This window comes from Delphinapterus leucas, unplaced genomic scaffold (genome assembly GCF_059928025.1).
Source record: "Delphinapterus leucas isolate spDelLeu-1000000601 "Yukka" unplaced genomic scaffold, BTC_Dleu_Yukka2 spDelLeu_asBTCV2_sq60, whole genome shotgun sequence".
Taxonomy (NCBI): Eukaryota; Metazoa; Chordata; class Mammalia; order Artiodactyla; family Monodontidae; genus Delphinapterus; species Delphinapterus leucas.
The window spans coordinates 780990-853078 of record NW_028322269.1 but is presented as its reverse complement, the minus strand read 5'-3'; the positions used below and the strand labels follow the sequence as shown (position 1 = coordinate 853078).

Genomic DNA, 72089 nt, shown 5'->3' with positions numbered 1-72089 from the left:
GAGTCTAAAATAAAAATGGTTATGAAGAACATGGGGCAGGACAGGAATAAAGACACAGACATAGAGAATGGACTTGAGGACACTGGGAGGGGGAAGGGTAAACTGGGACGAAGTGAGAGATTGGCTTTGACATATATACACTACCAAATGTAAAATAGATAGCTAGTGGGAAGCAGCCACATAGCACAGGGAGATCACCTTGGTGCTTTGTGACCACCTAGAAGGGTGGACTATGGAGGGTGAGAGGGAGATGCAAGAGGAAGGGGATATGGGGATATATGTATACATATAGCTGATTCACTTTGTTATACAGCAGAAACTAAATAAACGACAGTGTAAAGTAATTATACTCCAAGGAAGGTTTTTAAAAAAAAGGAGAATTTATTATGACTCAATAAGGATCAATAATTTGTATTTCTCAAAAACATATATATAACTGAAACACTTTGTTATATACATGAAAGTAAAATCATATTGTAAATCACCATACTTCAATAAAAAGATTTATATTTCTTCCTATCTTTTAATGATAGAGCCTTTCAATTTACCCAGTGATACATATACAGAAAGATATCAGAGAGATGAGGCTCTCTCTTGCCTTTTACCCAGTTAATTTACTTGAGACTGTAATCAACTGGTCTAATTACTGCAGTCTCTAAAGTCAACTTTCCTTTATATTCCTGCCTCATTTCTTAAAGGATTTGAGGAAAATAAATTTTTAATAAGTATATTGAATGCTGATCTTTTTTAGATTATAAATATTAAAATTACCTCAAAGCAATATATAACAAGTCCTAGGAGGAAAGCCCTGCAAAACTTATGTGATTCTAATATGCTAAAATTACAAACACTGCATGAGAGCAGAAGGCTTCCACTAGGAAGTAAACAAATGTATGATATGGACATTTGTAGACATGAAAAACATGTTTATTTTGGCAAAAACTAGTTTTTCCTTTCTTTTATTACTAGAAAAGAGCAGTTCACTAAACCCAAATTGCTTAGGACCAAACCTACTTTACATTTCTTTGCTTAGGTACAAGTTTAGAAAATGAAGGATTTTCATTGAGAACGTACATGCTCTTTTGTTTTTGCTTTTTTTGATATATTTACAAGCAGGAAACTGTTAAGACAATCTTTGATTTACTTTGTTTTTAATTTTTATTGGAGTATAGTTGATTTACAATGTTGCATTAGTTTCAGGTGTACAGCAAAGTGAATCAGTTATACGTATGTATGTATCCACTCTTTTTTAGATTATTTTCCCATATAAGCTATTACAGAGTATTGAGTAGAGTTCCCTGTGCTGTACAGTAGGTCCTTATTATTAAAATAGTTATCTATTCTATATATAGTAGTGTGTATATGTTAATCCCAATCCCCCAATTTATCCCTCCCTCCCATTTACCTCCTGGTAACCATAAGTTTGATTCCTACACCTGTAACTCTATTTCTGTTTTGTAGATAATTTCATTTGTACCTATTTTTTTAGATTCCACATATAAGCAATATCATATACTATTTGTCTTTGTCTGACTTACTTCACTCAGTATGACAATCGCTAAGTCCATCCATGTGGCTGCAGGTGGCATTATTTTGTCCTTGTTTATGACTGAGTGATATTTCATCGTATATATGTACAATATCTTCTTTATCCATTCCTCTGTTGGACATTTAGGATGCTTCCACGTCCTGGCTATTGTAAATAGTGCTACAATGAACATTGGGGTTCATGTATCTTTCCGAATTATGGTTGTCTCTGAATATACTGGCACCAAAACAGAAATGTAGATCAATGGAACAGGATAGAAAGCCCAGAGATAAACCCACGCACCTATGGTCACCTAATCTATGACAAAGGATGTAAGAATATACAATGGAGGAAAGATAGTCTCTTCAATAAGTGGTGCTGGGAAAACTGGATGTAAATGGATGAAATTAGAACACTCCCTAACACCATACACAAAAATAAGCTCAAAATGGATTAAAGACTTAATGTAAGGCTGGATACTATAAATCTCTTAGAAGAAAATATAGGCAGAACACTCTGACATAAATTGCAGCAAGATCTTTTTTGATCCACCTCCTAGAGTAATGAAAACAAAAATAAACAAATGGGACCTAATTAAACTTAAAAGCTTTTGCACAGCAAAAGAAACCATAAACAAAACAAAAAGACAGCCCTCATAATGGGAGAAAATACTGTATTTGCAAACAAAGCAACAGACAAAGGATTAGTCTCCAAAATATACAAACAGTTCATGCAGCTTAATATCAAAACAAACAAACAACCCAACCATTTGTTTATTTTTAGGTGTTTGGGAGTGTTCTAAAGACAGTCTTTGGAAGCTACCATCATACAAATTGTTTACCTATGAAAGTGACCTTTGAAGCTGAATTTTTTCTGACATAGTAAAAGCTAGATGGCTACACATAAATTAATCATATGCTCTTTGGTCCTTTTCTTTTTTTTTCTTTTATTTTGTTTCCCTTACAAGCTATTTAGAACATGTCTTAAAATTCTTAATACATCAGTGCCCTGTTGATTTTGTTATAAAAGATCCAAGTTAATGAACTCCTTAATGAGCTAAACCGTGTGCTATTTTTTCAAATATTATGGAAAATAAATGTTTACAGTTCAAAGCATAGCTAAATTAGCATTGCTTTTAATCAGATTTCATTGGCCACAATTTGAAACACCCGCAGATAGGAAATAAAATGTGTCATATTGTACTTTGGCATTTAGGTCTCTTTCTTTCCCATGAATCGTTGCTTAAGCCTAAACCAGATCAGGCAACAAGATGTTCAAGGGTAGCATTCATTTGACTCATCTTTTTCTTAGCACTGTAATTGTCTGTGTTAGAAGAAAGGGTGAGAGAGTCTCCTACTCATGATTTGGGGACAAGAAGGAGGAAGAGTTGTCCACAAGAAAGGACTGAATAGTAATGAAGTCTAAAGTACTCTAACATCTGGAACCAATCCAAAGGTGCATCCATGGACAGATCATTCTTCAGAAATGTTGCTGTGTGTACAGATCAATTATCTAATTTAAATTTTTAGTTTCTATCCATGATTATTCAATTTAGAGGCTATCATTACACATTTGGTAAAGAGGAAGAGGATAGAAACAGTTAAGAGGTATTTTTCTCCTGGGTATTATAATTTTTTTGTTGCTTTTTGTTTGTTTGCTTGTTTGTTTGTTTAGCAGTGCCTCAATACCCTGATCATTGAGTGCCATAGGCAATTGGGTAGACCATATCCTCATATACTTTAGATCCATTTCTCAAAAGAGTGGTGAAGCACAATCTCAGAAAGATCAGAGTGACTTGATCTGCTCCGCTCATTCAGGATCCTTAATTTTTGTTTGTGAATGGCACACTGGTCTCCACGGATGCAGTCACAGAGTTATTTGTTTCCCTTCTTCACCCCTCCACCAAATGTTGAACATTTTTACCTGAAGTGCTCTTCAGTCCCAAAACCTAGTAATCATTTTTATTTAAATAGGAAATGTAAAAATTGCTTATCAGACTCATTGAAATTTTCTGCTTCCCCCATCCATTTCACCCAGGAGGGTGTGCTATCATTTCTTACATTCTGTCTCCTTAATACTTCATGTTTACTTTCTTTTCATGTCTTGCTTTTGTGGTTATTTTAATCAGATTTTACACACACACACACACACACACACAATACATATGTATATGTTCAAGATAGATAATGATGTCTCCTAGGAAAAGAGAGGAGATAAAAGGAATGCAAATGAAGAGCACATTTTTTTTTGATGTTACACAGCTTCTCTACTTCTATTAACCCTCTCATACCCTTTTTAACAGAAAAGTTTAGAGTTTCTTCCATTTACTTTTTCCTCAGAAACAACCTGGACCAGTGAAATATTGGATTTGATCTATAGCAATGAGGATGCAGAGAGATATAAAGGAGATGCAATATAAAAACGAGTGCCATTCATGGATTAATAATTCCCGGAATTACAAATGGTATTTTCTCTTAATATTCCTTTTCATCATAGGGCTAAATCTCCCTGTCTTTTTGTGGTGTCTGGAGGAATCATGATGAAAAATGATATAGACAGAGCTCGGACAGTTGAATCATAAGTGTCTATAATAAAAGAGTAAGAATTTAGTTATGCCAATACCCATATCATACTCATCTTCCACCCAAAGATAATACCTACATAAGAGGAGATTTTGATGAGTATATGTTTTTGTGAATAGGACAGATGGAAGTTTTCAACATTTAAATAATGTGTGATCTTCATATGTAGAAAATTCAGTGTTCGATCTAATATAGAATCATGTTTACTGTTATGTAGCAGATGTTCACAGACTCAAAGAAAAGGATGATGAGAACATGTGGTCTTGAGTTATTAAAATATTTAAAATTAGCCATGGGTCTCATGGCTTAATTTGATTTTAGGATTTGAATATAAGAAAGCTGGAAAGAGATTTTGAAGTCCTCTAGTTCAATTTTCCCATATTATAAACAAGAAAAAGAGGAAGATAAATAAAGGAAAAATTTGGACATCTTACACTTGACCTACTGCTGTTTCTGCCTCAACAAGGCTTTGTATCTGAGGATTTTATAGACACTTATGAAGATAATAAAGCCCACTACTTATAAATAAAATAGCCTAGCTCACCAGAATTTATCAGTTTTTATCTCATTGTGGATTTCAGAAGTATATGAAGACATATAGCCATATAGTCATTTCAAGCCATATAGTAGAGTTAATGTTTAAAAAGCCTTAGATTATATTGTAATTGACCTTTATGATTCCATATTTTAAATGCAGCTTAACTTTTATGCTTGAGGAATTGAACGGCATGCAATCTCCTCTATTAGTGAAAACACACCTAACTGTTGAACTTCTCTGTTTTTCATTTTGGAAAAATAACAGCAAAGAAGCAATTTTTTTTGTTTTTACATCTTTATTGGAATATAATTGCTTTACAATGGTGTGTTAGTTTCTGCTTTATAAAAAAGTAGTCAGCTATATATATACATATGCCCTCATATCTCTTCCCTCTTGCATCTCCCTCCCACTCTTCCTATCCCACCACTCTAAGTGGACACAAAGCACCAAGCTGATCTCCCTGTGCTATGTGGTTGCTTTCTACTAGCTATCTGTTTTACATTTGGTAGTGTATATATGCCCATGCCACTCTCTCCCTTCATCCCAGGCTACCCTACCCACTCCCTGTGTCCTCAAGTCCATTCTCTACGTCTGGGTTTTTATTCCTGTCCCGCCCCTAGGTTCTTCAGAACAGTTTTTTATTTTTTATTATTTTTTTGATTCCATATATATGTGTTAGCATACAGTATTTGTTTTGTTCTTTCTGACTTACTTCACTCTGTATGACAGTCTCTAGGTCCATCCACCTCACTACAAATAACTCAATTTTGTTTCTTTTAATGGTTGAGTAATATTCCATTGTATATATGGGCCACATCTTCCTTATCCATTAAGCTGTTGATGGACACTTAAGTTGCTTCCATGTCCTGGTTATTGTAAATAGAGCTGAAATGAACATTGTGGTACATGACACTTTTTGAATTATGGTTTTCTAAGGGTATATGCCAAGTAGTGGGATTGCTGGGTCCTATGGTAGTTCTATTTTTAGTCTTTCAAGGAACCTCCATACTGTTCTCCATAGTGGCTGTATCAATTCACATTCCCACCAACAGTGCAAGAGGGTTCCCTTTTCTCCACACCCTTTCCAACATTTATTGTTTGTAGATTTTTTGATGATAGCCATTCTGACCAGTGTGAGCTGATACCTCATTGTAGTTTTGATTTGCATTTCTTTAATGATTAGTGATGTTGAGCATCCTTTCATATGTTTGTTGGTAATCTGTATATCTTCTTTGGAGAAATGCCTATTCAGGTTTTCTGCCCATTATTGGATTGGATTTTTTGTTTTTCTGATATTGAGCTTCATAAGCTGCTTGTAATTTTGGATAATAATCCTTTGTCAGTTGCTTCATTTGCAAATATTTCCTCCAATTCTAAGGGTTGTCTTTTCATCTTGTTTACGATTTCCTTTGCTGTGCAAAAGCTTTTAAGTTTCATTAGGTCCCATTTTTTAATTTTGTTTTTATTTCCATTTCTCTAAGAGGAGGGTCAAAAAGAATCTTGCTGCGATTTATGTCATAGAGTGTTCTGCCTATGTTTTCCTCTAAGAGTCTTATAGTCTCTGGCCTTACATTTAGGTCTTTAATTCATTTTGAGTTTATCTTTGTGTATGGTGTTAGGGAGTGTTCTAATTTCCTTCTTTTACATGAAGCTGTGCAGTTTATCCAGCGCCACTTATTGAAGAGGTTGTCTTTTATCCATTGTATATTCTTGCATCCTTTATCAAAAATAAGGTGACCATATGTGTGTGGGCTTATCACTGGGTTTTTGATCCTGTTCCATTTGTCTATATTTCTGTTTTTATGCCACTACCATACTGTCTTGATTACTGGAGCTTCGTAGTATAGTCTGAAGTCTGGGAGCCTGATTCCTCTAGCTCTGTTTTTCTTTCTCAGGATTGCTTTTGCTATTCGGGGTCTTTTGTGTTTCCAAAGAAATTGTGAAAATTTTTGTTCTAGTTCTGTGAAAATTGCCATTGATGGTTTGATAGGGATTTCATTGAATCTGTAGATTGCTTTGGGTAGTATAGTTATTTTCACAAGGTTGATTCTTCCAATTCAAGAGCATAGTATATCTCTCCATGTGTTTGTATCATCTTTAATTTCTTTCATCAGTGTCTTATAGTTATCTTCATACAGGTCCTTTGTCTCCTTAGGTTGGTTTATTCCTAGATATATTTTTCTTTTTGTTGCAATGATACATAGGAGTGTTTCCTTAATTTCTCTTTCAGATTTTTCATCATTAGTGTATAGGAATGGAAGAGATTTCTGTGCATTAATTTTTCATCCTGTTACTTTACCAAATTCATTGATTAGCTCTAGTAGATTTATGGCACCATCTTTAGGATTCTCTATGTATAGTATCATGTCATCTGCAAACAGTGACAGTTTTACTTCTTCTTGTCCGATTTGGATTCCTTTTATTTTTTTCTTCTCTGATTGCTGTGGCTAAAACTTCCAAATCTCTGTTGAATAATAGTGTGAGAATAGGCAGCCTTTTCTTGTTCCTGATCTTAGTGGAAATGGTTTCAGTTTTTCACCATTGAAGATGATGTTGGCTGTGGGTTTGTCATATATGGCCTTTATTATGTTGAGGTAAGTTCCCTCTATGTCTACTTTCTGTAGCGTTTTTATCATAAATTGGTGTTGAATTTGGTCATATGCTTTTTCTGCATCTATTGAGATGATCGTATGGTTTTTCTCCTTCAGTTTGTTAATATGGTTTATCACATTGATTGATTTGCATATGTTGAAGAATCCTTGCATTCCTGCATAAACCCCACTTGATCATAGTGTATGATCCTTTTAATGTGCTGTTGGATTCTGTTTGCTAGTATCTTGTTGAGGATTTTTGCATCTATGTTCATCAGTGATATTGGCCTGTAGTTTTCTTTCTTTGTGACATCCTTGTCTGGTTTTGGTATCAAGGTGATGGTGGCCTCATAGAAGGAATTTGGGAGTGTTCCTCCCTCTGCTATATTTTGGAAGAGTTCGAGAAGGATAGGTGTTAGCTCTTCTCTAAATGTTTGATAGAATTCACCTGTGAAGCCATCTGCTCCTGGGCTTTTGTTTGTTGGAAAATTTTTAATCACAGTTTCAATTTCACTGCTTGTGATTGGTCTGTTTATATCTTCTATTTCTTCCTGGTTCAGTCTTGGAAAATATGTTTTTCTAAGGATTTGTCCATTTTTTCCAGGTTGTCCATTTTATTGTCATTTAGCTTCTTGTAGTAATCTCTCATGATCCTTTGTATTTCTGCAGTGTCATTTGGTACTTTTCCTTTTCATTTCTAACTCTGCTGATTTTAATCTTCTCCCTATTTTTCTTGATGAGTCTGGCTAATGGTTCTCAATTTAGTTTATATTCTCAAAGAACCAGCTTTCAGTTTATTGATCTTTGCTATCATTTCATTCATTTCTTTTGATCTTTATGATTTCTTTCCTTCTGCTAACTCCTGTTTTTTTTTTGTTTTTCTTTCTCTACTTGCTTTAGGTGTAAGGTTAGGTTGTTTATTTGAGATGTTTCTTGTTTCTTGAGGTAGGATTGTATTGCTATAAACTTCCCCCTTAGAGCTGCTTTTGCTGCATCCCATAGGTTTTGGGTTGTTGTGTTTTCATTGTCATTTTTTTCTAGGTATTTTTTGATATCTTCTTTGATTTCTTCAGTGATCTCTTGGTTATTTAGTAGTGTATTGCTTAGCTTCCATATGTTTGTCTTTTTTAAAGTGTTTTTCCTGTAACTGATATCTAGTCTCATAGCATTGTGGTTGGAAAAGATACTTGATATGATTTCGATTTTCTTAAATTTACCAAGGCTTGATTTGTGACCCAAGATATGATCTTTCCTGGATAATGTTCCATGAGCACTTGAGAAGAATGTGTATTCTGTGTTTTTTGGATTGAATGTCCTGTAAATATCAATTAATTCCACCTTGTTGCATGTATCATTTAAAGCTTGTGTTTCCTTTTTTTTTTTTTTTTTCATTTTCTATGATTTGTCCGTTGGTGAAAGTGGGGTGTTAAAGTCCCGTACTATTATTGTGTTACTGTCGATTTTCCCATTTATGGCTGTTAGCATTTGCCTTTTGTATTGAAGTGCTCCTATTTTGGGTGCATAAATATTTACAATTGTTATGTCTTCTTCTTAGATTGATCCCTTGATCATTATGTATTGTCCTTCTTTGTCTTTTGTAATAGCTTTAGTTTGAAGTCTATTTTGCCTGATATGAGAATTGCTACTCCAGCTTCTTTTGATTTCCCTTTGCATGGAATCTTTCTCCATCCACACACTTTCAGTCTGTATGTGTCCCTAGGCCTGAAGTGGGTGTCTGGTAGACAAACATATATCTGGGTCGTGTTTTTGTATCCATTCAGCCAGTGTATGTCTTTTGGTGGGAGCATTTAATCCATTTACATTTAAGGTAGTTTTTGATATGTATGTTCCTACTACCATTTTCTTAATTGTTTTGGGTTTGTTATTGTAGGTCTTTTCCTTCTCTTGTGTTCCGCCCCTTGAGAAGTTCCTTTAGCATTTGTTGTAAAGCTGGCTTGGTGGTGCTGAATTCTCTTATCTTTTGCTTGTCTGTAAGGGTTTCCATTTCTCCATTGAATCTGCATGAAATCCTTGCTGGTTAGAGTTATCTTGGTTTTAGGTTTTCCTGTTTCATCACTTTAATTATGTCCTGCCACTCCCTTCTGGCTTGCAGAGTTTCTGCTGAAAGATCAGCTGTTAACCTCATGGGGATTCCCTTTTAAGTTATTTGTTGCTTTTCTCTTGCTGCTTTTAATATTTTTACTTTGTATTTAGTTTTTGATAGTTTGATTAATATGTGTCTTGATATATTTCCCCTTGGATATATCCTGTATGGGAGTCTCTGTGTTTCCTGGACTTGATTGACTATTTCCTTTCCCATATTAGGGAAGTTTTTAACTATAACCTCTTCAAATATTTTCTCAGTCCCTTTCTTTTTCTCTTTTTCTTCTGGGACTTCTATTATTCGAATGTTGGTGCATTGAATGTTGTCCCAGAGGTCTCTGAGACTGTCCTCATTTCTTTTCCTTCTTTTTTCTTTATTCTGCTTTGCAGTAGTTACTTCCAGTATTTTATCTTCCAGATCATTTTTCCGTCCTTCTGCCTCAGTTATTCTGCTACTGATTCCTTCTAGAGAATTTTTAATTTCATTTATTGTGTTGTTCATCATTGTTTGCTTGCTTTTTAATTCTTCTAGTTCCTTGTTAAATGTTTCTTTTATATTTTCCATTCTATTTCCAAGATTTTGGATCATCTTTACTATCATTACTCTGAATTCTTTTTCAGGTAGACTGCCTATTTCCTCTTCATTTTTTTGTTCTGGTGGGGTTTTACCTTACTCTTTCATCTGCTGTGTATTTCTCTGTCTTCTCATTTTGCTGAACTTACTGTGTTTGGCATCTCCTTTTCACAGGCTGCAGTTTTGTATTTCCCATTGTTTTTGGTATGTGCCCCCAGTGGGTAAGTTCTGTTCAGTGGGTTGTGTAGACTTCCTGGTGGAGGGGACTTGTGCCTGTGTTTGGGTGCATGAGGCTGGATCTTGTCTTTCTGGTTGGCAGGACCACATCCAGTGGTGTGTTTTGGGGTTTCTGTGACATTATTATGATTTTAGGCAGCATCTATGCTAATGGGTGGGGTTGTGTTCCTGTCTTACTAGTTATTTGGCTTAGGATGTCCAACACTTTAGTTTGCTTGTTGTTGAGTCGAGCTGCGTCTTAGTGTTGAGATGGAGATCTCTGAGACAGCTTTCACTGTTTGATATTACATGGAGCTGAGAAGTCTCTGGTGGACCAATGTCCTGATCTTGGCTCTCCCACCTCAGAGGCTCAGGTCTGACACCCAGCTGGAGCACCAAGACCCTGGCAGCTACACAGCTCAGAAAACAAGGGAGAAAAAAGAAAGAAAGAAAGAAAGAAAAAATAAAATAATGTTATAAAATAAAATATTTTTATTAAAAATTAAAAAAATTTAAATGTAATTTAAAAAAAAGAAAGAAGTGAGCAGCCATACCTAAAAACATATTCACCAATAATAACAATCACTAAAAAGTATACAAAAAAAAAATGACAGACAGAACTGTAGGATAAATGGTAAAATCAAATCTATACAGACAAAATCACATAAAGAATCACACACATACCCACTCACAAAAAGAGAAAAGGGAAAAAATATATATATATAAATAAAAGGAAGAGAGCAACCAAATCAATAAACAAATCTACCAATGATAATAAGCTCTAAATACTAAACTAAGATAAACATAAAACCAGAAGCAAATAGATGCAGAAAGCAAACCCCAAGTCTGCAGTTGTTCCCAAATTCCACCACCTCAATTTTGGGATGATTCTTGTCTATTCAGTTATTCCACAGATGCAGGGTACAAGTTGATGGTGGAGATTTAACACGCTGCTCCTGAGGCTGCTGGGAGATATTTTCCTTTCTCTTCTTTGCTCGCACAGCTCCTGTGGTCCAGCTTTGGATTTGGCTCTGCCTCTGTGTGTAGGTCTCCTGAGGGCAGCTGTTCCCTGCCCAGACAGTATGGTGTTAAAGTAAGAGCTGATAAGGGGCTCTGGCTCACTCAGACCGGGGGCAGGGAGGGGTACGGAATGTGGGGCTAGCCTGCAGTGGAAGAGGCCAGTGTAACGTTGCTACAGCCTGAGGCACTCCGTGTGTTCTCCCTGGGAAGTTGTCCCTGTTTCACAGGACCCTGGCTGTGGCGAGCTACACAGGCTCCCAGGAGGGGAGGTGTGGCTAGTGACCTGTGCTTGCACAGAGGCTTCTTGGTGTCTGCAGCAGCAGCCTTAGCATTTCATGCTGGTCTCTGTGGTCTGCGCTGATAACTGCGGCTCACGCCCATCTCTGGATCTCGTTTAGGTGGTGCTCTGAATCCCGTCTCCTCGCACACCCTGAAACAATGGTCTCTTGTCTCTTAAGCAGGTCCAGACTTTTTCCAGGACTCCCTCCCGGCTAGCTGTGGTGCACTAGCCACCTTTAGGCTGTGTTCACGCAGCCAGCTCCAGTCCTCTTCCTGGTATCTGACCTCCGAAGTCCGAGCCTCAGCTCCCAGCCCCCACCCGCCCCAGCGGGTGAGCAGACAAGCCTCTCGGGCTGGTGAGTGCTGGTCGGCACTGATCCTCTGTGCAGGAATCTCTCTGCTTTGCCCTGTGAACCCCTGTTGCTGCACTGTCCTCCATGACTCCAAAGCTTCCCCACCCACCCACCCCCCGTCTCTGCCAGTGAAGGGGCTTCCTAGTGTGTGGAAATGTTTCCTCCTTCACAGCTCCCGCACAGAGGTGTAGGTCCCGTCCCATTCTTTGGTCTCTGTTGTTTTTGGGGTTTTTTTTTTTGCCATACTCAGGTACGTGGGGAGTTTCTTGCCTTTGGGGAAGTTTGAGGTCTTCTGCCAGCATTCAGTAGGTGTTCTGTGGGAGTTGTTCCACAGGTAGATGTATTTCTGATGTATTTGTGGGAAGGAAGGTGATCTCCACATTTTACTCCACTGTCATCTTGAAGTTCCCTCCACCAAGGTAGCAAATTTTAAAAAAGCAAACTTTGTGATATGATTTCTGTTACTAGCAGAAATTAAGATGAGGGATTGCAATCCCTGTATAAATTATTTTAAAATAGTAATTTTGTCCATATATCCCAAGGATCAAAATAACACCAGTGGACACAAGTGCTACAGATAAGGGATTACACTTAAACCTGAGAATTGCTCATGTTTTCTGTTCTCCAAAATGTCTTCTTGTCTAAATCCTGTCACTCACAGTCTGTTTTTAAACAATGGATATTTAAATAACCCAGGACTGCTTCTTCATTAATTCAGTATAATTTTAATTTACAAATATGAACTTATATATAATTTATAACATATGTATAATTTATAACATATACAATTTATATATATTTATGGATTCATTTTAGACTTCCTTTTTTAAAATAAATTTATTTATTTATTTATTTATTTTAGGCTGTGTTGGGTCTTCCTTGCTGCATGCAGTCTTTCTGTAGTTGCGGTAAGCAGGGGCTACTCTTCGTTGCAGTGCACAGATTTCTCATTGCAGTGACTTCTGTTGCTGGGCAGCACGGGCTCTAGGCATGCGAGCTTCAGTAGTTGTGGCACGTGGGATCAATAGTTGTGGCTCACAGGTTCTAGAGCACAGGCTCAGCGGTTGTGGTGCACGGGCTTAGTTGCTCCGCGACATGTGGGATCTTCCTGTGCTAGGGATCGAACCTGTGTGCCCTGCATTGGCAGGCAGATTCTTAACCACTGTGCCACCAGGGAAGTCCATAGGCTTCCTTTCTTATAACCATTTTAATTCGTGTAACATTTAGGGTGAAAAGTGCGTAAATACTAAGGATATGGCTTGATGAGTTTTCACAAAGTGAGCATACCCATGAAATTAGCACCGAGAAAAAGAAATTGAACTTTCTCAGAGCCCCCTAAAGCTCTATTCCCGTGCACTTCCAGACAGGAGCCCCCATCTCCAAAGAAAATCACTATTTGTGAACGTTTTCACCATAAAGTAGTTTGCCTGTTTTTCCTGTACTCGTAAAGTATGTACTCTTGAATATTTAGCTTACTTCATTTACATAATATTTGTGAGATCAATTCATATCATACTTGTTATTTTGCTTTTGTCTAGGTTTCCTTAATGTAGCATGCTCCATCATAAAATGTGGTATCCTGAGCAAAAGTAGCTCACTAGATATGCAAATTCGCAGGCCCAAGTCTAACCCACTGAATCAGAAACTATGGGTATGGAGTCAGCAATCTGAGTTTTAATATGACCTCCAAGTGAATATGATTCATATTAACAATTGAGAAGCACTGATGTAAGGCATTCCATTATATGTATGTGAATATTCAACAAATTACTTATCCATGGTACAATTGCTGGACAGTTGGGTTGTTACTATTTGTCAGTGATTAAAATAGGGCTGCAGTGCACATTCTTATGAAAGTCTTTCATTGCACATATATGTACACATTTCTCTTGGTTAGGTAACTGAGGATAGAATTGCTGCATCTTAGAGTGTGCATTTGTCCAACTTTAGAAATTTTCAAACTTCTTTTCAAATCATATGCACCAATTTACACTTTGATCAGCAGTATACTATTTGAAGTTCTCTATGTCCTCATCAAGCCAAAATATAGCTAAAATATTTAATTTTAGCCATACTAATAAATGTCTGTGGCATCTCCTTGTGGTTTTACTCTGTATTTCTCTAATGACTAATTGGTTTAAGCAAATTTACATAGCTTCAATATCACCTTTTCTGACGTATGTGTACAAATCCTTTGCCTTTTTCTATTGGGGTGTCTTTCTTTTTATTATTAAGGTAGAAATTCTCCATATAGTCTGGATACAAGTCCTTTGATGGGATAAATTAATTTCTTTATATCTTACTCCATTTTATTTTTTCCTTTTTCACTTTCTCGGCAATATCTTTTAAAAAAGTTTTTAATTCTGAGGTTCGTTGATATATGATTTTTTCTTTATGATCAGAGCTTTGTGTAATTGTTTAAAAAATGTCATCCCCAAAGTCATGAAGATATTCTCCCTTCTGTTTACCTCTATAGGCTTTATTGTTTCAGTTACCACATTTAGATCAAAATACCTGTTTAATACCTATAACATAAGTAGTAATGTTCTTTTTAAAAACTTTTGATATAATAATTTTCTCTCTTCCTTTCTCTCTCTCTCACCTGGACACACACACAAACACACTAACATTATTTTGTGAATGTTTGTTGCTAGTATATGTACATAAATCTTTTATCCATTAGAGCTAGTCATGTTTTTTCTAATAGATTTCATTCATTGTTCTGTATAGATGTGCATGCTGTCAGTAAATAAAAAATGTAAAATATTCTTACTTCCCTTTCTCAATCTGGATGCATTTTACCTTTTTTTTTTTTCTTGTTTTACTTAACTGGATAGAACCTCTAATATAATACTGAAAAGGAGTGGTGAGAGATGTCTTTGTCTTGCTTTTGACCTTAGGAAAAATACATGGATATTTCACTACTAAGTATGATGATGTTACCTATAGGTTTTTTGTATATGCCCTTTAATCAAGCTTAGGAAATTCTGTTCTAGTCCTACTTTGCTGAGTTTTATCAGGAATGCACGTTGGATTTTGTCATTTTTTATTGACAAAATCAATGGGGAAAGGAAATGGACACTTTTATAATCCCATATCACTGGTAGTTCTGATATTCTGGGACAAGAAAGGAGGATGAAGGAAGTGGCTGGATGATATTTTTTAATGTTTTTGTTTGTTTGTTTGTTTGTTTGTAGTACGCAGGGCTCTCACTGTTGTGGCGTCTCCCGTTGCAGAGCACAGGCTCCGGACGTGCAGTCCCAGCAGCCATGGCTCACGGGCCCAGCCGCTCCATGGCATGTGGGATCTTCCCGGACCGGGGCACGAACCCGTGTCCCCTGCATCGGCAGGCGGACTCTCAATCACTGCGCCACCAGGGAACGCCCCCTAGCGCTCTTTTAAAAATGGTCCCACATTTTTCAATTATATAAGAAGTAGAGATCAAATGATTTATCTATTAATCTCTTATCAGGAGGGCAGTTTAATGTGAGCTGATTAAAGAGACTGTGTTCCCAAAAAGAAAATAAAATCTATACTCCGATGGTTCCAAAAGGAAAAGGAATATATTCATGCTGTAGAATTGCGACTATCTTTTAAGCCAGAGGTGGTAAACTTTTTCCTTCTTGCCTAGGCAAGGTTATTGTTTCTCTGTTCTCAATTACCTACACCTTTTCCATTCATTAGACACATGCTTGTCAGGTTGCCAAGGCATTCTCCATTGTGGAATCAAATATCCTAACTTATTTCAAAAGTACTGGTTTTGCATCAAATTTTAAAATGACATATTTTATGTATGAAATTTCAAAATTAATTTAGACTAGCTCCTTATTTACCTTAATAATATAATTATGTCCATTGTATTTTTCCTTGTCTTTGAGTTAACTGTTTTCATCTACTCAAATTATATACTCAAATAGGAAATTTATTCTTCCAATAGACAAAAAGCAATATTTTGAGATAAGAAAGCTATTCTTGTGTTTTTGGCAATAAATAAATTTCACAACCTATTAGGGAGCAAATTTAAATGCTTTATTGTACATGATTTAATAAAATCTAGGATTTACTTAATTATTAAATGAAAATCTACATTAAATATGTAAAAATGTTATCATATTTTTGGGCTCAAAGACCTGTCTTTGATATTGGGCCATAACTTGTGCTTTTGGTCTTAAGAAATCATTGGTAATAAACGAGCACAAAACCCTATATTTGTTACCCCGATAGGTGAGGAGGATTATCTTCTAAATTGCAGAAGTTTGTTACCAAGAAAATGGATTCTTTATAGAATACATACCTTTTTAATGAATGAGGAAAAAAACTACTTAGTGCCTCAAATCTTCAAGTCAGAATAAATAATAACTATTTTGTTTTTGTTTTTTCTTGACTATGGTATATACACATAGTATATATTTAATAATAAAGGAATCCATAGTAGATGCTATAAACAGTTTTCAAACTTCTTTGAATCCATATTTATTTTCTATTTACCTTAGAAAGTGAAGTATCCCTCACTTTTCTTCACATTATACATATTCTTAATAATTACAAGCACTTTACAGACAGAGAAAATCCATCACAAAGAATTTAAATGATTTCCCTGAAATCTTACATTTAGAAAGCAACGAGATTTGTTTTATAATACAAATAACTGACACCTGCTTTTCCAATGCAAGTCATTGAAATGAAGCAGTGGTCATCCCAGATTTTCAACCAATATCTTCCATGCCCTGTTCCTTCCTTTATTCAATAATGAGTTTTTTTCCCTTCAAGTTTTATTGAGATACAATTGACATACACCACTGTATAAGGTGTACAGCATAATTATTTGACTTACATACACCATGAAATCATTATCACAATAAATTTAGTGAATATCCATCATCTCATATAGACACAAACTTTTAAAAACAGAAAAAAAAATTTCCTTGTGATGAGAACTCTTAGGATTTACCCTCTTATCAATTTTCATATGTGACATGCAGCAGTGTTAATTATATTTATCATGTTGTACATTATATCCCAAGTGCTTATTTTTCTTATAACTGGATGTTTGTACCATTTGAGTGCCTTCATCCAATTCCCCCTCTACCCACACCCCATCTCTGGTAACCAAAGAACTGATCTCTTTTTCTATGACTTTGTTTGTTTTTTAAGTATAGTTGACTGAAAATGGTATGTTAATTCCTGGTACACAACATAGTGATTTGATATTTCTGTACATTTTAAAATGATCACCATTATAGGTCAAGTTATGATATATCACCATACAAAGGTATTATATACTTATTGACTATATTTCCTACACTGTACATTTCATACTTGTAACTCGTTTATCTTGAAACTGGAAGTTTGTACCTCTTAAACTTCCTCACCAATTTCTTATATCCCCTCATCTCCCTTCCCTCTGGCAACCACCTCTTTCTTCTCTGTACCTATAACTCTGTTTCTGTTTTGTTATGTTTGTTCATTTGTTTAGATTCCACATATGAGAAATAATACAGCATTTGTCTTTCTCTGTCTCACTTACCTCACTCAACACCCTCTAGGTCCATCCATATTGCCTCAAATGGCAAGATTTCATTCTTGTTCATGGCTAAATAATATTCCATTGTATATATATATATATATATATATATATATATATATATGATTTGTTTTATAATACAAATAACTGACAACGGCTTTGACACTTCTGTCTATAATATCTGTATTAAAGACAGAGAAAATCCATCAGAAAGAATTTAAATGATTTCCCCCAAATCTTACATTTAAAAGCAATGAGGAGTATGATGAGAGGGACCTTCAAGATGGTGGAGGAGTAAGATGTGGAGGTCACCTTCCTCCCCACGAATACATCAAAAATACATCTACATGTGGAACAGCTCCTACAAAACACCTAGTGAATGCTGGCAGAAGACCTCAGACTTTCCAAAAAGCAAGAAACTCCCCACGTACCTGGGTACGGTAAAAGATAAAAAGGAAAAACAGAGACAAAAGAATAGGGACAGGACCTGCACCTCTGGGAGGAAGCTGTGAAGGAGGAAAGGTTTCCACACACTAGGAAGCCCCTTCACTGGTGGGCTCTTTGGAGCCACGGAGGAGAGCGCAGCAACAGGGGTGCGGAGGGCAAAGTGGAGAGATTCCCTCACAGAGTGTTGCTGCTGACCAGCATTCACCAGCCTGAGAGGCTTGTCTTCTCACCCACCAGGGTGGGTGGGGGCTGAGAGCTAAGGCTCAGGCTTCAGAGGTCAGATCCCAGGTATAGGACTGAGATTGACTGCATGAGTACAGTCTGAATGGAGCTAGTGTGCCACAGCTAGCCGGGAGGGAGTCCAGGAAAAAGTTTGGAACTGCCTCAGAGGCAAGAGACCATTGTTTCAGGGTGTACAAGGAGAGGGGATTCAGAACACTTCATAAACAAGCTCCAGAGATGGGTGTGAGCCGTGGCTATCAGCAGGGACACCAGAGACAGGCATGAAACGCTAAGGCTGCTGTTGCAACGACCAAGAATCCTGTGTGCAAGTACAGGTCACTATCCACACCACCCCACCTGGGAGCCTGTGCAGCCAGCCACTGCCAGGGTTCCGTGATCCAGGAACAAACTCCCCGGGAGAACATATGGCATGCCTCAGGCTGGTGCAACTTCACACTGGCCTCTGCCACCGCAGGCTTACCTTGCATTCTGTACCCTTCCCTACCCCCAGCCTGAGTGAGCCAGAGCCCCACATCAGCCACTCCTTTAACCCTCTCCTGTCTGGGGGAAGAACAGACGCCCTCAGGCGACCTAAATGCAGAGGCAGGGCCACATCCAAAGCTGAACACCAGGAGCTGTGCAAACAAAGAAGAGAAAGGGAGATCTCTTGCAGCAGAATCAGAAGCAGCAAATTAAATCTCCACGATCAACTTGATGTACCCTGCATCTGTGGAATACCTGAATAGAGAATGAATCATCCCAAAATTGAGGCAGTGGACTTTGGGAACAACTGTAGACTTGGGGTTTACTGTATGCGACTGACTAGTTTCTGACTTATATGTTTATAATAGTTTAGTTTTTAGCACTTGTTATAATTGGTGGATTTGTTTATTGGTTTGGTTGCTCTTCATTTTTTATTACTTTTTATTTTAATAACATATTTTTAATTTTTTATTTTAATAACATTATATATTTTATTTTATTACCTTTTTCTTTCTGTTTTGTTCTCCCTTTTCTTCTGAGCACTGTGGCTGACAGGGGCTTGGTGCTCTGGCTGTGTGTCAGGCCTGAGCCTCTGAGGTGGGAGAGCGGAGTTCATGACACTGGTCTACCAGAGACCTCCTGGCCCCTCATAATATCAATTGGTGAGAGCTCTCCCAGAGATCTCCATCTCAACGCTAAGACCCAGCTCCTTACAAGAACCAGCAAGCTCCAGTGTTGGACACCCCATGCCAAACAACTAGCAAGAGAGGAACACAACGCCACCCATTAGCAGAGAATCTGCCTAAAATCATAACTTACACAAACGACTGAATCAACCTTAGTCACTGGGGGCAGACAACAAAAACAACAGGAACTACAAACCTGCAGCCTGTGAAAAGGAGACCTCAAACACAGTAAGTCAAGCACAATAAGAAGACAGAGAAACACACAGCAGATGAAGGAGCAAGGTAAAAACCCACCAGACCAAACAAATGAAGAGGAAATAGGCAGTCTAAATGAAATATAATTCAGAGTAATGATAGTAAATATGATGCAAAATCTTGAAAATAGAATGGAGAAAATACAAGAAAAGATTAACAAGGAATTAGAAGAACTAAAGTGCAAACAAACAATGATAAACAGCACAATAAATGAAATTTAAAATTCTCTAGAAGGAATCAATAGCAGAATAACTGAGACAGAAGAACAGATAAGTAACCTGGAAGATAAAGTAGTGGAAATAACTACCACAGAGCAGAATAAAGAAAAAAGAATGAAAAGAATTGAGGACAGTCTCAGAGACCTCTGGGACAACATTAAACACACCAACATTTGGATAATAGAAGTCCCAGAAGAAGAAGAGAAAAAAAGAGGGATGGAGAAAATATTTGAAGAGATTATAGTGGAAAATGTCCCTAATATGGGAAAGGAAGTAGTCAGTCAAGTCCAGGAAGCACAGAGTCCCATATAGGATAAATCCAAGGAGAAACACACCAACACACATATTAATAAAACTATCAAAAATTAAATACAAAGAAAAAATATTAAAAGCAGCAAGGGAAAAGCAACAAATAACTTAAAAGGGAATCCCCGTAAGGTTAACAGCAGATCTTTCACCAGAAACTCTGTAAGCCAGAAAGGAGTGGCAGAAAATATTTAAAGTGATGAAAGAGAAAAACCTACAACCAATATTACTCCACACAGCAAGGAGTTTATTCATATTCGACAGATAAATTAAAATCTTTACAGACAAGCAAAAGCTAAGAGAATTCAGCATTACCAAACCACCTTTACAACAAATGCTAAAAGAACTTCTCTAGGCAGGACACACAAGAGAAGGAAAAGACCTACAATAACAAACCCAAAACAATTAATAAAATGGTAATAGGAACATACGTATCAAAAACTACCTGAAATGTAAATGGATTAAATGCTCCAACCAAAAGACATAGACAGGCTGAATGGGCACAAAAACAAGACCTGTATATATGCTGTCTACAAGAGGCCCATTTCAGACCTAGGGACACATACAGACTGAAAGTGAAGGGATGGAAAAAGATATTACATCCAAATGGAAATCAAAAGGAAGCTGGAGTAGCAATACTAATATAAGATAAAAGAGATTTTAAAATAAAGACTGTTACAAGAGATAAGAAAGGACACTACATAATGATCAAGGGATCAAACCAAGAAGAAGATATAACAATTATAAATGCATATGCACCCAATGTAGGAGCACCTCAATACATAAGGCAAATGCTAACAACCTTGAAAGGGGAAATCTACAGTAACACAATAATAGTAAGGGACTTTAACACCCCACTTTCACCAATGGACAGATCAACCATAATGAAAATAAATAAGGAAACACAAGCTTCAAATGATACATTAAAAAAGATGGACTTAATTGATATTTATAGGACATTCCATCCAAAAACAACAGAATAAAATTTCTCTTCAAGTGCTCATGGAGCATCCTCCAGGAGAGATCATATCATGGGTCACAAATCAAGCCTTGGTAAATTTAAGAAAATTGAAATCATATCAAGTATTTTTTCTGACCACAACACTATAAAACTAGATGCCAATTACAGGAAAAAAAACTGTAAAAATACAAACACATGGAAGCTAAACAATACATTACTAAATAATCAAGAGGGGGGACCTTGAAGATGGCGGAAGAGTAAGACGCGGAGATCGCCTTCCTCCCCACGGATACACCAGAAATACATCTACACGTGGAACAACTCCTACAGAACACCTACTGAAGGCTGGCAGAAGACCTCAGACCTCCCAAAAGGCAAGAAACTCCCCACGTACCTGGGTAGGGCAAAAGAAAAAAAGAAAAAACAGAGACAAAAGAATAAGGACGGCACCTGCGCCAGTGGGAGGGAGCTGTGAAGGAGGAAAAGTTTCCACACACTAGGAAGCCCCTCCGCGGGCGGAGACTGCGGGAGGCGGAGGGGGGGGCTTCGGGACCGAGGAGTAGTGCACAGCGACGGGTGCGGAGAGCAAAGCGGGGAGATTCCCGCACAGAGGATCGGTGCCGACCGGCACTCACCAGCCCGAGAGGCTTGTCTGCTCACCCGCCCGGGCGGGCGGGGCTGCGAGCTGAAGCTCGGGTTTCGGTTTTGGACGGAGCGCAGGGAGAGGACTGGGGTTGGCGGCTTGAACATAGCCTGAAGGGGTTAGTGCACCACGACTAGCCGGGAGGGAGTTCGGGGAAAAGCCTGCACCTGCCGAAGAGGCAAGAGACTTTTTCTTCCCTCTTTGTTTCCTGGTGCGCGAGGAGAGGGGTTTAAGAGCGCTGCTTAAAGGAACTCCAGAGACGGGCGCGAGCCGCGGCTAAAAGCGCGAACCCCAGAGACGGGCGCGAGCCGCGGCTAAAAGCGCGAACCCCAGAGACGGGCGCGAGCCGCGGCTAAAAGCGCGGACCCCAGAGACGGGCGGGAGACGCTAGGGCTGCTGCTGCCACCACCAAGGGGCCTGTGTGCGGGCGCAGGTCACTCTCCACACCCCTCTTCCGCGGAGCCTGTGCAGCCCGCCACTGCCAGGTTCCCGGGAACCAGGGACAACTTCCCCGGGAGAACGCACGGCGGGCCTCAGGCTGGTGCAACGTCACGCCGGCCTCTGCCGCAACGTCACGCCGCCTCTGACGCCGCAGGCCCGCCCCGCACGCAGTGCCCCTCCTTCCCCCCCCTCACCCCCGGCCTGAGTGAGCCTGAGCCCCCGAATTAGCGGCCCCTTTAACCCTTTCCTGTCTGAGCAAAAAACAGACGCCCTCCAGCGACCTACACGCAGAGGCAGGGCCAAATCCAAAGCTGAGCTCCTGTGAGCTGTGAGAACAAAGAAGAGAAAGGGAAATCTCCCCCAGCAGCCTCAGAAGCAGCGGATTAAAGCTCCACAATCAACTTGATATACCCTGCATCTGTGGAATACCTGAATAGACAAGGAATGATCCCAAATTGAAGAGGTGGAATTTAGGAGCGAGATCTATGATTTTTTTCCCTTTTCCTCTTTTTGTGAATGTGTACGTGTATGCTTATGTGTGAGATCTTGTCTGTATACTCTTGCTTCCACCATTTGTCCTAGGGCTCTATCCGTCCATGGTTTTTAAAAAAAAAATTTTTTTTTCTCAATAATTTTAATTGTAATAACTTTATTATACTTTACCGTCGTTCCTTCTTTCTTTCTTTCTTTCTTTCCGTCCTTCCCTCCTTTAGACAACGAATCACCCCAAATTGAGGAGGTGGTCTCTGAGAGCAAGATTTATGATTTTTCCCCCTTTACCTCTTTTTGTGAAGGTGTATGTGTATGCTTCTGTATAAGATTTTCTCTGTATAGCTTTGCTTCCAACATTTGTCCTAAGGTTCTATCCGTCCCTCTTTTTTTTTTTTTTTCCTAAATATTTTTTAATTCAATAAATATATTATACTTTATTTTATTTTTACTGTATCTTCTTTCTTTCTGTCTTTTTTCCTTCTTTCCCTCCTTCCTTCCTTCCTTCCTTCCTTCCTCCCTCCCTCCCTCCTTTCTTTCCTTCTTTGCTTCTTTCTTCCTTCCTTCCTTTCCTCTTTTCCTTCTTTCTTTCCTCATACATCTACTAATTCTCTCTACTTTTTCTCCCTTTTATTCTGAGCCGTGTGGATGAAAGGCTCTTGGTGCTCCAGCCAGGAGTCAGGGCTCTGCCTCTGAGGTAGGAGAGCCAACTTCAGGACACTGGTCAACAAGAGACCTCCCAGCTCCACATAATATTAAACGGTGGAAATCTCCCAGTGACCTCCATCTTAACACCAGCACCCAGCTTCACTCAACGACCAGCAAGCCACAGTGCTAGACAACCTATGCCAAACAACTAGCAAAACAGGAACACAACCCCACCCATTAGCAGAGAGGCGGCCTAAAATCATAATAAGGCCACAGACACCCCAAAACACACCACCAGACGTGAACCTGCCCACTAGAGAGACAAGATCCAGCCTCATCCACCACAATACAGGCACTAGTCCCCTCCACCAGGAAGCCTACACAACCCACTGAAACAACCTTAGCCACTGGAGACAGACATCAAAAACAACGGGAACTACGAACGTGCAGCCTGCAAAAAGGAGACCCCAAACACAGTAAGATAAGCAAAATGAGAAGACAGAAAAACACACAGCAGATGAAGGAGCAAGATAAAAATGCACCAGACCTAACAAATGAAGAGGAAATAGGCAGTCTACCTGAAAAAGAATTCAGAATAATGATAGTAAGGATGATCCGAAATCTTGGAAGTAGAATGGACAAAATGCAAGAAGCAGTTAACAAGGACCTAGAAGAAATAAAGGTGAAACAAGCAATGATGAACAACGCAATAAATGAAATTAAAAGTACTCTAGATGGGATCAATAACAGAATAACTGAGGCAGAAGAACGGATAAGTGACCTGGAAGATAAAATAGTGGAAATAACTACTGCAGAGCAGAATAAAGAAAAAAGAATGAAAAGAACTGAGGACAGTCTCAGAGACCTCTGGGACAACATTAAACGCACCAACATTCGAATTATAGGGGTTCCAGAAGAAGAAGAGAAAAAGAAAGGGACTGAGAAAATATTTGAAGAGATTATAGTTGAAAACTTCCCTAATATGGGAAAGGAAATAGTTAATCAAGTCCAGGAAGCACAGAGAGTCCCATACAGGATAAATACAAGGAGAAATACGCCAAGACACATATTAATCAAACTGTCAAAAATTAAATACAAAGAAAGCATATTAAAAGCAGCAAGGGAAAAACAGCAAATAACACACAAGGGAATCCCCATAAGGTTAACAGCTGATCTCTCAGCAGAAACCCTACAAGCCAGAAGGGAGTGGCAGGACATACTTAAAGTGATGAAGGAGAAAAACCTGCAACCAAGGCTACTTTACCCAGCAAGGATCTCATTCAGATTTGATGGAGAAATTAAAACCTTTACAGACAAGCAAAAGCTGAGAGAGTTTAGCACCACCAAACCAGCTTTACAGCAAATGCTAAAGGAACTTCTCTAGACAAGGAACACAAGAGAAGGAAAAGACCTATAATAACGAACCCAAAACAATATAGAAAATGGGAATAGGAACATACATATCGATAATTACCTTAAATGTAAATGGACTAAATGCTCCCACCAAAAGACACAGATTGGCTGAATGGATACAAAAACAAGACCCTTATATATGCTGTCTACAAGAGACCCACTTCAGACCTAGAGACACATACAGACTGAAAATAAGGGGATGGAAAAAGATATTCCATGCAAATGGAAACCAAAAGAAAGCTGGAGTAGCAATTCTCATATCAGACAAAATAGACTTTAAAATAAGGACTATTACAAGAGACAAAGAAGGACACTACATAATGATCAAGGGATCGATTCAAGAAGAAGATATAACAATTGTAAATATTTATGCACCCAACATAGGAGCACCTCAATACATAAGGCAAATACTAACAGCCATAAAAGGGGAGATTGACAGTAACGCATTCATAGTAGGGGACTTTAACACCCCACTTTCACCCATGGACAGATCATCCAAAATGAAAATAAATAAGGAAACACAAGCTTTAAATGATACATTAAACAAGATGGACTTAATTGATATTTATAGGACACTCCATCCAAAAACAACAGAATACACATTTTTCTCAAGTGCTCATGGAACATTCTCCAGGATAGATCATATCTTGGGTCACAAATCAAGCCTTGGTAAATTTAAGAAAATTGAAATTGTATCAAGTATCTTTTCTGACCACAACGCCATGAGACTAGATATCAATTACAGGAAAAGATCTGTAAAAAATACAAACACATGGAAGCTAAACAATACACTACTTAATAATGAAGTGATCACTGAAGAAATCAAAGAGGAAATAAAAAAATACCTAGAAACAAATGAAAATGGAGACACAACGACCCAAAACCTATGGGATGCAGCAAAAGCAGTTCTAAGGGGGAAGTTTATAGCAATACAAGCCCACCTTAAGAAACAGGAAACATCTCGAATAAACAACCTAACCTTGCACCTCAAGCAATTAGAGAAAGAAGAACAAAAAAAACCCCAAAGCTAGCAGAAGGAAAGAAATCATAAAAATCAGATCAGAAATAAATGAAAAAGAAATGAAGGAAACGATAGCAAAGATCAATAAAACTAAAAGCTGGTTCTTTGAGAAGATAAACAAAATAGATAAACCACTAGCCAGACTCATCAAGAAAAAAAGGGAGAAGACTCAAATCAATAGAATTAGAAATGAAAAAGGAGAAGTAACAACTGACACTGCAGAAATAAAAAAAATCATAAGAGATTACTACAAGCAACTCTATGCCAATAAAATGGACAATCTGGAAGAAATGGACAAATTCTTAGAAATGCACAACCTGCCAAGACTGAATCAGGAAGAAATAGAAAATATTAACAGACCAATCACAAGCACTGAAATTGAAACTGTCATTAAAAATCTTCCAACAAACAAAAGCCCAGGACCAGATGGCTTCACAGGTGAATTCTATCAAACGTTTAGAGAAGAGCTAACACCTATCCTTCTCAAACTCTTCCAAAATATAGCAGAGGGAGGAACACTCCCAAATTCCTTCTACGAGGCCACCATCACCTTGATACCAAAACCAGACAAGGATGTCACAAAGAAAGAAAACTACAGGCCAATATCACTGATGAACATAGATGCAAAAATCCTCAACAAAATACTAGCAAACAGAATCCAACAGCACATTAAAAGGATCATACACCATGATCAAGTGGGGTTTATTCCAGGAATGCAAGGATTCTTCAATATACGCAAATCTATCAATGTGATAAACCATATTAACAAATTGAAGGAGAAAAACCATATGATCATCTCAATAGATGCAGAGAAAGCTTTCGACAAAATTCAACACCCATTTATGCTAAAAACCCTGCAGAAAATAGGCATAGAGGGAACTTTCCTCAACATAATAAAGGCCATATATGACAAGCCCACAGCAAACATCATCCTCAATGGTGAAAAACTGAAAGCATTTCCACTAAGATCAGGAACAAGACAAGGTTGCCCACTCTCACCACTCTTATTCAACATAGTTTTGGAAGTTTTAGCCACAGCAATCAGAGAAGAAAAGGAAATAAAAGGAATCCAAATCGGAAAAGAAGAAGTAAAGCTGTCACTGTTTGCAGATGACATGATACTATACATAGAGAATCCTAAAGATGCTACCAGAAAACTACTAGAGCTAATCAATGAATTTGGTAAAGTAGCAGGATACAAAGTTAATGCACAGAAATCTCTGGCATTCCTATATACTAATGATGAAAAATCTGAAAGTGAAATCAAGAAAACACTTCCATTTACCATTGCAACAAAAAGAATAAAATATCTAGGAATAAACCTACCTAAGGAGACGAAAGACCTGTATGCAGAAAATTATAAGACACTGATAAAAGAAATTAAAGATGATACAAATAGATGGAGAGATATACCATGTTCTTGGATGGGAAGAATCAACATTGTGAAAATGACTCTACTACCCAAAGCAATCTACAGATTCAATGCAATCCCTATCAAACTACCACTGGCATTTTTCACAGAACTAGAACAAAAAATTTCACAATTTGTATGGAAACACAAAAGACCCCGAATAGCCAAAGCAATCTTGAGAACGAGAAAAGGAGCTGGAGGAATCAGGCTCCCTGACTTCAGACTATACTACAAAGCTACAGTAATCAAGACAGTATGGTACTGGCACAAAAACAGAAAGATAGATCAATGGAACAGGATAGAAAGCCCAGCGATAAACCCACGCACATATGGACACCTTATCTTTGATAAAGGTGGCAGGAATGTACAGTGGAGAAAGGACAGCCTCTTCAATAAATGGTGCTGGGAAAACTGGACAGGTACATGTAAAAGTATGAGATTAGATCACTCCCTAACACCATACACAAAAATAAGCTCAAAATGGATTAAAGACCTAAATGTAAGGCCAGAAACTATCAAACTCTTAGAGGAAAACATAGGCAGAACACTCTATGACATAAATCACAGCAAGATCCTTTCTGACCCACCTCCTAGAGTAATGGAAATAAAAACAAAAATAAACAAATGGGACCTAATGAAACTTCAAAGCTTTTGCACAGCAAAGGAAACCATAATCAAGACCAAAAGACAACCCTCACAATGGGAGAAAATATTTGCAAATGAAGCAACTGACAAAGGATTAATCTCCAAAATTTACAAGCAGCTCATGCAGCTCAATAACAAAAAAACAAACAACCCAATGCAAAAATGGGCAGAAGACCTAAATAGACATTTCTCCAAAGAAGATATACAGAATGCCAACAAACACATGAAAGAATGCTCAACATCATTAATCATTAGAGAAATGCAAATCAAAACTACAATGAGATATCATCTCACACCAGTCAGAATGGCCATCATCAAAAAATCTAGAAACAATAAATGCTGGAGAGGGTGTGGAGAAAAGGGAACACTCTTGCACTGCTGGTGGGAATGTGAATTGGTTCAGCCACTATGGAGAACAGTATGGAGGTTCCTTAAAAAACTACAAATAGAATTACCATATGACCCAGCAATCCCACTACTGGGCATATACCCTGAGAAAACCAAAATTCAAAAAGAGTCATGTACCAAAATGTTCATTGCAGCTCTATTTACAATAGCCCGGAGATGGAAACAACCTAAGCGCCCATCATCGGATGAATGGATAAAGAAGATGTGGCACATATATACAATGGAATATTACTCAGCCTTAAAAAGAAATGAAATTGAGCTATTTGTAATGAGATGGATAGACCTAGAGTCTGTCATACAGAGTGAAGTAAGTCAGAAAGAAAAAGACAAATACTGTATGCTAACGCATATATATGGAATTTAAGGGGAAAAAAAATGTCATGAAGAACCTAGGGGTAAGACAGGAATAAAGACGCAGACCTACTGGAGAACGGACTTGAGGATATGGGGAGGGGGAAGGGTGAGCTTTGACAGGGCGAGAGAGAGTCATGGACATATACACACTAACAAACGTAATAAGGTAGATAGCTAGGGGGAAGCAGCCGCAAGGCACAGGGATATTAGCTCGGTGCTTTGTGACAGCCTGGAGGGGTGGGATAGGGAGAGTGGGAGGGAGGGAGACGCAAGAGGGAAGACATATGGGAACATATGTATATGTATAACTGATTCACTTTATTATAAAGCAGAAACTAACACACAATTGTAAAGCAATTATACCCCAATAAAGATGTTTAAAAAAAAAAAAAAATAATCAAGAGATCACTGAAGAAATCAAAGAGGAAATCAAAAAGCACCTAGAAACAAATGACAATGAAAACATGATGCCCCAAAACCTATGGGATGCAGCAAAAGCAGTTCTAAGAGAGAAGTTTATAGCAATACATTCCTACCTCAAGAAACAAGATAAATCTCAAATAAACAACCTAACATACACCTAAAGCAATTAGAGAAAGAACAACAACAAAAAAAAAAAACCCCAAAGTTAGCAGAAGGAAAGACATCATAAAGATCAGATCAGAAATAAATGAAAAAGAATTGAAGGAATTGATAGCAAAGACCAATAAAACTAAAAGCTGGTTCTTTGAAAGGATAAACAAAATTGATAAACCATTAGCCATACTCACCAAGGAAAAAAGGGAGAAGACTCAAATTGATAGAATTAGAAATGAAAAAGGAAAAGAAACAACTGACACTGCAGGAATACAAAGGAACATGAGAGATAGCCACAAGCAACTATATGCCAATAAAATGGACAACCTGGAAGACATGGACAAATTCTTAGAAAAACACAACCTTCTGAGACTGAACCAGGAAGAAATAGAAAATATACACAGACCAATCACAAGCACTGAAATTGAGACTGTGATTAAAAATCTTCCAACAAACAAAAGCCCAGGACCAGATGGCTTCACAGGCCAATTCTATCAAACATTTAGAGAAGAGATAACACCTATCCTTCTCAAACTCCTCCAAAATATAGCAGAGGGAGAAACACTTCCAAACGGATTCTATGAGGCCACCACCACCCTGATACCAAAACCAGACAAAGATGTCACAAAGAAAGAAAACTACAGGCCAATATCACTGATGAACATAGATGCAAAAATACTCAACAAAATACTAACAAACAGAATCCAACAGCACACTGAAAGGATCATACACTATGATCAAGTGGAGTTTATCCCAGGAATGCAAGGTTTCTTCAATATATACAAATCAATCAATGTGATATACCATATTAACATATTAAAGGAGAGAAATCATAGGATCATCTCAATAGATGCAGAAAACACTTTCAACAAAATTTAAAACCGATTTATTATAAAAACCCTCCAGAAAGTAAGCATAGAGGGAAGCCACCTCAACATAATAAAGGCCATATATGACATACTCATAGCCAACATTATTCTCAATGGTTGAAAACTGAAAGCATTTCCTCTAAGATCAGGAAAAAGACAAGGTTGCCCACTCTCACCACTATGATTCAACATAATTTTGGAAGTTTTAGCCACAGCAATCAGAGAAGAAAAAGAAACAAAAGGAATACAAATCAGAACAGAAGAAGTAAAGCTGTCACTGTTTGAAGATAACATGATACTATACATAGAAAATCCTAAACATGCCACCAGAAAACTACTGGAGCTAATCAGTGGATTTGGTAAAGTAGCAGGATACAAAGTTAATGCACAGAAATCTCTTGCATTCCTTTACACTAATGATGAAAAATCTGAAAGAGAAATTAAGGAAACACTCCCATTTACCATTACAACAAAAAGAATAAAATACCTAGGAATAAACCTACCTGAGGAGACAAAAGACCTGTATGTGGAAAAGTATGACACTGATGAAAGAAATTAAAGACGATACAAACAGATGGTGACGTATAACATGTTCTTTGATTGGAAGAATCAACATTGTGAAAATGACTCTACTACCCAAAGCAATCTACAGATTCAATGCAATCCCTATCAAACTACCAATGGCATTTTTCACAGAACTAGAACAAAAAATTTCACAATTTGTACGGAAACACAAAAGACTCTGAATAGCCAAAGCAATCTTGAGAAAGAAAAACGGAGCTGGAAGAATCAGGCTTCCTGACTTCAGACTATACTACAAAGCTACAGTAATCAAAGCAACATGGTACTGGCACAAAAACAGAAATATAGATCAATGGAATAGGATAAAAAAACCCAGAAATAATCCCACACACATATGGTCACCTTATCTTTGATAAAAGAGGCAAGAGTATACAATGGAGGAAAGACAGCCGCTTCAATAAGTGGTGCTGGGAAAACTGCACAGCTACATGTAAAAGAAGGAAATTAGAACACTTCCTAACACCATACACAAAAATAAACTTAAAATGGATTAAAGACCTAAATGTAAGGCCACACACTATAAGACTCTTAGAGGAAAATATAGGCAGAACACTCTATGACATAAATCACAGCAAGATCCTTTTTGACCCACCTCCTAGAGAAATGGAAATAAAGACAAAAATAAACAAATGGGACCTAATGAAACTTAAAAGCTTTTGCACAGCAAAGGAAACTGTAAACAAGACAAAAAGATAGCCCTCAGAATGGGAGAAAATATTTGCAAATGAAGAAACTGACAAAGGATTAATCTGTATAATGTACAAGCAGCTCATGCAGTGCAGCAAAATATCAAGAAAAGAAATAACCAAATCCAAAAATGGACAGAAGGCCTAAATAGACATTTCTCTAAAAAAGATATACGGATTGCCAACAAACACCTGAAAGGATTTTCGACATCACTAACAATTAGAGAAATGCAAATCAAAACTACAATGAGGTATCACCTCATGCCATGCAGAATGGCCATCATCAAAAAGTCTACAAATAATAAATGCTGAAGTGGATCTAGAGAAAAGGGAACTTGCACTGTTGATGGGAATGTAAATTGATACAGCCACTATGGAAAGAAGTATGGAGGTTCCTTAAAAAACTAAAAATAGAACTACCATAAGACCAGCCATCCCACTACTGGGCATATACCCTGAGAAAACCACAATTCAAAAAGAGTCATGTACCACAGTGTTCATTGCAGCACTATTTATAATAGCCAGTACATGGAAGCAACCTAAGTGTGCATCGACAGCTGAATGGATAAAGAAGATGTGGCACATATACACGATGGACTATTACTCAGCCATAAAAAGAAATGAAACTGAGTTATTTGTAGTGAGGTGGATGGACCTAGAATCTGTCATACAGAGTGAAGTAAGTCAGAAAGAGAAAAACCAATACCATATGCTAACATATATATATGGATTCTAAAAAAAAAAGGTTCTGAAGAACCTATGGGCAAGACAGGAATGAAGATGCAGATGTGGATAATGGCCTTGAGGACATGGGGAGGGGGAAAGGTAAGCTGGGATGAAGTGAGAGAGTGGCATGGACATATATACACTACTAAATATAAAATGGATAGCTAGTGGGAAGCAGCGCATAGCACAGAGAGATCAGTTTGGTGCTTTGTGACCACTTAGAGGGGTGAGATAGGGAGGGGGAGAGAGACACAAGAGGAAGGGGATATGGGGTTATATGTATATGTATAGCTGATTCTGTTTGTTATACAGCAGAAACTAACCATTGTAAAGCAATTATACTCCTATAAAGATGTTAAAAAAAAAAAAGAAAGCAATGAGATTTGTTTTACAATAGAAATAACTAACACGTGTTTTTCCAATGCAAGTCATTGAAATGAAGCAGTGGTCATCCCAAATTACATGAAACTGAAAAGGTTTTGCACAGAAAAGTAACTATCAACAACATGAAATGGTCATCTACTGAATGAGAGAAGATATTTTCAAACCTAATATCTGATAAAGGATTAATATGCAAAATATACAAAGAACTGATACAACTCACCATCCAGAAAAACACACTTGATTAAAAATTGGGCAGAGGATCTGAATGACATTTTTCCAGAGAAGATATACACATGCCCAGCAAGCACGTGAAAAGATGCTCAACATCACTAATCACCTGGGAAATACAGATCCAAACCACAATGAATTATCACCTTACACCTGTCAGAATGATTATTATCTAAAAGATATTATATTACATTATATTTATATTATTATACTTTTTATATATTATTATATTTGCTATATATTATACTTTGTTATATATACATATAATATACTATAATATATATCATTGTATTAGTGTATAGAAATGCAACATCTGCAAACAGTGACCGTTTTAACTTTTTCCTTTCCAATTTGGGTTCCTTTTATTTCTTGTTCTTATCTGATTGCTGTGGCTAGGACTTCTAATACTATGTTGAATAAAAGTGGTGAGAGTGGGCATCCTTGTCGTGTTCCTGGTTTTAAGGAAAATGTTTTTAGCTTTTCACCACTGAGTATGATGTCTTCATAATTCCTGAGAGCAAACTTGGTAAGAGGAAATGTGAGCAATATAGGGAGCAATGGAGCCTGTGGTTGCTTTATGGCATGTGAGTTTTGGTGGTTGGGGTGTTATAAGAAAAGAGGAAAGCAAGAATACTAGAGTAGAGGAAGAGTGCAGAAATGCAGTGAAATTTTGTATACACCTATAAGTATATAGTAGCAGAAGTGGACATCCTGATAGAGCTTTTTAAAGCAATGGAATGAAAAGGTCAAACGCAATTTCTAGGGACTGCCCTGTAAAGGAAAGTACACTTGGTAAAATTGAGGGGAAGCCAGCTGTTGATGGTAGTTCCATAAGGATAAAGTCACTACTGTTGTGGACAAAATTCTGTGAGAATAACTGCATCTGGTTCATTAAGAACTTAATTAAATTGCCCATTTCTACTTAGTCACTGCTCATAAGCCATCATCATTTTTCTAGCCTGTCTTGCTATTGAATTAGAAAGTGAAAGCAGGAATAAAAGTGATGAAAGTTCACACCGACATAGCACTAATTACCAGTAGAGCATTGTACTAAGTGCTTCACTAACGTTGTTTTAAATTTGCACACTGTCTTTTTGAATTCGGTACAGTGTTATCATCATTTTATATAGGATAAAACTGAAGTACAAAGATAGTATGTAGCTTTCCCAATGTCCAAGAGAACTGGGATTGGAATCTAGGCAATTCTGTTCTGCTTTAAAACCCTACCTCATCCTTGACCAAACTGAGTGCTTTACAAGTTAGAAAATTGACACTGAACAAATTGAGAAATATTTCCCAGTCTATACCGAGAGCAAGGTGGCAGAGACCAGGTTAGAAAGTATCTTTAGGTCTGACCTACAACCCTAAATCTCTAACAAAATTGGCTGTAAATGGTGGAGACTAGAAAGTGAAGGGTATTTAAAAATGAAGTGATGACAAAACAGAGTTAATTACATCCATCCTGTGGTCCAAATGACCACAAACAGTGTGAATGGAGTAGGGGTGTGATTTGTAACACACCATTCTGTGCTTGCTATACCTTCAACCCCTATAGACTTTTAGTATATTCAGCCTGTCTCAGAAAGTTATAATTCTTCAGGAAAAGTTAAAAATGATACAAAGAGGGCTTCCCTGGTGGCGCAGTGGTTGGGAGTCTGCCTGCCGATGCAGGGGACGCGGGTTCGTGTCCCCATCCGGGGGGATCCCACGTGCCGCGGAGCGGCTGGGCCCGTGGGCCATGGCCGCTGGGCCTGCGCGTCCGGAGCCTGTGCTCCGCAACGGGAGAGGCCACAGCAGTGAGAGGCCCGCATACCACAAAAAAAAAAAAAAAAAAGATACAAAGAATAGCATGAGTCACCTATATTTATAGAAATCTGAATCACCATTCTATGTTTATTTCCTGGTTAAAGCTCTTTATTATTTTATGAGTACATTGAGATATTCATAGGGTGTGTGTTCAACCAACTATGTCAGTTAAAATACTGTACAGCCAGATAACACAAAATTAACCTTAGACTCAGCTTTTTATTTCTTTAAAAATATGTAGTACCTTAAAAGATCTCACAGATCTCAAGTTAATATAAACTTTAGAAATTTCAAGAACTATAGTGTATAATATCACCTTATTTTTATTAAAACCAAAATGAAAACATCATTATTATTCCTTACAGAAAAAAATAACGCATTTTATTTCATGCAAGTAAAAGCAATCATTTGCTTTGTATTTCAAATAGTCATAAAACAACCGTTTTAGACTAGTCACCCTTGGGAATTCCCTGGCGGTCCAGTGGTTAGGATTCTGGGCTGTCACTGTTGGGGGGCCAGGTCTGATCCTTGGTCAGGGAACTAAGATCCTGCAAGCCACGTGGCACTGTCAAAAAAAAAAAAGATGACTCACTCTTTGATATGTGTTTGCCTCATCCAGCTATGAAAGTCAAAATTCTCAAGAGCATTAACAATATAACTTCTTCTAAAGTAGTAAATGATGGCAATTTATGTAAAAACAATTTCTATTAAAAATCTAGACGATAGGAGCTTAAAAGAAAACAAAACTCTTCTAAGGACTTAGTTATGAAATCGTAATTTCTAAAGATGTTTTTAATAAAAAATTTATTATACAGTATTTTGACTCAATTGATATACACAAAAGTACTACTCAGTCTAAAATACAAACCATTAAATATTCATTTATTTAAAACTTATACAAAGCAATGTATTCAGTAGGGATGCCTGCCCAGCCACACACTCTATCAGGCTCAGAGTGGGTGCTGTTCAGATATGGGGTGGATATCTCTAAAGCCGTAGAGGTCAGGGAGGGAGGAATGGCAGCGTAAAGGTTGGGATATTAAAGTACAAATTACATGTTAATAGAAAATATCATTTTTACCTTTGCTGAGGCAGCTTATGAGGACTAGGGCTAAAGACACACTTCCTTAAGAGAGCTTTTGTTGTTTCTTTTTCAAGAAATGTAAACCACAGAAAAACGTATGGGCACTAGAGGTAGCTGCTCGCTGCCTCTACTTTCCCAAGCCTACAAAAGAAAAGAAGGAACCAACTTGTGTCTCTACTTTCTTCTCTTCCACCTTGGAATAAGAGGAGAAATGTCTTCAACTCAAGCTCTTTTAACGTTATGGTGAACAAGAGTGGGGTGTACCTTCCTTGCATGTGTGTGTTGTGTGTGTGTGTTGGGGGTGGAGTGGGTGTGTATAAATGCGAAGAAGAAGACTGGACATCACGTAGCAGGCTTTGTTATTTCCTTCTCCAGGGTCAAGATAAGGCCAGTATTATATACAAAAACCACAGCTGTCAAACAGGGCTTTTCTCTTCGGCAGCTAAAAGAGTAAGCATTCCTGTAGCACCCAAGATTATAACTTTGGTGCTGAGACATTCTCTGTCTATTGTTCTGAAAACTCACTTTTATTAACAATGCAAAGAGAGCTTCCCTGGTGGTGCAGTGGTTGGGGGTCCGCCTGGCACTGCAGGGGACGCGGGTTCGTGCCCCGGTCCGGGAGGATCCCGTGTGCCACGGAGCAGCTGGGCCCGTGAGCCACGGCCTCTGAGCCTGCGCGTCCGGAGCCTGTGCTCCGCAGCGGGAGTGGCCACAACAGTGAGGGGCCCACATACCGCAAAAAAAAAAAAAAAATGCAAAGAAAGGAAAAAGAATACATGTCCATATTCACAGCCCCAAGAACCTTGTCTCACCTAACCGAATGAAGCTCTCTTTCTTGAGGAAGAAGAGAATATATTTGATTGGTGGCAGTTGTATGTGAGAATTTACTTAATGCTCATTTCCATTTTAATAGTGTGTACCCAATGAGCAACAAGAGAGAGAGTCTGTATTTGAACTCACATTTATGTTGTAGACATTGAAGTTCATGATCTCATCACTCTACTATGTTCTCTCTGAAGGCTGATTACCAGACAGGGTCAAATTAATTATCAAAGAAATCAGTTGTGAGATTAATTACATGCTGACATTTACCAAACACAATTGATTAAATAAAATTAATCTGCTTCCTATACCTAGGACTAAAAACTTTTAATATATCACATAACTCTATGATTATTAACATAAATCTAAAAGCCTTTAATTCATCAAAACGTTTACCAAGTTCATTCTAAGGGTCAGGATCAGTGTTAGTCTATAGCAACAGCAAGTACAGTTGTGACTGTTGTGTACTCTACAATTCTAGGAGGTAATATTCATATGAAGTATAAAACCTGATGTCCCTAAGTGAGACCTTGAAAGGCAATTCGTTTATGAAGAGGAATAAGCTCCAGGCTTTGCCATCAAGGGACTTTGAACTAAGTTGAATAAGTGGATTCCTTAGCTTTTGAAGACATCTAAGGAAATAAATCTGGATTCTGCAAGCTCACTTTTGGATATTTTCATTTCATTTCATTGACATTTTCCAATGTCAATAAATTTTTGTGTTTCTTGTGACTATTTCTTCATCCAATAATACCCCTCCACTGTTACCATCCTTCTTCTTCATTAAAGATGACCAAGGTGTATAAGAATATCAATATTCAGATGAGGGATTTTCCAGTTCTGAATAGGGAAGTGAGGAAAAAACATCCGTGTAACCTGTTTTCAGAAGGGAAGTAGATTGATCTTTACACTAATCCCTGCTTTCTTATGTAAATGAGATATGATGACACAAGGAATTTCAAGGAAGTGGCTCTTACCATTATTTCTATCACAGGAGGGAAAAGACAGCCTTGTCCTCAGGAGTTTACAGACAAGCAAGTAGTTTCATAAAAGGTTAGCTTCTCCTTTGGACTCACACATTCTTAAGAAGTGTAACTAGAAAACTATTATATATGCAGATACCACTGGTATAAGAAAAATGAAATTTGGAGAACATTGATAAATATTAGGATATTAAATCAGATACTCTTAGATAAGAAAAATAAAATGTCCTTAAAACATAAAAAGAGAACTAGGGAAAGCATCATAATCTGAGAAAAACTGTCATCACTTTTGCCTTGAGTTATATATCACAAAAACAAAATGTCAAGTTTCAATGTTTTTTCTCACTTTCATTTTTAAACTTGCTCTTTCAAAAATTTAGAACATTTATTCAGTATTACTAGGTTCACAATTTGAAGATATAATTTTTATCAACATGTAGTTAAAAATAAAGTTCACTGTGGTTATTATAAGCATGCATGGCTAAAATTTAGAAGCCTTTTTTCCTCACAATTGTGTATATAAAAATCACGTATATATTCAGCATTTCTTTGTATTTGCAATTGCATATGCAATTTTTAAAGCATAAGACACACTCCCTGTCTTCAAAGAACTTATCTTCTTATAAGATAAATAATAAAAAACTAGAATTTATTAATATATATCAGGCTATTATGCAAAGGTAAATTGCATGCCACAATTCCTGAGAAGAAAATAAATAAAATTAAAATGGCAAATTGGGGAAATATTTGTTCCACTTATGGAAGAAAAATGATTACTGTCCTTAATATATAAAAACCTCTCAAACTTATCAGAACATAAACATTTTAATAGAAAAAATTTAAAAAGAGAATAACGGTAGTTTACCCACCCCTTTAAAAAATCATTAAATGAGAACAGCATAAAAAAGTCAAGCTCTATGTAATTAAAGAAATGCCAACTAAAATAATGAGGTGGCAATTTTTGCCTGTAAGATTATACTGCTCCACAATGGTAAAATTAAACCATCTGCCATATCAGGTGTTGTTCATTAGGATTGATTAGAGGTGCACTGATATTCCGCTAATGAGAATTTAAATTGAATGAAGTACATACCTTTGATTTAGCAATTCTGCTTCTAAAAGTTTTTTTCCAAAGTATGAAATATTTTTCTTAATAGCGAAATTCAACATAAAACTGGTATGTATAACATAATACCATTTTGGGGGGACAAATTTGTGTAAAAATATTTAGAATACTCTGCAAATACCCAAATATTAATAGTGGTTGTTTCTGTGGGTGAAATTTAGAACAAATTTAAATCCACATTTTCTGTATCTTCTGGAATTATTTTGCATTGTAACTATATTACTTTTACAAAGAAAAAATATTTTAAGATTTTGTGTGCCTTTAAAATTTTACCTTTCTCATCTGCCATAAAATAATTTCCTAATTTTTATTTAACTTCTCATAGAATTTATTTACGTATTTATTTTATTAGACACTCAGTGACACTGAAAGAATTCAAACTTCTTAAATACTTCTGTTTAGACTGGTTGATGTGTACACAGGGCTAATTTTAGGGAAAAAAGAATACATGCATTGTGAATCTTTTCTGTCTTTCTTAATCTCTCTTTTAGCTCTATTATTTTGTTCCTTAAGCCCACATGACATGACTTAGAAGTCACAAGTTGTTTTCTGAGCCTGATTCTTTACCTGATGTTTATAGGATCTTAGCCAAATCATTTAAAATCTTTGAATCTCAAGGGAAAAATTTGAGCTATCAACAGATTGAGAATTCCTTCAATCAATCAATTTATTTATAAATCAGCAAGGCAAACACATGCCTTTCTTTTTTTTCCTAGTGTAGCATCCTGGGGCATGATAGATCTGGTGACTAAATAAATGGATAGATAAATGAATGAATGAAGCATAGAATATTAATACATGTTTTAAAACGAGTGAATTTTCATTCATGGTTCTCAAAAAATGGTCCTCAAACCAGTAGCATCAGCATCATCTCAGAATGTTGGAATAGCAAATTTTCAGGCTCCACCTTAGACCAACAGAATCACAAACACTGTGGATTGGGACCCAGTAATCTGTGTTTTGTCATGGCCTCCAAAATGATTCTGAAACATACTAAAATTCAAGAATCTCTGATTTCGGTTGTTTTTCAATTAGTATATACTGATCAAAGTTTGATGCATTAATTGATAATGGGGTTGCAGGCAATCCATGCACATCTAAATAGTTTTCCTGAAATTAACACCTTATGCCAAAGTTTGCAAATTGCTTTCCTTGGCATGTGCCATACAAAAGTGTTTATATTGTTTCATGTATGTAGTTAGGTGCCAATACTTAAACGTTGAGCATTTGGACAGCTCACAAAAAGAATCGAGATCTCTAAAAATGTTGCCCTCTTTTCTGCATGGCAAGGATATGCTGGACATTAACCCCTCCAGCCTCATCACCACTTTATTCTCCTACTAAACTTCTTTGTGTATTTGTGACTTAGAATTAAAAAAAAAAAGAAAAGCTGAGAGGTCGTAGAAATGATTAGCATGACAGAAAACTACTGCATTCTGAAACCATCAGCTCTACCCTCTGGATTTCTGCTGCCAAAATTATTTTATCTTCAGTATATGTTTGTATATCTTTGCTCTTTTCATGATATTGGAAGCTCATGTTTCTTTCAGATGAAAACCCACACACATACAAACAACTTTTCATCATGACCAAAATTATTACAAGACATTCTTATAAGTTGTAGAGAAACAACAGACTTCCATCTACTGACAGTTCAAGTTCTTTCCCTTTGCATTTCTTTCAAACTCTTTGAAGCCATGTGGGAACCTTTAAATCTAGCTAATCTCTGACTTTGCTTACTTTTGGCCACCACCCTGATTCATTTCCTTCTCAGGGATTACTGGCTCTTCCAGCAGTGGAAGCAGCAGGCCCTGTCTCTGTGTGTGTAGTTCAAAATTTTTATATCTTAACTGCCTGTGAAGTCACTGACTACAACATTCAGATCATATACTTAAACATTTTTTTCCCAGAGACAGGAGTGAGCCTCCCTGAGTGCACCTTGCCCTGCCCTTCAGGACTACCACCAGTACGCTGTGTTCCTTTCCGCAACTGAACCACCGACTGAAAACGAAAACTGAAAAAGAGATTAAATTGTGAGGTAAAGTTTTCTTTTTAAATCTCTTTTCTCTAAGTTTTGATCTTGCATCCGCAGTGCATTGAGCTCCTTGAATGGTTTCCATTTTGAACACATGTTTATCATTGGGATGTTTTTGCCTAATTGCAATTTTCCCATGGGAAACTCAGTGTTTCCTGTTATGTTTAGCAGAATCTCAGGCTTTCAGTGATCCCTTTTATTTTTCTGGGTTTAATGGGACTCTTGTGAAGCATGCCAGGATTGAGGGTCTTCTCATAAAACTGTAAGCCTCATAAGCGAAAAAGGAGTCCACTCCAAGTTCTCACTTCTCTGCTCCCATCTCCCCTTCACCCCTATATACACATGTGCACATACACTCAGATACACACCACGTTAAGGTATGCTTCACAATACAGAACATATTATTTAATTCATTTATTTCAGTATCTGGAGTTTGATGTAGACCAAGTAGAACTGTACTTTGTTAGGGTGAAACAAATGGAAGAAATATTCTTTTCCCATTAAAAGAACCATTCACCTTTAGTGTCAGATGACTCAGTTACTTTCTCCTAAGAGGGGCATTGTTTTCCATTTTCCTTTTTATTCTATTAATTTTTTTTAAAGTCAATTTTAGACATTTTATTTTTTAGCTTATGGCTCAACTTAACTAGGAAGATTTGTAGTATCATGTAGACCACATAAAATTTATATAACCACATAAAATTTTTTGTCACTTTATGGTAAGATTTAAAAGATTTTTAGGAAATGATTTTTATATTTTAAAGTAAATATCACTCATAAACCATAAATACTTTTAGGAACCGACTTTTATATTTTAAAGTAAGTATCACTCATAAACTCAATAATATTAGTTATCTTATGTCTTTGGGCCCTCTTCCCTGAATCTATCTTCTCATATGATTCTAAGCTCATCATCATCCACTGGTCGTGATGAAGCAATGTTAATTCAAGACTGCTACTCCAACATTCTTGAATTGGTTACACCCACTTCCCAGATGTGATTAGTATGTATTAACGATCATCTTGTTACTCATATCCATCCTTCTCTGACAACATTTTTACAGCATGAGGAGTTAAAGCTTTTTGTCAGAGCAAAGTTTGCTTTGTCAAAAAAAATTTCCGTACAATCAGGAACATCTTTGACTCTAGTCAGGCCCATCCATGTAGACATTCAGTATGACCAAGTGAGCAGAGCTGGGGAAACTGAACTCTATTTTTGAGACACACACTCACTTGCTGTGTGTCTGAGCAGACTCTCTGAAACTCTGTTTCCTAATCTCAATCTGTAAAATGAAAGTAAAACTTATTGTCAGGGTGGGTAATGATTAGAGATAATATATATTAAACACCATCAACACTATTTTCTGAAAGAAACTTAATTCATTTTGATAAATCATTTCTATACACCTTATATTGTCAGAGAGTAGATTAAAAGTGTTTTAAAATCATGCTTCCCAAATTTTCTTATGAGTATAAATTACTTGGGGATTTTATTGAAATATAGGTTTTGATTCTGGATTGGGGCCTGAGATTCTGCATTTCTAACAAGCTCTCAAATGATGACAATAGTACATGGTGCTTGTACATGGACTGTATTTAAATAGCAATTATGAATCAATTATATAAATATAAAATAATAGTACAAGTCAAATTAAAATGAATAAAGAAATGAAAACTTTAAGACATGAAATGGAGCTAGGAATGATGTTATAAATGTATAACATAATGTTAACCACCTACAGTGTGGGGAAAAAATTTGTCTATATGATTTATAGCAGACACTATGGAAAATAAATCTGTGTCCTCAATACTCACTTGCTTTCCCATTACAATCTGTATGTTTAATATGAGTTGGTAAGTGGACTTATAGTCCTCCTAAATTTTATATTCTAGAGCCAAAGAAGGAAAAGAGAGCCTCACTTATTTTCCTCAATTAATTCAGAATATACAAGTGTTCAAATGAGGTCTGGGATTGATATTTACATTTACATAATCTGGAAAAAACAATTTGCTAAGAAATTAATAGAATAAAATGTTTCAAGGAAAACCATCTCATTTACTATGTGAAATAAAAATCTAATATCTGAATATACTATGTTGATTTCTGCCATCACTCATTCTTTATATCCAAACTCGGAAGTTACACTGTCCCCAAGATCTAGAAGATTCTGGATGGGAAGTGTAGGTCTCATCATTCATTCATTCATTCATTTATTCAGTTCATTTAATACCTACTTTATTCCAAACACAGTGTTTACATACTCAGTTTCACTTCTTGCCACTTCCTGCTCTGCTGAGTTCTTGACCAACCACATTATTTATTCCCTTCTTGAGGCTGCTGACATGATCCACAGTAATTCAGGATGGCAAATTTTTTCTACTAGAACCTGCCCCTGCACTAACAAGGGACCATGAAATCAGCCAGATATTTTACCAAAAATAAAGGATAATTGAGAAGCATAGAAAAAGCAACAATTTAATATGGAATATTTAATAGAATTTTCCCCAAATGCCCAGTCTACTCAGCTCTCACTGGCATCCTTTTCTTAGGATCTTGCCTGCTGTAAACATGTTTGTGTCTACTCTCTGCTGAGACTCTGCTCTTTCATTAATATACACTTTTCTAAGCTTCCGAGGCCCCAACTCCTTTATTCTATGAGCAGTAATGAAGATGCAAAATTCAAATTATTTGAACTGTATTTCTAGCATAAGATGCCGTATATTTTAAGAAAAATCCATTCTTTAATAACAACTTTTATTGGGAAAACTTAAAGACACACTATTGTTGTACGTATACCTGTTAATTATAAGATATAAAATATGACATATAATTCATGTCTTATAATGTAAAATGAAAAAATGTTTGTCCAGATTTCTCTCTTCTAGACTTTTTTAAAGGGCTAGAGGATGGGGGCTAGTAGGGTGTAGAGAAGTTATCTCTAAAACACTAGTCTGTTACACCAGGATATTTTTCCTGATCTAAAGCATAACTTTTTCTATACAAATCAATTTTAGGCATATAGCGTTTAAATTACAGCTAGCTTTTATATTAGTGATTTTGTTTGTGGTTCCCATTGCACAAGTTACTACTGAAAGCTTAATAAGTGCAATCACTGTTTAAAGCACCCTCAAAGAATTTGGAATCACCGAATTACACAAAATATTTGCCTGATAGGGCTTCCCTGGTGGCGCAGTGGTTGAGAGTCCGCCTGCCAATGCAGGGGACACGGGTTCGTGCCCTGGTCCGGGAAGATCCCACATACCGCGGAGCGGCTGGGCCCGTGAGCCATGGCCCGTGAGCCATGGCCGCTGAGCCTGTGCGTCCGGAGCCTGTGCTCCGCGACGGGAGAGGCTGCAACAGTGAGAGGCCGCAACAGTGAGAGGCCCGCGTACCGCAAAGAAAAAAAAAAAATTTGCCTGATAAAAGAATATAGGTATCAATTAATTTGTCAGTCAAAGGTGTAATTTAGCTTGTTAATTCAAACTCTATTTATCTGTTGTATACATTATCTATTATTATTGATTGACAGGTTCTCAGAAATAAATGGAAAAATAGATTATGATGGATCCTATAACTTATACATTCTGCATTTCCTTCTATTTCTGAGATGTTTACATTCCATGGGGCCAGGGAGAGGGTTGTAAAATGAGAAACACATTAGGAAGAGCAAGACTACAGTTTCACTTACAAAGTTCAGTGAAAATGAAGTGGAAAATATAAATAATGAGTAGCTGTATGTGATGGTCAGTTCCGTGTGTCAATGTGATTGGCTCACAGTGAGCCCAGATATTTGTTCAAACATTATTCTAGCTGTGTCTGTTAGTGTATTTGGGGGTGAAATTAACATTTGAATTGGTAGACTACGTAAAACAGACTGCCCTCCCTGGTGTGGACAGGCCTCAACCACTCAGCTGAAGGCCTGAATCACATAAAAAAGAGGGCCCTCTGGGAGTAAGGGAGAATCCCTCCTGCCTGGCTGTCTTTGAGCTGGGACATTGTTTTTCCTACCTTCACACTTAAACTGAAATATTAGTTCTTCCTGGATCTCAAGCCTGCCGGCCTTCAGAAGAGAACTACACCATTGCCTATCTTGGCTCTCCAGCCTGGGATAACTGCATATCTTTGGATTTGTCTGCATCCACAATCACGTGAGCCAATTCCTTATAATAAATTCCCTCCCTCTTCTCTCTCTCTCTCTCTCTCTCTCTCTCCATACATATATATATATATATATATATAAAAGTATATATATAATTACATATATATGTATTTATATATATATATATATATATACATATATATATGTAATTGATTCTGTTTCTCTTGAGAACCCTGACTAATACAGTCTCTCAAGACCCAAAATGTTTTGAATAGATTAAAAGATCAATAAGATTCTAATTCAGGGTTAGCATTATTAGGATTATTATGATAAGGATAGTTTATTAATTAAAGAAGAGGCATAGCAATTTTTATATTATATATATACACATAAAGAGATTTACTATACATAATTGGCTTAGATAATTTTAGAGGCTGATAGGTCCCAAGATGTGCAGGATGAATTGGCAAGCTGGAGACCCAGAATAGCTGATGATTTAGTTCCAGTTTGAGTCTGAATGCCTAAGAACAAGGAGAGCTAATGGTATAGTTCCAGTTCAAAACCTGCCAGGCTTCAGACCCAGGAAAAGTCAATGTTTTAGTTCCAGCCCAAATGCAGGAAAAAAGCTGATGTTACAGTTCAAAGGCCATCAGCTAGGAAGAATTCCTTCTTACTCAGACTTTTTGTTCTATTCAGGTCTTCAATTCACTGAATGAGGCCAACCTACATTAGGGAAAGCAATCTGCTTTATTTAATACACCCATTTACAGATTAATCTCATCCCAAAACATCCTCACAGAAACATCCAGCATAATGTTTGACCAAATATCTGGGCATCTCATGGTCCAGGCAAATTGACACATAAAATTAATCATCATAGCTTCTAAGCAAAATAGAGTAACAGAAACTAAATTTTCCCCCTTGTGTGAAACAACCAAAATGAATGATAGTGGATAGGAAACAAACAAAATGAGCCCTACAGTTTCCCCAGCTTACTGTCATGAGAGAATTTCTGGGCCACAGCTCAGGGAGGAAAACCCAGGTACACCACCAGACAGCCAATAAAAAATATCAGGCAGGCAAACTAGCCAAAGAAGGCAACCATAGGTAAGGGAAAAATTAGTTAACTGAAAACAATCTAGAACTCACACAGATGTTAGAATTAGCAAAAAAAAGATATTAAAATAGTCATTATAGCTATATTCAATATGCTCAAAAAGTTGAGACAGAAAAAGTAAAATCATGCCCAAAATGATCTTCTAGAGATGAAAACTACGTCTGAGAAAAACATTCATTGGATGGTATTAACATCAGATTACACATTTCAGAAGAAAATGTTAGTGAACATGAAGAAATATAGCCATAGAAGTTATCCAAATTGAGAGACAAAAAAGATTTTACAAAATGAATAGAGCTTCAGTGAGCTGTGAACAACTTTATGTAGCCTGGGTTGTCAGAAAAAGAGAGAGAAATAAAAAAAAATTTTTGGAAGAAATGATGACTGTCAACACAATTCAGAGAAGTTCAATAAACGTGAAGCATAGGCACACAACAACAAACACATGAAAATAACCACACCAAGGCACATCATAATTTAGTTGCTCAAAACCAGTGATAAAAAAAGAGGATCTTAGAAGCAGACAGAGAAAACAAATTCATTATACTCAGAAGAATCAAGGTGAGAAACACAACAGGTTTCCTGTGAGAAAAAATGAGGCACAACTCGAGTATAACAATGACTGATAGATTTATTTTGCTTTAGGCCCAGATATTTTTTAGCATATTTCTGTGAAGTGGGATTTTTAATTCAAAGTAAAATGTGCAGTTCTATTTCTTTCCAAAGCTTCCATTAAAGACCTTTGATCTGCTTGTCACTGAGCCAGCTGTTGCTCTTGCAATCTACAGCTGTACACCCATAAAAATGCCCTTTGTATTTAGATCTCTTGTGCTCAGTGTGTTAAAGGCCAATTTTACTGTCAAGTTGCAGTGTCTTAATAACATTAGTTACTCAGTTTCTTATTTTTACCCTCTTTTTTTCTCCATGATTTGATTATTCTTAAGTATTCAATTAAGTATTTTTATAGTCTGGAACAAAGATGACTTCCCAAAAAGATGTCCTGAGAAAAAATCTGAAGATAGTCCATGGCTGTCCCATCACCTATGCTTTTGCAAACAACTGGGAAAAGATTGAACAGTTCCAAAGCAGGCCAGATGACATTGTGATAGCCACTTACCCCAAATCAGGTGAGTTTTGTGGCCTGACAAATGCACATCTGACTTCAGCTTTTCTTCCCTGAAAATTAGCTTCTCTACAAAATCGCTAACATCCTAAATAAAATTAGTATTCCTAAAAGTCAGTCTAGCCATCTACTTTGAGGATATTAAAATGGACATTTGGGGCATAGAAAGGGAAACTCTGCAGAATTAATTTTCTAAGATAATATATTAAGGTGGCAGGCTTCCAACTGGGACTTTTTGCCCCCAGATTCAGGTGAAGGTTATAAAAATGTTGTCTTTTGCCACAGGTACCACTTGGGTTAGTGAAATTTTGGACATGGTTTTAAATGATGGAGATGTTGAAAACTGTAAGCGAGATGTTATAACTGTGAAAGTTCCAATGTTGGAAATGGCTCTTCCTGGACTGGGGACTTCAGGTAATTTAAAATCACCCAGAAATTATAATTTTGTAGTAGTATTTACATCACATATTAAACACTGTATTTGTGATGTCCATTCAAGGAAAATGGAGTATATTTGGTAACATAAAATGGAAGTTTTGCAAGCAGTACAATAAGCAAGGCATACAGAGAAACTGTAGTTTAGTCCATTGCATGCACATCCAGGTATGCTAATCAAAGATAAAATAATTTTGTTATGGAAAACAACTAAAAATCTCATTGATAAAAACACCGTTTCTTATCTTTTACTGAATTTTGTTGTATAAAATTTGGCAGATTAGAACAGTAATTTCTTAATTTAGAACATTGCTGTAATTAAATAAATAAGTACCAATGCCTCATAAAACATAAAATTTATTATTAATACAATTCATTTTTCATTGCACAAATATTTACTGAGTTCTTCTAAATAACTGGGCACTGTTCTATGGACTAGATAAAAAATGATCAGTAGGGGCTTCCCTGGTGTCACAGTGGTTAAGAATCTGCCTGCCAATGCAGGGGACACGGGTTTGAGCCCTGGCCCGGGAAGATCCCACATGCCGCAGAGCAACTAAGCCTGTGCACCACAACTACTGAGCCTGCACTCTAGAGCCTATGCTCTGCAACAAGAGAAGCCACTGCAATGAGAAGCTCTCACACTGCAACGAAGAGTAGCCCCTGTTCACGGCAACTAGAGAAAGCCTGCACATAGCAACGGAAGACCCAACGCAGCCAATAAATAAATTAATTAATTAATTAAATCTATTTTTAAAAAGTCAGCAAATTAGATGTCCTATCTCCAAGGAGCTTACAATAACATTGTGACATTAAATAAGTAAAGAAACTAGCAATATACGAATATTGTTAGCCTAACATATCCAGAGAATAGGGCTCTAGGAAAGGGAACATCAGGAGACTTTACTTTAGATTGGGTAGTTAGGGATATCAGCTCTGAATGGAGACCTAAAGCTTTGCACAGTGCTAGAGAAAGCATATTTCAGGAAGATGAAGCATTAGGTATGGGGGCCTAGATGCAGAAAAGACCTAGGTGTAGTCCAGGGACTAAAAAATCAACCACCACCACCAACAAAAACAACAATGAGAGAACGGAAAAGTGAGAGGCAAAACAATTGGAGACTGGGCAGGGACAGATCATGCAGGGCTTGTAATTCTTAAGAAATACTCAGTGAGCTAAGAGAGAATCAGCAGAGTAGGGTATCATGTAAGCAATTGAGAAGGGTTCAAAAAGCGAGGGCTAGCTTTCAAATGCTGCTAGAAACCTGGGATAAAAAGACAGTATTATGGTGGTGAATGTCTATCAATGTAAACATCAGAATTCAAATTATCTCCCCTACTGGAGCTAGTTACTTCCACAGGCAGAGAAGGACCAGTTGAGAGGGTATATGATTCCCTCTGTGTGGTTGCCTGAAGTCAGAGAGCAAATACTAAAGCTTGAAACTAAAGGATTATTCTGGGACAAGCAACAAATATGAGTACCGAGTGAGTTAAGACTCCAGAACCATAGAAAAGTATGAAATGAAAAAATGATAGAATCAAAGTAATCAGGGACAGGGGAGTCAGAGATTACTGGTGAGAGACAGAGGTTGAGGGTGGGACGTGAGGCTGTGTAGCATCACCAGAGAGTGAGTAGGTGAGATTAGGCAGGTAAAGGAGAGTAAACTGACACTCAGATTTCCTCTGCAACCCGAATGTGTATACTTGCGATGTCATTACATATTCCCAACATTCACATTTAAGTACGTAAAGGGTTCATTTAAAGGACCTCATGTGGCAAAACAATCACAAGACAGAAGAGGTTGAGAAATCTTTCAGTGAAGTTAAGAGATGGAAGAGGAAGAACAAATAGTGAAAACTTTATAAAAGAGACACATAAAATTTCAAGTCATGGACATTGAGGCAGAGTGAGTTGTGGAAGATTATGATTTCTCATTTCTATATGCTGGATAAAGTAGCTGCAGCTACCAGGTCAGTAGAAACATAAGGTATTAGCTGGTGGAATTTTACAGGTGTATAATTAATAGTTCCAGATAAAATCCAGGATACCCAATTAAATTTGAAAATCAGATAGATACTTCTTTTACTTAGTATATTTCAAATATTGCAGGGGAGATACTTACAGGTATCTGTTGTTTATGTGAAGTTCAAATTTAACTGGGATTCTTGCATCTTTATTTCCTAAGTCTGTCAACCCTATCTGCATTGATATTAAGGGGTTCTTCTTGATACCACCATGTGCTATGAACTGTTCTCTACAGAATATTCACTGGTGAACATAACAAGCTACGCTTCTGCTCTTATGGACTCTCCATTCCAGTGTGCATTTGGGAATGAGGATGGGAAGAGGCATGGGAACTGACAATAAACAAATAAATAAACATAAACTGTGAGACAAAATATGTGCCGTATAGAACATTTAAAAAGGATGACTTATTTGCAACTGAGTGGCTTTTAAACATATGTAGTTAATTTTGTGAACAATTGAAGCATAGGATTGCTTTGAATGAGTGAGTCATACAATTTGGGGCAGGTGTGCCTTTGTATGCAAAATATGTGAAGATGATATATATAGGATTAACAGGTAATATAGAAGTTAGACTGGGTGTAAGTAATATTGTGAAAAAATGTACAGGACTGTAAGATTGACTGGATGTGAAACCTGAAGGAGGAGACAAGAATAATTGAGATTTTAGGGACTGACGACTCTATATGGGATGACATCATTAACAGATAAATCTGGTAAGTGATAAAGGCCACTGAGTCCATTAAAAAATCATAAATTAAGGGTAATCACAGCTCTTCCTGGTCTATGTCAGAAATTCTCTGAGTATGCCTTTACCCCAAAAGTGCCCTCAGACTGCCCAAGTCACTTATAGATTGATCTAGGCTCCTGGGATCTTCCTAGCTCTTCATGTAGAAAATAAATGGATACTTTCTGTTACAAGGAAGTTCATATAACCCTTAACCAAAGACTTAATTTGAAACTAAGTTCTATTACTTATTAGTTGTATACCTTTAGAAATTTCAGCCAGCACCTAAAAATTGCACAAAAATTTCATTTTTTATATGTGTAGTATATATATATATATGACACATAAAGGAAATAATGAAAATGCAGGTACAACAGGTGATGCTCTACAAAGATCTCATCTATACTACAATAGCTGCTGCATAACAATAGCCAATATGAGAATTACCAGTTATCAATATCTCTACATACAGGAAACATTTCTGTAATTACTTGTAATAATGCAAAGGCATGATAAAACTCCAAATTGCTAAGGTTGGTATTATTACTTGTCATTTGGGAGGTGGTTAAAATGAAGCATAGAGACTCTGGGATACTTTCAGATATTTCATGATGAGTGATAAAGTTAGGATTTGAGCCCAAAGAGGCTAACTGCAGAACCCAAGCTCTTAACCATTAGAAAATATTGGCTCTTAGAATCCAGATAAATGATGCTTGAGATTGGTTCAAAGTTTAGCAGCATTATATACTGGTCAAAAATATTTTGAAAAGTTGGTTAAGAAAATCCAGAAATGCAGGGTCCTTGGAGACTCTAGTATCTCCATAACCAAACTAAATTTCCCTAGGTATAGAGCAATTAGAGAAGAATCCATCACCCCGGCTTGTGAAGACACATCTACCAGTTGATCTCATTCCTAAGTCTTTCTGGGAAAACAACTGCAAGGTATACTCTAAACCACAAGTAAATTTTTTAATGTGACTTTTAACCCTTTTTCACTCACATAGTAAGTAAAGTAATTGCTCAAATGTTTTGTTTTTCTGTTACCATGAGAAGTGAGCTACATTAAAAAAAAGTGTTTCGACTAAAAGAATACATTTTAGCCTAAACGTACATGCTCAAGTTTTCCAAGGTTATGCAGCAACAAAATCCTTATCTCAGCACAATATTGCTACTATTATTTCCCAGCTGTCTTATATAGTTTGACCTTCCCTGAAAACTCAGCATAAGGATACCAATTCTTATTTAATAGTTTGGTAAAATTCTTCAGTGAGACATTTGAGCCTGGATATTTGCTTCGGGGAAACTTTTAAATTTAAAACTCATTTTTTTTCCAATAATTGTGAAGCTATTCAGATTGTCTATCTGGCTTTTGCTAGTTTGTGATATGTGAGGAATTCTAAGTTGTTGAGTTTTGTAGTGAAATGTTAGTAATATTCCCATCTTATTCTTTCTTTTAACAGACTTATTTTTTACAGCAATTTTATCTATTTTTAAAGCAAATTTATTTTGACAGAAAATTGAGAGGAAGTTAAAGAGGTTTTCCATATATCCCTTGCTCCCACATATCCATAGACTCCCCATCATCAATATCTCTGACCTCTCACCAGAGCGATACATTTGTTACAATTGATGAACCTACATGGACACATCATTATCACCCAAAGTCCATAATTTACCTTAGGGTTCACTATTGGTGTTATACATTCCATGGGTTTGGACAAATGTATGATGACATGTATATACCATTATAGTACCATACAGTGCAGTTTCACTGCCCTATAAATCCTCTGTGCTCCACTGATTCATTTCCTCCCCTTAACCCTGGCAACCACTGATCTTCTTATTGCCTCCATAGTTTTGCCTTTTCCAGTATGTCATATTGTTAGAATCATACATACGTAGCCTTTTCAGATTGCATTCTTTCACTTAGTAATATGCCTTTAATATTCTTCCATGTCTTTTCATGGCTTGATAGCTCATTTCTTGTTAGTAATGAATAATAGTCTATTGACTGGAGGTACCAGGGTTTATTTATCCAGTAACCTACTGAGGGACATTATGGTTGTTTCCAAATTTTGGCAATTATGAACAAAGCTGGCATAAACACTCATTTGCAGGTTTTTGTGTGAACTTTATTTTTCAACTCCTTTGGGTAAATACCAAGTAATGCAATTTCTGGATCATATGGTAAAAGTATATTTTGTTTTGAAAGAAACAAGTGTCTTATGAAGTAGCAGTACCATTTTGCACCCCCACCAGCAATGCATGAGATTTCCTGTTGTTCCACACCCTCACCAGGATTTAGCGTTGTCACTGTTCTAGATTTTGGCCATTCTAAAAAGTATGGAGTTGTGTCTCATTGTTTTAATTTGCATTTCCCTGATGAAGTAAGATGTTTGGTATCTTTTCACACGCTTATTTTTCTTTTAATAGCTGCAAGATTTGTTGTGATATCCCCTGTTTTTTATTGATACTAGTAATTTGTGTCTTCTCTATTTATTTTGTCAGTCTTGTTAGACGTTTATCAATTTTCTTGATTTTTTTTAAAAGATCCAGCTTTTTGTTTCATTAATTTTCTTAATATTTTCCTGTTTTTAATTTCATGGATTTCAAACCTGTTGGTTTACATGCCTACTATATGTTACTTTTTTTCTTAAACAAAATATCATGTATTTGATTTTTTTCATCCTCCCCCTGCAGATGATTTATCTGGCTCGAAATGCCAAGGATGTTGCAGTCTCATTTTACCATTTTGACTTAATGAATAATTTACAACCTCTTCCAGGAACCTGGGGAGAATATCTAGAGAAATTCTTGACTGGAAATGGTACGATGGCCTTGGCTAAAAATTAATGTCATTTTTAAATTATTTTAAAAAATAATATTAACCATTACAAGTATGAATTTTCCTTTCAAAACACTTATTTTTCCAAATCAGTAACAAGTACATTCAAATATCATTTAAAAATTAAATCAAATACATCTAATATTTTACTATGACATTCAACATATAAACTTGGTATTAAACATTGCTTAATGAAAATATTCTTGAATCTCTTTTCAGTTGCTAAAAACTCATTCTCAGTTCCTGCTCAGAATAGAAATTGTTTAACTTGCCCAAATCATTAGTTAAATCTGTTACAGATATATTTATAGTACTTAGGTAAATAATTGATTACTTCATAAAAGAATAGTTTTCTTCTGTGTGAGGCTAAGTATAACCTATTAGAGGTCAATGTATTTTCATTTGAAATGCTTCTTTTGTACTTAATATTTTTAAAAATCTGATTATACATCCATAAATGGCTGATGGTATATAATTGTTTAAATTGGCTTTACAGTCTCAGTTCCCTTGAGTACTAAATTCCACAAAATGTTTGTACACTTTGACTTATTGGTCACAAACAAATCTTTGATTTGATGAATGCTTATGGAAGTAGACTGTTTCTCTGGTTTTAGTGGCCTTCGGCTCCTGGTTTAATCACGTTAAAAGCTGGTGGAAGAAAAAGGAAGAACACCCAATACTTTTCTTATTCTATGAAGATATGAAAGAGGTAAAATGGTAGAAATGCATTCTAGATAATTCTTTAGCTACATCCTGGGGTAAAAGGATTATTATATTTTTTCAACTTAATCTATGGAGTCCAAAATGACATGATTGCTTTGCCTATTTTCCTTGCCTACTTACCCAAATCTGGTTAAGGTCATTAATGACAATAACTGAAATCAGTGACATTTTTATCCTCATCCTTTTTAACCATTGTGTTTCTTTTGAGCACCTTTTCTTTTCGAACTTCTCTCCTACATTTAATTGATTATCACACTGTCATGGTTTTCCTGTGAATCTCTATCACTTAGTCATTTTTCTTTTTGAACTCTTTGCTATAGTTTGATGATCATGTCCAAGCCCACTGTTGCCAAAACTATTTATGTGCTAATGACCCACCAAAAACTCCATTTTAACTTCTACCCTGAATTCAAACCCATGTTTTTATTAAAACAACTCTCAAATTTAACATGTTCAAAACTAAACTCATCTTGCTTCTCTCTCTCCAACAGGTAATCCTTTTCCTTTATTCTCTCTTTTGGTTAGTGATGTTTGGTTGTTCATTCAGAGTTCAAAGCTTGAAAGTAAATTGTCCTCACTGGTTTTCATGTAGCTGATATGGTTCCACTATATCCTGAACATCCCATTGTTTCACATGCTTTAACTATTATATCTTTCAAATGTGTCCTTCTCCTTTACATCAGCTCGGTGCTTTGTGACCACCTAGAGGGGTGGGATAGGGAGGGTGGGAAGGAGAAGCAAGAGGGAGGGGATATGGGGATATATGTATATGTATAGCTGATTCACTTTGTTATACAGCAGAAACTAACACACTATTGTAAAGCAATTATACTCCAATAAAGATGTTAAAAAAAAAAGACAACAGGGCTTCCCTGGTGGCGCAGTGGTTGAGAGTCTGCCTACCGATGCAGGGGACGCGGGTTCGTGCCCCGGTCCGGGAAGATCCCACATGCCGCGAAGCGGCTGGGCCCGTGAGCCATGGCTGCTGAGCCTGTGCGTCCGGAGCCTGTGCTCTGCAACGGGAGAGGCCACAACAGTGAGAGGCCCGCGTACAGAAAGAAAAAAAAAAAAAGACAACAAACTGAGATTGCAAAAAAAAAAAAATACACATGCACATACATTCACCACACACACACACACACACACACACACATAAACACACAGAGAGTTAATAAGACATATTATTAAATGCTGTTGCTTCCCTACTACATAACAGATACAGTCCAACTCCTTCAGCAGGACATCCAAGAATGTTCTCAATTTTACCCCAATTCATCTTTCTTGATTCATAGCCTTTCCCACTCCTATAAACAACTCAGCTCTAACTGCAACCACTTTGCTTTTTTTCTCCCTTGAACACACTGTGAGAACCTATACCTCCAAGAGTTTTAACCATTTTCTCTGCTGGGAATTCACCCTCCAACCACTCAGCAGACTGCATCTTGGTAAATTCTGACTCATCTTTCTAAACTCAGCTTAGATGTTACCCCCTCAAAATCTTTCTAGATATATCTATGTAGATTTTAACTTAGCTTCCTAAAAAGTTATAAATATTAAGTTTATGTCATTAGAATCTGAAAAAATGATTTATCTCTCAGATTTTTTTCTTCTTATTCTCAAAGACCAATGAATAATTTAGGTCTTGATATCTTTGCAACTTCATTGGAGTTTATTTTTAATAATTTACATCCAAGCAAGATTTGATCAGTATTTACAGTTTAAAAAATACCTGAAGTTTTCCCTGAATTTATTATTTTTGTTTTTAAATATTATTATTAAGAATAAGAAAGCAATTTTGATGAAGAACAGAAAAATAATGGCAGAAGGAATAAAGATACTAGGTCCCTAAAACATTTACATTTCAAATCTGATCACAAATTGAGCTTAAAATCGTTACTATAATCTTTTTCTCTAAATACTGTTAATATTTAGGCCAAGATATATTCTTATTGTACTTTGAATGAAAACTAAAAATATAAGATTTAGAACAAACAAAATATTCCATTCTACTTTTACTAAACATAAATTGTTGATTTTTCTCCTTTTTATGATTTTTTTCACATTATGTTAATGAGTTATTGTGTACCATTTTCTAGCATATGTCTCTTTACCCACTGATAGAATCCAAAGAAAGAAATCAAGAAGATTGTTAGATTTCTAGAGAAGAACTTGAATGATGAGATCTTGGATAAGATCATCCATCATACCTCCTTTGAAATGATGAAGGACAATCCTCTGGTGAATTATACACATCTACCAAGTACAGTGATGGATCACAGTAAATCCTCTTTTATGCGCAAAGGTTAATATTTTGCTGAGTTTAATTTTCCTTTTTGCTTTCTTATGAATTACTCTGAAGTGAGGATTAGCTTTGTAATCTCTATCAAGTTACTTAGCCAATTTTGGCATCAATTTCTTCATCTGTAAAATAAGGACACTAAAAATACCTACCACAAAAGTTGCTGAATTTGATTAGAAATTATTAAAGGAAATAATGCATGTAAACACGTTATTAAAATACCTTGAGTACTTGATACATATTTCTCCTTCTATTTACTACCCTGCTAAAAGGGAGTGGTTTTGTCAATTCTGATGTGAGTCATTCCAAATTTTTTATTACTAAATCTTAAATCTTTGTTTAAATTGTCATAGGCCTCCTTCTCCTCCCCAGTAATAAACTAATGTCACTCAATACAATACCATCTTCTTTAAAGACCCCTTATCATTTAGAAAGCAGTGGTCATTTTGTTAAGAAGGATTCACCAAGAGTAATGACATTTTTTTACCATATGGGAAGTTTTTGCTCCCTAAAAATACTGTCTGAATTATAGGAAAACATGGAATCTAAAATTAACTTAAGAAAATGACGATAGAGAAATATGACATTCACTGTCAAAATACAGCACTATTTCCATTAAGGCAAATACTGTATATTATGTTTATTGTATATGGCTTGTGTCAAAAATGTGTTATTTATGATAAAAATAATGCATTTAACAAATTATTAACTAAAATTTGAGAAGTTATCCACCTAGTCTTGCCACCTTTCTTTTCAATGTCCTTTACTGGATTGGAGAGAAAAAGATAAAATTTCAGTTGGTGTGCCGGGAAGTAAACATAACCCTAGGAATATATTGTGCATATGAACATGTGGATCAAAACCCTCAATTTTGAAAGAGTTATATGATTACAGATATTTCTAACACAGTTTTCTCTGTACCTTAGTGTAGTCCTATACTAAAAACACTAAATTATGTTTTTCTTTTAATTTTCAAAAACACTGCACTTAAAAAATAATCTGTGGTATAAGACGGCAAGGCAAATTTTTCATTGTAAATGGTGCATTACAAGTTTGAATAAAGAAGACTGATAAATGCACAACACACACACATGTTTTTCTTGTGGAAGAAACAGAGACAAAAAACCTCTTTAATTAAACAAGGCAAATTTTCATTACGCCAGACCATTGAATGTAACTTCCAGGAGAGTTTTATCCCCAGTCATATGAAAATTGATATGATCCAATGATATCTCATTAGGGTTTAAAGATAGATGAGATAAGCTCAGTATCTGGATTCCATGCTTTCGCCAACTTCAAAGGAAAAGGGTATATGAGAGGGATAGTCTTTATGTCCCCTCTGGGAGTAGTGACCATCATAACCTTTGTGGTGAGATTGCTCTGGGATTTATCGAGGCTATGCCACTCACTGAGCCTTTGACTTTGCATATATTAATAAATCTGCCACAGTTTCGGTTACATCACTGACAAAATGAAGAAAGGAATAACACCTATAGCACAAGTTTTGGGGGAGGATTTTGGGAAAAGATATATAAGCATTTACTATATTTTTTCTGACCAAAAATGATATACACAAAAGTAGCAAGTCATATTAGTCTAATATGTTCTAATCTAATAGTTCAAGATTCATCTATTCATTTATTCATTCATGCATTCAATACACTTAAAGAATACCCTTTATTCATTAGTTAATATTTATGAAAAGCTCTTCATGAACACCTATATGCAGCTCATATTCTCTAGAATATAAATGACATGTACATCTACCTCAAGAAGCTCATAATATAATACAAGAGGCATGCATGTAATGAATATTGAAAAGGGCTCAAAAGTGAAGAATGAACAAAGGGCCAAGCATAGTTTGGCCTTCAGTCTTGAAGGAGTCCACGCTGGATAAATCAAGGTCAAAATTTAGTCACACAATAGTAACGATGTTAGGGAGAGGATAGATAATGTCCAATGTTTATGCCTATGTCCCAAACAGCAACAAAACAGAAAACCCTGAGATTTGGCAAGAATTTATTTTATCAAAAAAATTTTTATACTTCCCTCACTCTTGTGAAGCAAATGTGTTTGTGTATATAGTATTTATACTCAAAATAGAAGATTATTAGACTACTTTATATATGACTCTTTATTGTTTAAATATGCACTTTCTCTTTTCAGTGACATCTTTAGAGGTGTACTATCCCAGATATGCACTACCCTCACATACATTCCAAAGAACTATTATCATTTGGTGAAAACAGAATAAAGTAAAATAACCAGGGAAACAACCTTGTCTATGGGGATATTTTTCATTAAAAGGGTTTTAAATCTTCATGAAGCAATCATGGGTTAATAAGGCTTGAAATTCAACACTATTATATTTAATATTAAATAAATTGGCAAAATTAATGTTTTCCTCCAAACCCATTAGCAGTACATTAAAAATTTATTAATTTTCCAAATATATATTTTTAAGCATCCAGTATAAAAGATTAAATGTAAATTTATATCCCAACAGTTTCACCTTTGTAAAAATGGTTCAGGGATTTTATGTGTTTGATTTTAATGCTATTCTTCTCCTCTAAAATTAAAATAAGATATGTCTAGTGAATTCAGGAAACACAAATATCATCCAAATATCATAACATCCTCATTTATTATTTTTGTGAAATGATACTTATCAGCTTTCTGTTTCATGGTTTGATTGTGCTCATGACCAGGTCTTTGTACAGTTTCCAAAAGTAACTCATGAAATAGAATACTCCCTGACCATTGATCCAGTGGCCAGTGGTAACCCCATGACTTAGGACAATTAGAAACACTAAAAGAATCTCTTTTGGGAAACTATTGTACAGCCCATAAATTTAGACAAGAAAATTAACCCTTCTTATGTATTTTTAAAAGCCAGACTCTGCACCTTATTTTTGATAAAGGAGGCAAGAATATATAATGGAGAAAAGACAGCCTCTTCAATAAGAGGTGCTGGAAAAACTGGACAGCTACATGTAAAAGAATGAAATTAGAACACTTCCTAACACCAAACACAAAATAAACTCAAAATGGATTAAAGACCTAAATGTAAGGCCAGAAACTATCAAACTCTTAGAGGAAAACATAGGCAGAACACTCTATGACATAAATCACAGCAAGATCCTTTTTGACCCACCTTCTAGAGAAATAGAAATAAAAACAAAAATAAACAAATGGGACTTAATAAAACTTCAAAGCTTTTGCACAGCAAAGGAAACCATAACCAAGATGAAAAGACAACCCTCAGAATGGGAGAAAATATTTGCAAACAAAGCAACTGACAAAGGATTAATCTCCAAAATTTACAAGTAGCTCAATATCAAAAAAACAAACAACCCAATCCAAAAATGGGCAGAAGACCTAAATAGACATTTCTCCAAAGAAGATATACAGATTTCCAACAAACACATGAAAGGATGCTCAACATCACTAATCATTAGAGAAATGCAAATCAAAACTACAATGAGGTATCACCTCACACCAGTCAGAATGGCCATCATCAAAAAATCTACAAACAATAAATTCTGGAGATGATGTGGAGAAAAGGGAACCCTGTTGTACTTGGTGGGAATGTAAATTGATACAGCCACTATGGAGAACAGTATAGAGATTCCTTAAAAAACTAAAAATAGAACTACCATACGACCCAGCAATCCCACTACTGGGATTACAAATCTTTTCTTTTGGTATACATTAGCTTTTCCTTCATAATGAAAATATTTTATTCATTCATATGTTTTCTTATTTGTAATTTTTAGGGATTGCAGGTGACTGGAAGAATTACTTCACTGTCACCCAAAATGAGAAATTTGATGCCATTTATAAGAAGGAAATGTCTGAAACTGAACTTCATTTCCGCACAGAGATTTAAAGAGCCTAAACTGAAAATTTGAAGAGAGAAGTCTGACCTGCAGTGTGTTGAAACAGGGACAGTTATGACTTGATTTGGGCAATTGAATGGTTTTATAAAGGGGAAAAATGTGCTTTTAAAACTTTGATTTTTCAGTGTTGTTAATCAAGTCCCCACTCACCAAGCTTCCAAATTCCCTAAAATTAGGACAAACTGTTACCTTTTTGTACACTATTCCTGCCTTTTCCTAGAGTAGTACTGACAAGAGAGAAAGTTTCCTACTCAATCTCCATATATTGTGGTTTAAAATGAAGTTCTACTCCCTACTAACCTAGCCCAAGAAATGCTGCTTTAACACTCACACTATGTTTCCTAGCTCTGCCCCAATTTCCCTTTCCTAAAAACTTGACCCTGCACATTCTCTTCCATTGCTGTCTTCTGGGTTTCATGTTGTTCCCTGAGTCATAGCTCATCTTGTAATGCCTCTCTTGGAATTATACAGTTCATGTCCTAGATAGTATGGTTCAGATTTTGGAAATGTTATTTCCATACCTAATTTCTGTTTATTCAAATTTCTAATTTCTGAGTATGTAATTTTTGAGTCTCTAAAGGTGAAAGGTCATCATTAGTCTCCCTAAGGCTCTCCCCTGGGAACAGGATCTCTGGTCTGAGAGTCTGGGTCAAGGGCTGGAACCTGTTTCCTATGGAGAGTCCTTCCAAAATTCAACAGCTTCTTCTGAATTCCTGAGAATTTCTTATTGCCATGATATGTTTACCATTTGGGAACTTTGGTTTCTTCATCTTGTGTCTGAACAGATGTGTATCCCTTAATACCACTTTCAATACCCCACATATAATCACATCTACTGCTAAAACTTTCCCAATCTGGTGCCTACAAGAGACTCTCTAGGCTGAATCTCCACCTACACCCTCCAGACCCAATGTCCCTTCTACCTACTTTTCCACACTTAGGTCTATCTGCTGGTCTCTTTGATAGATGTTTCTTTGAAACATAAGTCTTTAAGTAAATGTTCATATGTTTTAAGGTAAATTTTACAGGAAATGTCTCATTTAAAGAGATACATTAGCATTCTTTTATTTTTAATTGAAGCATAGTTGATTAACAATATTATATTAGCTTCAGGTGTACAACATAGTGAGTCAATTTTTTATAAACTGTACTACAAAGTTATTACAAAATAAAGATTATATTTCTCTGTGCTGTACAATATATCCTCGTTGCTTTTTTATTTTACACATAGTAGTTTGCATAGTTTAATCACATACCACTATTTTGCCCCTCCCTACTTCCATCTTCCCACTGGTAACCACTAATTTGTTCTCTACATCTCTGAATCTGTTTCTGTTATGTTATATTTGTTTGTTTTATTTTTTAGATTCCACTCATAAGAGATAAGGTAGAGTATGTCTTTCTCTGTCCAACTCATTTCACTAAGCATAATACCCTCTAAGTATATTTACATTATTGCAAATGTCAGAATTTCATTCTGCCTATGACTCAGTAATATTCTGTCTGCATATTTATCCATTCATCATCTTCTTTATACATTCATCAGTTGATGGATACTTAGGTTGCATCCATATCTCATCTACTGTAAATAATGCTCCTATGGACATTGGAGTGAATGCATCTTTCAGATTAGTGTTTTTGTTTTCTTTGTATTTATACCCAGCAGTGGAATTGCTGGATCATACGGTCATTATATCTTCAGTTTTTTGAGGAACCTCCATAAATGTTTTCCATAGTGCCTGTGCCAATTTATTTTCCCACCAACAGTGTACTAGGGTTCCCTTTTCTCCACATCCGTGCCAAAACTTGTTATTTCTTGTCTTTTAAATAACAGCCTTTCTGACAAGTGTGAGATAATGTCTTCTTGTGGTTTCGATTTGCGTCTCTCTGATAATTAGCAATGCTGAGCATTTTTTTCATGTACCTGTTGGTGGTCTGTATATCTTTTTGTAAAACTCTCTATTCAGGTCTTCTGCCATTTTTTGATTGAGTTGTTTGTTTCTTTTGATATCGAGTTGTATGAACTGTTTGTATATTTTTGATATTAACCCATTATTAATCATATAATTTTCAAATATTTTCTCCCATTCTCCCAGTAGGTTGTCTTTTCATTTCATCTATGCTTTCCTTTGTTGTGAAAAATGTTTTAAGTTTAATTAGGTCCCATTTATTTATTTTTACTTTTGTTTCTTTTTCCTTAGGAGACAGAACCAAAAAAAAAATATTGCTATGATTTCTGTCAAACAGTGTTCTACCTATGTTCTCTTCTAGGAGTTTTACAGCTTCAGGTCTTACATTTAGGTCTTTAATCCATTTTTATTTTATTTTTGTATAAGGTGTTAGAAAATGTTCTATTTTGACTTTTTTACACATAATTGTCCAGTTTTCCCAGCATCTCTTATTGAAGAGACTGCCTTTTCTCCATTGTATATTCTTGCCTCCTTTGCCACAGATTAATTGACCATAAGTGTCTGGGTTTATTTCTGAGCTCTTTATTCTGTTCCATTAATCTAGGTGTCTGATTTTGTGCCAGTATCATACTGTTAGATTACTGTAGCTTTGTAGTGTAGTCTGAAATCAGGGAACATGGTACTTCCAGCTTTGTCCTTTTTCTCTCAAGATTGCTTTGGCAGTCCAGGGTCTTTTGTGGTTTCATGCATATTTTAGGATTATTTCTTCTAGTTCTGTGAAAAATGTCATGAGTATTTTCTTAGGGATTACATTAAATCTCTAGGTTGCTGTGCATAGTATGGACATTTTAAGAATACTAATTCTTCCAATCCAAAAACACATGCTACCTTTCCATTTTTTTGCATCATCTTCAATCTCCTTCATCAAAGTTTCATAGTTTCAGCATTTAGGTTTTTCACCTACTCATGTAAGTTTATATTTTTGATGAGATATTTAAACAGTATTGTTTTCTTGCTTTCTCTTTCTGATAGTTTATTATTAGCATATAGAAAAGCAACATATTTCTTTATATTAATCTTCTATCCTGCAACTTTACTGAATTCATTTATTACTCCTAATTATTTTTTCGTGGAGACTTTAGAGTTTTCTATACACAGCATCTTGTCATCTGCAAATAATGACAGTTTTACTTCTTACCTTCCAATTTGGATTCATTTTACTTTTCTTGTTTTATTGCTCTGGCTAGGGCTTCTAATACTTATGTTAAATAGAACAAGTATGCTAGAGTGGGCATCCTTGTCTTTTTCCTGATTTTAGAGGAAAAGATTTCAGCTTTTTACCATTGAGTATGATGTTAAGTGTGGGTTTGACATAAATTAAATAGTCTTTATTAATTCCTCTATACCAACTTTGCTGAGAGTTTTTATCTCATCAAATAGGTGTTGAATAGGTGTTAAATTCTGTCAAATGTTTTTCTGCATTTATTGAGATCATCATGTGAATGTGATGTATCACATTGATTTGAAAATATTGAACCATCCTTGCATCCCTGGAATAAATCCCATTTGATCATGGTGTATGATCCTTTTTATATATTGTTAAATTTGATTTGCTAACACTTTGTTGAGGATTTTTTTCATTTATATTCATCAGAGATATTGGTCTGTAATTTTCTTTTTTTTTATTGTCTTTGTCTGGTTTAGGTATCAGGGTAATGGTGGCCTCGTATAATGTATCTGGAAGAGTTCCATTCTTTTCAATTTTTTGAAATAGTTTGAGAAGGATAGGGATTAGCTCTTTTTTACATTTGGCAGCATTCCCACTGTGAAGCCTTCTGGACCTGCACTTTCATTTCCTGGGAGTATTTTTTAATTACTAATGTAATTTCACTACTAGTGATCAGTCTGTTTCAGATTGTCTATTTCTTCCTGATTAAGTCTTGGAAGACTGTATGTTTCTAGAAATTTCTCCATTTCTTCGGAGGTTGTCCAGTTTGTTGGCATATAACTGTTCATTATACTCTCTTGTGATTTATTGCATCTCTGTGATATCAGTGGTTATTTCTCCTCTTTAATTTCTTATTTTGTTCAGTTGGGTCCTCTTGTTTTCTTGATTAGCTTGGTGAAAGGTATATTAATTTTGTTATCTTTTCAAAAAAAATCTCTTGGTTTCATTGACCTATTCTATTTTGTTTTTGTGCTCTCTATTTTATGTATTTCCTCTCTTATCTTTATTATTTTCTTCCTTCTGCTCACTTAGGGCTCTGTTTGTTCTTCTCTTCTTAAAATTCCTTTAGATGGTTGATTAAATTTTTCTTCTTTAGGTAGACCTGTATCACTGTAAACTTCCCTCTTGGAATTACTCTTGCTCTGATTTTCAAAGTTTTGTTTCAATTCTCATTTGTCTAGAGGTATTTTCTGATTTCTTTTTCCATTTCTTCATTGACCCATTTGGTTTTTAGTATCATATTGGTTAGTCTCCACATGTTTGTGCTTTTCCCATTTTTCTTCCTGTAATTGATTTCTAGTTTTATACCATTGTGGTCAGAAAAATTGCTTGATATACTTTGTATCTTCTTAAATCTGTTGAGACTTGTTTTGTGGCCTACGATGTGATCTATCCTGGAAAATGTTTCATGTCCATTTGAAAAGAATGTTTATTCTGCTGTTTTCAGATGAAATGTCCTGTAGATACTTATTAAGTACAACTGGTCTAATGTGTCATTTAAGACGACTGTTTCCTTATTGATTTTCTGTATGGATGATCTGTCCATTGATGTAAATTATGTGTTGAAGTCTGCTATGATTATTGTGTTATTGCTATTTTCTCCCGTTATGTCCATTAATATATGCTTTATATATTTAGGTTCTTCTGTATTTACTGCATATATGTTAATGAGTGTTATGTCCTCTTCTTGTATTGGTACCTTTATCATTATATAATGCCATTCTTTGTCTTTTATTATAGACTTGGTGTTAAAGTCTATTTTGTCTTATATGAGTATTGCTACCCCCACTTTCTTGTCATTTCTGTTTGCATGAAATATCTATTTCCATGCCTTCACTTTTAGTCTGTGTGTGTCTTTGGCCCTGAAGAGAATCTTTTGTAGGCAGCATACTGAATGGTCTTGTTTTTCTAATCCAATCAGCCATACCATGTCTTTTTATTGGATCATTTAGCCCATTGACATTTAAAGTGATTATTGCTAGGTATGTCCTCATTGTTATTTTGTTACCTGTTTTTTGGTTGTTTTTGTCATTCTTCTCTGTTCTTTTCTTCTTTCTTTCCTTGTGGTTTGATGATTTTCTTTAGTGGTATGCTTGTGTTCCTTTCTCTCTAGTTTTTGTGTGTCTGTTGTAGTTTTTTTATTTGTGGTTACCATGGGCTTCCTATATGTAGACCTATAAATGTACCCACTTTTTTTTTTTTTTTTTTTGCAGTATGCAGGCCTCTCACTGTTGTGGCCTCTCCCATTGCAGAGCACAGGCTCTGGACGCGCAGGCTCAGCAGCCATGGCTCATGGGCCTAGCCGCTCTGTGGCATGTGGGATCTTCCCATACCAGGGCACGAACCTGTGTCCCCTGCATCGGCAGGCAGACTCCCAACCACTGCACCACCAGGGAAGCCCTGTACCTACTTATATTAAACTGGTAGTCATTTAAGTTCAGACACATTCTAAAAGATATATATATATATATATATATATAATTTTTTTTTTTTTGCGGTATGCGGGCCTCTCACTATTGTGGCCTCTCCCATTGCGGAGCACAGGCTCAGTGGCCATGGCTCATGGGCCCAGCTGCTCCGCAGCATGTGGGATCTTCCTGGACCGAGGCATGAACACGTGTCCCCTGCATTGGCAGGCGGACTCTCAAGCACTGCGCCACCAGGGAAGTCCAAAGATCTATTTTTTCTCCCCTCCCCCCCTTTTTTTTAATGTCTTATTTTACATCTTTATGTACTCACTTGAAATGTCAATGGACTAAGCACTCCAATCAAAAGACATAGTGTTTATTCCTTTATTGATTATTTAGTTATATTTGATTTTACAATTTTTAGTCTTTTAATCATTGTTCTAGCTTACCTAAGTGGTTGATCCTCAGCCTTTACTATATATTTACCTTTACTAATAAATAAACTATATTTACCTTTACTAATAAATAAAAATAGGATTTTTCCTTTCCTATAGACACTTCTTGCCATAGCCTATTATTTTTCACTTAGAGAAGACCTTTTAACATTTCTTTTAGGATAGGTTTAGTATTGATGTGCTCCTTTAGTTTTTGCTTGTCTAAAAATTTCTTTATCTCCCTTTCAATTCTAAATGATAATCTTTCTGGGTAGACTATCCTAGGTTGCAGGATTTTCCTTTTCAGCACTTTGACTATATCATGCCACTCCGTTCTGGCCTGCAAGGTTTCTGCAGAAAAATCAGCTGATAACCTTATGGGCATTCCCTTGTATATGACTTTTTGTTTTTCTCTTGCTGCCTTTAGAATTATCTCTTTATCCTTAACTTTTGCCTTTTTAATTATGATATTTTTTGGTGTAGATCTGGTTGTATTCATCTTGTTTGGGACCCTCTGTGCTTCCTGTACCTGGATATCTATTTCCTTCTTTAAGCTTGGGAAATTTTCAGCCATGATTTCATCAAATACATTTTTGACTTTCTTCTCTCTTTTTTTTTCTCCTTTTGGGACACCAATAATGCAAATTTTGGTATACTTCATATTTTCCCAGCAATCCCTTAAGCTATTCTCATTTTTTATTTTTTTTTAATTTTTCCTGTTCTGATTGGGTGATTTCCATTATTTTATCTTATAGATAACTTATCTATTCTTTGGTATCACCTTTGTCTTTCACAGCTGAGCTCTCCACTCAGCCACTCCCACTTTTGTCCTGGTGTGGAGCTGCACCACAGAACAAGTGGGGCCAGTTAAAGTGCTAGGTGTGGGTTGGGGCATTGGTTGTAACACTCCTTACACCAGTGTAGAGCTGCATTGTAAAGTAAGTGGGGCCAAAGTGGCGGCTCAGCTCAGGCTGTGGTGTGCACCAGTGTGGTCACAGGAAAGTGGCCTGTGACTTATGCAGTTTCAGCCTGCCTTCTCTCCCTGATTTGGGGAATAAGCAAGTGTGTGCATACTCCTCATGAGTGGAGTCCAGGCTTCCCACAGTCCTCCTGTTAGTCCCACCAGCTTTTTAACAAATCTAGGGGACTTGTCTTCCCAGTGCTGGACCCCAGGGCTGGGGCATCCAATCTGTGGCTCAAACCACTCACTTCTGGGAAGGGTCTCCGTCCATGTAATCTCCCTTTTTTTATGAATCTTCTCCCAGGGGCATAGGTCCTGGCCATATCACTTCTCTTCCCTTCCTACTTGATTCCATATGGACCTTTCTTCAACCTTCATTGTGCAATAGTCTTTTTGCTAGTTCCCAGTTAGTTTTCAGTGAGAATTATTCCACATATCAATGTATTTTTGATGTGCTCATAAGGGGAGATGAATTCCACATCCTCCTACTCCAACATCTTCATCTCCTCTTGATTCAATTAGCTATTAAGTCCAGATATGATTACACACTGATAAAATCATATAGAATTCAGCATCAATACTACCCTTGTTCAATTTTGTATTTCTATAAGTGTTGAAGAATTACTATAAATAAGTAAATAAGATGATAGGAATTTTTCCCCCAATGTCATTCAATTCTCTAAATTAGCTCTGACAAAACTCACACATCAAAAACTACCAAAATCATAAAAATGTTAAATATATATTGGATGACAGCTCTATTAGACACTCCTTCTTTGTTATTTGCTAAAAGCAAAGAATTGAAAGTCATCTGATGTTCAAAATGATTCTCTACCCAGTAAATAGAATCATGCTTTGTCTCAGTTCTAATAAGGGTGGTAAAATGACTTTACCAAGACTTATCATACAATTTTTAATTAGTGCTGCTGCATTTTCACTTAAAGGCAAATTATTTAACCTGAAAAACATAGAAAAAATTGGGAAAAGAAAGTATTGGGAATTGATGTGTACTGTTTCCAATTCAACATTTTTGATAAAATGTTTTTGTTGTTGTTGCACACTTTATTTTTTAATTTTTTAAATTTTAAAAACATTTAATTTTTTTTATTGAAATATAGTTGATTTACAACATTATATTTGTTTCAGTTGTACAGCAAAGTGATTCATATATGTACATATATATATATATTCTTTTCCACACACTTGAAATAAATTTTCTTTAAAACTTTGGGATTCATAATTATCATATTAAACCTACCATTTAATTTTATTGGTAATGTCAGTCCATATTGTCATACAATTAGATCAGATTTATTAGTATTTTATTGTTTCAAGAACACTGAAGATTAGTAGATAAAAACTACTATATATAAAATAGATGAACAATAAGGTCTTATTATATAGCCAGGGAATTATAACCAATATCCTGTAATAAACCAAAATGGAAAAGAATATGAAAAAGACTATATATATATATCTAATCACTTTGCTATACACCAGAAACTAACGCAACATTGTAAATCAGCTATTCTTCAATATATATGTATATAAAGGCTTGGTTAGTTCAGGTTTAAAAAAAAAAAGCAATGAAGAACAGTCAAGTAAATTCAGACAAATGGTAGAAGTCTACAGTATTCACAAGCATCCTCATTATCACAGCTTCTCCTTTCCAGAATTTATAGAATTATAAGCTAATTGCTTAAACCTCAAAATTTTTAGGTACATTGAAAAAAGTATCAAGTGATTTGCGGTCCTAAGGATGGTGTATTTTTCAGCATTAAACTCTCTAAAGAGAAGACCATATTAAATTAATTTTATTATGTAATAGAGGGACAGGCCTTAAAGAAAAAGAGAAATGGCTAGATTTTTCATTTACTAGACCTCAGTTAGACTTCTATTTTCACCTTCTAGTCTAATTAGCAGTCAGTCCGGAAGTTTATGGATCATATTCCATGGAATCCCCAGAGTCTTCAAAGAGGCCAAGGGACTGGGAATGCAACAATGGAGTGAGGGGCATTTGGCCTCCCCTCTCTAATTTCAAATACAATAATTGAGCTTTTTTCTTTAACTTTTCATTTAGAACAATTTTAGATTTACAGAATTATTGCAAAGGGGTAGTACAGAGAACCTCACACCTGGATACCTCACACTCAGTTTCCTCTATAATTAATATCTTACATTAATATGACATACTTATCATGATAAATGAACAAATATTGATACATTGCTATTAACTAAAACCCAAACATTATTTAGATTTACTTGGTTATTTTCTATTGTTGTTTTTCTGTGCCAGCATCCTATTCAGGGCATCACATTACATTTAATCACTGTGTTCTTAGGTTCCTCGTAAGTGTCAAAATCTTCTCAGGCTTTCTGTGTTTTTGATGATCTTGACAGTTTTGAGGAGTACTCAACTATTTTTTAGAATGTCCCTCAATTGGTATGTATGTGATATTTCTCATGATTATACTGAGGTAATGTTTTGGGGGAAAAAGACTGTAGAGTTAAGGTACCATTCTCACCATACTAACTATATGACCTATCAGTATTAATGTTCACCTTGCTCACCTGGTTGAAGTAGTATTTATCAGGTTTCTCCACTGCAAAGTTACTCTTTTTTTCTCCCTTTCCATATTGTACACTTTGGAAGAAAATCAGTCTGCAGCTCATACGTAATAAGCAGGAAATAATGCTTCATCTACTGAAAGATGTAGTATCTACAGAAATTAAGATTACTCTGTGTGGGAGATTTTTAAATTCTCAACCATTTATTTATTTAATGATTTATTTAATCAGTAAGGGCTCATAGATAATTATATTATACGTTTGGTTATAAGTCAGTAATACTGTATTTCTTTGCTCAAATTGTTCCAGTTCTTCCATTGGGAGCTCTTTCAGTTCGCTTCTGAATCCCTTTGACATACCCCCATTATTGTAGAGTTGTTTTTATTTGCTTATTTGTTTTGAGCACTTTATTAATTTCTGGCACTACAAAATGCTCCAGACCCATCTTGTATATTCTGTGTCCTAGTTGTAGAATCAGCCATTTCTCCAAGGAGCTCTGCTTCCCTTTTTTGGAGAATGTTAATAGAAATCAAGATTTGGGTGCTATGTATGTTTATTGTTACTTGTCATTGCTCCTAAGCCCTCTCAGCTAACAGAACAAGGAGTTATATGTGTGTATACTAACCTGTGGATACACATATATTTATAAATATTTCTATAGGTCGCTATCTTAGCGATATTAAGTAACACATGAATCCATACTGATGTCTCCAACAATAATCCATTAGACAGGAATCATAATCATTGTTATATTTTATTGCCATTTTTATTGATTATTTATTTCTTTTCATTTTAAAAATTTATTTTATATTGGTGTATAGCTGATGAACAATGTTGAGTTAGTTTCAGGTGTACAGCAAAGTGATTCAGTTATACATATATGTGTAACTATTCTTTTTCAAATTATTTTTCCATATAGGTTATTACAGAATATTGAGTAGAGTTCCCTGTGCTATACAGGAGGTCCTTGTTGGTTACCTATTTTAAGTATAACAGTGCATACATTTATTAAATGTCAATCTTGTAGAAGTATTAGTACACTCATTTTAAGGTAAGGAAACAAACTTTGAACGAAAATTCAAAGCTATGTCTGCTTGACTCCAAAATGTCATTCTTAGTCACTATATAACACTACATAAAATTACATATAAATAATCTCCTTCAGATATTACATATTTGATTACCTCTCAAAACATTCTCATAAACATAATTAGAGGGCTTCCCTGGTGGCGCAGTGGTTGAGAGTCCGCCTGCCGATGCAGGGGACGCGGGTTCGTGCCCGGAGAGGCCCGCGTACTGCAAAAAAAAAAAAAAAGAAAAGAAAAGAAAAAACGAAAACAAAAACATAATTAGATAATGGTGTCCAAGCTGACAATACAAAGGTTCCAAGCTCCATCCAGTCTCAGAGTCCTACTGTTGAAGGGACACTGCCTGCAAACCTATGAAGGTTAGATTTGTGAATGTTTTTCCTCTATAAACTATGTCATAATTGGTACTTGTTTATTATTTAAAGATGAAATAGCTTTGTTCAAGCTCATCTAGGTTAATATACATTTCGAGTGATATAATTAGGAAGGAATGTCCTATGTAAAACACATAGAGTCTAAATAAATGACTAATAGTTTTTGTAATGCAGCTTATTCATAAGATAGGGTCTGACTGTGCTCTGTCCTGTTTTTCCCTATTCAGGGAGGAAGAGAACAAGCTGTCATAAATCTTATGGAGAAGATTCCTGTGCAACTTTGAGTATGAGAGAAAGAGGACCAGAAAGAACAAAATATTTCCTTGCAACTTGTATCCTCTTTATCTCCTCCCTTCTTCTGCTCCTAACAGTATGAGTACCAAAATTCCTGAGCTTATTGGAAACATTTGTAAAGAAAGTAAGGTTCTTGGGGTTCTCCCTGGAGATTTTGATAAGATAGCCTAGACAAAGCCCCAGATTATGCATTTTTTATGAACACCAGAGGTGATTTAATGGCTGTGTTATCTATTGCTATTTCCACATGACAAAGATTAACTATTCTTGTTTTTCAAGTAACTGCCAGAGAGGTAAATTAGAGAGAGAGACAGATAGATAATGACACTCCTTTTGTACTGACTGGATTCATATTTGAAAATGCAAAAAAATAAACAAATAAAACAAACTCAGTAGTTTAATATAATTTGAAAGGAAGAAGGAAGTTAAGTGAATTATACAACTCAACATTGGGCCTTTAGCCAAATGTACACTGTGTTTCAAAATAAAAGAAATGGGTAACTTTTCCAAGTACAGTTTGCCCAGTGTGTGAACTATTCACTAAGCTTAAACAATTGGTGTAGATTCAGTTACATTGAGAACATTTTTGCTCATTTCCTGGGTAATTATTCCTTCTATTGTGTAAGAGCTAAATTTCTAAGTAGATTAGTATGTGTGAATACTGTACTCTCCCATTGTTTTGCCTGAATTGTTCTTAATGACATACTTTGGGGTCTTGGGTTTGAAGCACATTGGACCTCTGCAAAGAATCCAAAACACAAGGAAAGTAAACCAGAAAAAGACAAAAATATAGTAAATAGATATAAAGTAAAATCTTTTCATAGCTGCCTACTGGTTCAGGCATAGTATTTGAGTGGTCCAAAATTTCTATCCCAATATCTGAATTTTCCACCACCAGCATGAGTTTACTTTTTTGGAAATATAACAGACACACAGAAGTGTACAAATCTTAAGTATCCAGATAAATTTTCCCAAGTAAACCTATCTGGGTAACCATATCCATATCTCAAGAAACAGAGTAATATCAACATACAAGAGCTTTCCCCTCTCTTGTACCCACTTCCAGTCAGTATTTCCCACAATGAAAAGCACAATCTTGATTTACAAAATCATAGATTTGATTTGTGTTTTTTGAAATTTATATTAATGGAATGATACAGGTGGTCTCTTTAACTTTCTGACCTTTTTCACTCAACATTATAATTGGGAGATTTAACCATGCTGCAACAGTTGTATTTTTTTTATCTCTATATAGTACTCCATT

The 72089-nt window shown here is 36.1% G+C and overlaps 1 protein-coding gene across 1 annotated transcript; it reads left to right on the top strand.

The window, feature by feature from the left end:
- The first annotated feature begins 39597 nt into the window (after window positions 1-39597).
- On the top strand, window positions 39598-60776 carry SULT1B1 (sulfotransferase family 1B member 1). Its single transcript, XM_089906048.1, is given in 10 exon segments — window positions 39598-44415; window positions 46451-46610; window positions 46892-47020; window positions 49303-49366; window positions 49368-49390; window positions 50639-50736; window positions 52495-52621; window positions 53254-53348; window positions 55484-55664; window positions 59438-60776. Coding segments are annotated over 9 exon segments (978 nt in total). The 5' UTR covers window positions 39598-44415; window positions 46451-46462; the 3' UTR covers window positions 59551-60776.
- The last annotated feature ends 11313 nt before the right edge of the window (window positions 60777-72089 follow it).